Genomic DNA, 72089 nt, shown 5'->3' on the forward strand with positions numbered 1-72089 from the left:
GATGATTGAGGATTGAGGGTTGAGGATTGAGGACGAGGACTGACGGTTGAGGATTGAGGTTTGAGTATTGAGGATTGAGGATTGAGGACTGAGGATTGGGGATTGAGGACTGAGGATTGGGGATTGAGGACTGAGGACTAAGGATTGACTATTGAGCTTTGGGGATTGAAGATTGTGGACTGGGGATAGAGGATTGAATATTGAGGATTAAGGATAGAGTATTGGGGATTGAGGATCTAGGATACGAGATTGATAATTGAGGATTGAAGATTGAGGATTGAGGTTTGAGGATTGAGAATTGAGAATTGAGGATGAGGACTGAGGATTGAGGATGGAGGTTTGAGGAATTAGGATTGAGGAATGAGGATTGAGGATTGAAGATTGAAGATTGAGTATTGATCATTGAAGGTTGATGATTGAAGATTGAGTATTGATGATGGAGAATGAGGGCTGAGGGTTGAGGATTGGGGTTTGAGTATTGAATCCTGAGAATTCAGGATATTCTATTGAGTATTGAGAATTGAGGATTGATGGTTGAGTATTGAGGATTGAGAATTGAGGATTGAGGATTGAGTTTTGAAGATTGAGGATTGATGATTGAGGATTGAGTATTGAGGATTGGGGATTGAAGATTGAGGACAGAGTGTTGAGGGTTGAGTGATGATAATTGATGTTTGTGGATGGAGACATGAAGATTGAAGATTGAGGATTGAGTATTGAAAACTGCGAATTCAGTATATTCTTTTGAGTATTGAGTATTGAGTATTGAGGATTGAGGATTGAGGATTGAGTATTGAAGATTGAAGATTGATGATTGATGACTGAGGATTGAGGATTGAGGATTGAGGATTGAGTTTTGAAGATTGAGGATGGATGATTGAGGATTGAGGATTGAGGATTGAGGATTGAGGATTGAGGATTGAAGATTGATGATTGAGGATTGAGGATTGAGTGTTGAGGGTTGAGTGATGAGAATTGATGTTTGTGGATGGAGACTTGAAGATTGAAGATTGAGGATTGAGTATTGAAAACTGAGAATTCAGGATATTCTATTGAGAATTGAGAATTGAGGATTGATGATTGAGGATTGAGGATTGAGGTTTGAGGATTGAGGACGAGGACTGACGGTTGAGGATAGAGGTTTGAGTATTAAGGATTGAGGATTGAGGACTGAGGATTGGGGATTGAGGACTGAGGGTTGAGGATTGATTATTGAGCTTTGGGGATTGAAGATTGTGGACTGGGGATAGAGGATTGAATATTGAGGATTAAGGATAGAGTATTGGGGATTGAGGATCTAGGATACGAGATTGATTATTGAGGATTGAAGATTGAGGATTGAGGATTGAGGATTGAGAATTGAGAATTGAGGATGAGGACTGAGGGTTGAGGATGGAGGTTTGAGGAATGAGGATTGAGGATTGAGGATTGTGGATTGTGTGTTGGAGATTGAGGATTGATGATTGAGGATTGAGGATTGAAGATTGAGGACTGAGAGTTGAGGGTTGAGTGATGAGAATTGATGTTTGTGGATGGAGACTTGAAGATTGAAGATTGACGATTGAGTATTGAAAACAGAGAGTTCAGGATATTCTATTGAGAATTGAGAATTGAGGATTGATGATTGAGTATTGAGGGTTGATGTTTGAGGGTTGTGTATTGAATATTGAGGATTGAGGATTGAGGATTGAGGATTGAGGATTGAGGGTTGAGGATTGAGGATCGAAGATTGAGTATTGAGGATTGAAGGTTGAGGTTTGAGGATTGAGGATTGAGGGTGGAGGATGAGGGCTGAGGGTTGAGGATTGAGGATTGAGGATTGACGCTTGAGGATAGAGGATCGATGATGGTGGATTGAAGGCTGAGTATTGAGGATTGAAGATTGAGGATTGAGGATTCAAGATTGAGGATTGAGGATGAGGGCTGAGGGTTGAGGATTGAGGATTGAGGGTTGAGGATTGAAGATTGAGTATTGAGGATTGAAGGTTGAGGATTGAGGATTCAGGATTGAGGATTGAGGATGAGGGCTGAGGGTTGAGGGTTGAGGTTTGAGGCCTGAGGACAGAGGATTGAGGATTGAGAATTGAGGATGGAGGATTGAGGGTTGACGTTTGAGGATTGAGTATTGAAGATTGAGGATTGATGATTGATTATTGAGGATTGAGGATTGAGGATTGAGGATTGGGTTTTGCAGATTGAGGATTGATGATTGAGGATTGAGGATTGTGGATTGAGGATTGAGGATTGAGGATTGAAGATTGAGGATTGAGGATTGAGGATTGAGTGTTGACGGTTGAGTGATGAGAATTGATGTTTGTGGATGGAGACATGAAGATTGAAGATTGAGGATTGAGTATTGAAAACTGAGAATTCAGGATATTCTATTGAGAATTGAGAATTGAGGATTGAGGTTTGAGGATTGAGGACGAGGACTGACGGTTGGGGATTGAGGTTTGAGTATTCAGGATTGAGGATTGAGAACTGAGGATTGGGGATTGAGGACTGGGGGTTGAGGATTGATTATTGAGCTTTGGGGAATGAAGATTGTGGACTGGGGATAGAGGATTGAATATTGAGGATTAAGGATAGAGTATTGGGGATTGAGGGTCTAGGATACGAGATTGATTATTGAGGATTGAAGATTGAGGATTGAGGATTGAGGATTGAGAATTGAGAATTGTGGATGACGACTGAGGGTTGAGGATGGAGGTTTGAGGAATGAGGATTGAGGATTGAGGATTGTGGATTGAGTGTTGGAGATTGAGGATTGATGATTGAGGATTGAGGATTGAGGATCGAGGATTGAGGATTGAGGATTGAAGATTGAGGATTGAGTATTGAAGATTGAGGATTGATGACTGAGGATTGAGGATTTAGGATTGAGGATTGAGGATGGAGGATGACGGCTGAGGGTTGAGGATTGAGGTTTGAGTATTGAATCCTGAGTATTCAGGATATTCTATTGAGTATTGAGATTTGAGGATTGATGGTTGAGTATTGAGGATTGAGGATTGAGGGCTGAGGGTTGAGGATTGATTATTGAGCTTTGGGGATTGAAGATTGTGGGCTGGGGATAGAGGATTGAATATTGAGGATTAAGGATAGAGTATTGGGGATTGAGGATCTAGGATACGAGATTGATTATTGAGGATTGAAGATTGAGGATTGAGGATTGAGGATTGAGAACTGAGAATTGAGGATGAGGACTGAGGGTTGAGGATGGAGGTTTGAGGAATGAGGATTGAGGATTGAGGATTGTGGATTGAGTGTTGGAGATTGAGGATTGATAATTGAGGATTGAAGATTGAGGATTGATGACTGAGGATTGAGGATTTAGGATTGAGGATTGAGGATGGAGGATGACGGCTGAGGGTTGAGGATTGAGGTTTGAGTATTGAATCCTGAGTATTCAGGATATTCTATTGAGTATTGTGATTTGAGGATTGATGGTTGAGTATTGAGGATTGAGGATTGAGGACTGAGTATTGAAGATTGAGGATTGATGATTGAAGATTGGGGATTGATGACTGAGGATTGAGGATTTAGGATTGAGGATTGAGGATGGAGGATGACGGCTGAGGGTTGAGGATTGAGGTTTGAGTATTGAGTCCTGAGTATTCAGGATATTCTATCGAGTATTGAGATTTGAGGATTGATGGTTGAGCATTGAGGATTGACGATTGAGTATTGAAGATTGAGGATTGATGACTGAGGATTGAGGATTGAGGATTGAGGATTGAGGATTGAGGATTGACGATTGAGGATTGAGGATTGAGGATTGAGGATTGAAGATTGAGGACTGAGTGTTGAGGGCTGAGTGATGAGAATTGATGTTTGTGGATGGAGACTTGAAGATTGAAGATTGACGATTGAGTATTGAAAACAGAGAATTCAGGATATTCTATTGAGTATTGAGAATTGAGGATTGATGGTTGAGTATTGAGGATTGATGTTTGAGGGTTGTGTATTGAATATTGAGGATTGAGGATTGAGGATTGAGGATTGAGGATTGAGGATTGAGGGTTGAGGATTGAGGATCGAAGATTGAGTATTGAGGATTGAAGGTTGAGGTTTGAGGATTGAGGATTGAGGGTGGAGGATGAGGGCTGAGGGTTGAGGATTGAGGATTGAGGATTGACGCTTGAGGATAGAGGATCGAGGATGGAGGATTGAAGGCTGAGTATTGAGGATTGAAGATTGAGGATTGAGGATTCAGGATTGAGGATTGAGGATGAGGGCTGAGGGTTGAGGATTGAGGATTGAGGATTGAGGATTGAAGATTGAGTATTGAGGATTGAAGGTTGAGGATTGAGGATTCAGGATTGAGGATTGAGGATGAGGGCTGAGGGTTGAGGGTTGAGGTTTGAGGCCTGAGGACAGAGGATTGAGGATTGAGAATTGAGGATGGAGGATTGAGGGTTGACGTTTGAGGATAGAGTATTGAAGATTGAGGATTGATGATTGAGGATTGAGGATTGAGGATTGAGGATTGAGGATTGAGTATTGAAGATTGTGGATTGATGATTGGCGATTGAGGACTGAGGATTGAGGATTGATTATTGAGCTTTGGGGATTGAAGAATGTGGCCTGGGGATAGAGGACTGAATATTGAGGATTAAGGATAGAGTATTGGGGATTGAGGGTCTAGGACAGGAGGTTGATTATTGAGGATTGAAGAGTGAGGATTGAGGATTGAGGATTGATGATTGAGGATTGAGGATTGAAGATTGAGTATGGAGGATTGAAGATTGAGGATTGAGGATTAAGGATTGAGGATTGAAGATTGAGGACTGAGTGTTGAGGGTTGAGTGATGAGAATTGATGTTTGTGGACTGTGATTTGAAGATTGGAGGTTGGGGATTTAGCATTGAACCATGAGAATTCAGAATATTCTATTGAGTATTGAGAATTGGGGATTGATGGTTGAATATTGGTGATTGATGGTTGAGGGTTGTGTGTTGAATATTGAGTATTGATGATTGAGAATTGAGAATTGAGGAGGAGGACTGATGGTTGAGGAATGAGGTTTGAGGAATGAGGATTGAGGATTGAGGATTGAGGATTGAGGACTGAGGATTGAGGATTGAGTATTGAAGATTGAGTATTCATGACTGAGGATTGAGGATTGAGGATTGAGGGTTGAGGATTGACGATCGAAGATTGAGTATTGAGGATTGAAGGTTGATGTTTGAGGATTGAGTATTGCGGGTGGAGAATGAGGGCTGAGGGTTGAGGATTGAGGTTTGAGTATTGAATACTGATAATTCAGGATATTCTATTGAGTATTGAGAATTGATGATTGATGGTTGAGTATTGAGGATTGAGGATTGAGGATTGAGGATTGAGTATTGAAGATTGAGGATCGAGGATTGAGGATTGAGGATTGAGGATTGAGGATTGAGTATTGAGGCTTGAGGATTGAGGATTGAGGATTGAAGATTGAGGATTGGGGATTGAGGATTGACGATTGACGGTTAAGGATTGAGGATTGGGGATTGAGGATCTAGGATTGAGTATTGAGGACTGCGGATTGACGATTCAGTATTGAAGATTGAGGATTGATGACTGAGGATTGAGGTTTGAGGATTGAGGTTTGAGGATCGAGGATTGGAGATTGAAGATTGAGTATTGAGGATGGAGAATGAGGGCTGCGGGTTGAGGATTGGGGTTTGAGTATTGAATCCTGAGAATTCACGATATTCTATTTAGTATTGAGAATTGAGGATTGATGGTTGAGTATTGAGGATTGAGAATTGAGGATTGAGGATTGAGTTTTGAAGATTGAGGATTGATGATTGAGGATTGAGTATTGAGGATTGGGGATTGAAGATTGAGGACTGAGTGTTGAGGGTTGAGTGATGATAATTGATGTTTGTGTATGGAGACATGAAGATTGAAGATTGAGGATTGAGTATTGAAAACTGAGAATTCAGGATATTCTATTGAGTATCGAGTATTGAGTATTGAGGATTGAGGATTGAGGATTGAGTATTGAAGATTGAGGATTGATGATTCAGGACTGAGGATTGAGGATTGTGGATTGAGGATTGAGTTTTGCAGATTGAGGATTGATGATTGAGGATTGAGGATTGAGGATTGAGGATTGAGGATTGAGGATTGAGGATTGAAGATTGAGGATTGAGGATTGAGGATTGAGTGTTGAGGGTTGAGTGATGAGAATTGATGTTTGTGGATGGAGACTTGAAGATTGAAGATTGAGGATTGAGTATTGAAAACTGAGAATTCAGGATATTCTATTGAGAATTGAGAATTGAGGATTGATGATTGAGGATTGAGGATTAAGGTTTGAGGATTGAGGACGAGGACTGACGGTTGAGGATTGAGGTTTGAGTATTAAGGATTGAGGATTGAGGACTGAGGATTGGGGATTGAGGACTGAGGGTTGAGGATTGAGGTTTGAGTATTGAATCCTGAGTATTCAGGATATTCTATTGAGTATTGAGATTTGAGGATTGATGGTTGAGTATTGAGGATTGAGGATTGAGGACTGAGTATTGAAGATTGAGGATTGATGATTGAGGATTGAGGATTGAGGAATGAGGGTTGAGGATTGATTATTGAGCTTTGGGGATTGAAGATTGTGGACTGGGGATAGAGGATTGAATATTGAGGATTAAGGATAGAGTATTGGGGATTGAGGATCTAGGATACGAGATTGATTATTGAGGATTGAAGATTGAGGATTGAGGATTGAGGATTGAGAATTGAGAATTGAGGATGAGGACTGAGGGTTGAGGATGGAGGTTTGAGGAATGAGGATTGAGGATTGAGGATTGTGGATTGTGTGTTGGAGATTGAGGATTGTTGATTGAGGATTGAGGATTGAAGATTGAGGACTGAGAGTTGAGGGTTGAGTGATGAGAATTGATGTTTGTGGATGGAGACTTGAAGATTGAAGATTGACGATTGAGTATTGAAAACACAGAGTTCAGGATATTCTATTGAGAATTGAGAATTGAGGATTGATGATTGAGTATTGAGGGTTGATGTTTGAGGGTTGTGTATTGAATATTGAGGATTGAGGATTGAGGATTGAGGATTGAGGATTGAGGGTTGAGGATTGAGGATCGAAGATTGAGTATTGAGGATTGAAGGTTGAGGTTTGAGGATTGAGGATTGAGGGTGGAGGATGAGGGCTGAGGGTTGAGGATTGAGGATTGAGGATTGACGCTTGAGGATAGAGGATCGATGATGGTGGATTGAAGGCTGAGTATTGAGGATTGAAGATTGAGGATTGAGGATTCAAGATTGAGGATTGAGGATGAGGGCTGAGGGTTGAGGATTGAGGATTGAGGGTTGAGGATTGAAGATTGAGTATTGAGGATTGAAGGTTGAGGATTGAGGATTCAGGATTGAGGATTGAGGATGAGGGCTGAGGGTTGAGGGTTGAGGTTTGAGGCCTGAGGACAGAGGATTGAGGATTGAGAATTGAGGATGGAGGATTGAGGGTTGACGTTTGAGGATTGAGTATTGAAGATTGAGGATTGATGATTGATTATTGAGGATTGAGGATTGAGGATTGAGGATTGGGTTTTGCAGATTGAGGATTGATGATTGAGGATTGAGGATTGTGGATTGAGGATTGAGGATTGAGGATTGAAGATTGAGGATTGAGGATTGAGGATTGAGTGTTGACGGTTGAGTGATGAGAATTGATGTTTGTGGATGGAGACATGAAGATTGAAGATTGAGGATTGAGTATTGAAAACTGAGAATTCAGGATATTCTATTGAGAATTGAGAATTGAGGATTGAGGTTTGAGGATTGAGGACGAGGACTGACGGTTGGGGATTGAGGTTTGAGTATTCAGGATTGAGGATTGAGGACTGAGGATTGGGGATTGAGGACTGGGGGTTGAGGATTGATTATTGAGCTTTGGGGAATGAAGATTGTGGACTGGGGATAGAGGATTGAATATTGAGGATTAAGGATAGAGTATTGGGGATTGAGGGTCTAGGATACGAGATTGATTATTGAGGATTGAAGATTGAGGATTGAGGATTGAGGATTGAGAATTGAGAATTGAGGATGACGACTGAGGGTTGAGGATGGAGGTTTGAGGAATGAGGATTGAGGATTGAGGATTGTGGATTGAGTGTTGGAGATTGAGGATTGATGATTGAGGATTGAGGATTGAGGATCGAGGATTGAGGATTGAGGATTGAAGATTGAGGATTGAGTATTGAAGATTGAGGATTGATGACTGAGGATTGAGGATTTAGGATTGAGGATTGAGGATGGAGGATGACGGCTGAGGGTTGAGGATTGAGGTTTGAGTATTGAATCCTGAGTATTCAGGATATTCTATTGAGTATTGAGATTTGAGGATTGATGGTTGAGTATTGAGGATTGAGGATTGAGGGCTGAGGGTTGAGGATTGATTATTGAGCTTTGGGGATTGAAGATTGTGGGCTGGGGATAGAGGATTGAATATTGAGGATTAAGGATAGAGTATTGGGGATTGAGGATCTAGGATACGAGATTGATTATTGAGGATTGAAGATTGAGGATTGAGGATTGAGGATTGAGAACTGAGAATTGAGGATGAGGACTGAGGGTTGAGGATGGAGGTTTGAGGAATGAGGATTGAGGATTGAGGATTGTGGATTGAGTGTTGGAGATTGAGGATTGATAATTGAGGATTGAAGATTGAGGATTGATGACTGAGGATTGAGGATTTAGGATTGAGGATTGAGGATGGAGGATGACGGCTGAGGGTTGAGGATTGAGGTTTGAGTATTGAATCCTGAGTATTCAGGATATTCTATTGAGTATTGTGATTTGAGGATTGATGGTTGAGTATTGAGGATTGAGGATTGAGGACTGAGTATTGAAGATTGAGGATTGATGATTGAAGATTGGGGATTGATGACTGAGGATTGAGGATTTAGGATTGAGGATTGAGGATGGAGGATGACGGCTGAGGGTTGAGGATTGAGGTTTGAGTATTGAGTCCTGAGTATTCAGGATATTCTATCGAGTATTGAGATTTGAGGATTGATGGTTGAGCATTGAGGATTGACGATTGAGTATTGAAGATTGAGGATTGATGACTGAGGATTGAGGATTGAGGATTGAGGATTGAGGATTGAGGATTGACGATTGAGGATTGAGGATTGAGGATTGATGATTGAAGATTGAGGACTGAGTGTTGAGGGCTGAGTGATGAGAATTGATGTTTGTGGATGGAGACTTGAAGATTGAAGATTGACGGTTGAGTATTGAAAACAGAGAATTCAGGATATTCTATTGAGTATTGAGAATTGAGGATTGATGGTTGAGTATTGAGGATTGATGTTTGAGGGTTGTGTATTGAATATTGAGGATTGAGGATTGAGGATTGAGGATTGAGGATTGAGGATTGAGGGTTGAGGATTGAGGATCGAAGATTGAGTATTGAGGATTGAAGGTTGAGGTTTGAGGATTGAGGATTGAGGGTGGAGGATGAGGGCTGAGGGTTGAGGATTGAGGATTGAGGATTGACGCTTGAGGATAGAGGATCGAGGATGGAGGATTGAAGGCTGAGTATTGAGGATTGAAGATTGAGGATTGAGGATTCAGGATTGAGGATTGAGGATGAGGGCTGAGGGTTGAGGATTGAGGATTGAGGATTGAGGATTGAAGATTGAGTATTGAGGATTGAAGGTTGAGGATTGAGGATTCAGGATTGAGGATTGAGGATGAGGGCTGAGGGTTGAGGGTTGAGGTTTGAGGCCTGAGGACAGAGGATTGAGGATTGAGAATTGAGGATGGAGGATTGAGGGTTGACGTTTGAGGATAGAGTATTGAAGATTGAGGATTGATGATTGAGGATTGAGGATTGAGGATTGAGGATTGAGGATTGAGTATTGAAGATTGTGGATTGATGATTGGCGATTGAGGACTGAGGATTGAGGATTGATTATTGAGCTTTGGGGATTGAAGAATGTGGCCTGGGGATAGAGGACTGAATATTGAGGATTAAGGATAGAGTATTGGGGATTGAGGGTCTAGGACAGGAGGTTGATTATTGAGGATTGAAGAGTGAGGATTGAGGATTGAGGATTGATGATTGAGGATTGAGGATTGAAGATTGAGTATGGAGGATTGAAGATTGAGGATTGAGGATTAAGGATTGAGGATTGAAGATTGAGGACTGAGTGTTGAGGGTTGAGTGATGAGAATTGATGTTTGTGGACTGTGATTTGAAGATTGGAGGTTGGGGATTTAGCATTGAACCATGAGAATTCAGAATATTCTATTGAGTATTGAGAATTGGGGATTGATGGTTGAATATTGGTGATTGATGGTTGAGGGTTGTGTGTTGAATATTGAGTATTGATGATTGAGAATTGAGAATTGAGGAGGAGGACTGATGGTTGAGGAATGAGGTTTGAGGAATGAGGATTGAGGATTGAGGATTGAGGATTGAGGACTGAGGATTGAGGATTGAGTATTGAAGATTGAGTATTCATGACTGAGGATTGAGGATTGAGGATTGAGGGTTGACGATTGACGATCGAAGATTGAGTATTGAGGATTGAAGGTTGATGTTTGAGGATTGAGTATTGCGGGTGGAGAATGAGGGCTGAGGGTTGAGGATTGAGGTTTGAGTATTGAATACTGATAATTCAGGATATTCTATTGAGTATTGAGAATTGATGATTGATGGTTGAGTATTGAGGATTGAGGATTGAGGATTGAGGATTGAGTATTGAAGATTGAGGATCGAGGATTGAGGATTGAGGATTGAGGATTGAGGATTGAGTATTGAGGCTTGAGGATTGAGGATTGAGGATTGAAGATTGAGGATTGGGGATTGAGGATTGACGATTGACGGTTAAGGATTGAGGATTGGGGATTGAGGATCTAGGATTGAGTATTGAGGACTGCGGATTGACGATTCAGTATTGAAGATTGAGGATTGATGACTGAGGATTGAGGTTTGAGGATTGAGGTTTGAGGATTGAGGATTGAAGATTGAAGATTGAGTATTGAGGATTGAAGGTTGAGGATTGAGGATTGAGTATTGAGGATGGAGAATGAGGGCTGCGGGTTGAGGATTGGGGTTTGAGTATTGAATCCTGAGAATTCACGATATTCTATTGAGTATTGAGAATTGAGGATTGATGGTTGAGTATTGAGGATTGAGAATTGAGGATTGAGGATTGAGTTTTGAAGATTGAGGATTGATGATTGAGGATTGAGTATTGAGGATTGGGGATTGAAGATTGAGGACTGAGTGTTGAGGGTTGAGTGATGATAATTGATGTTTGTGTATGGAGACATGAAGATTGAAGATTGAGGATTGATTATTGAAAACTGAGAATTCAGGATATTCTATTGAGTATCGAGTATTGAGTATTGAGGATTGAGGATTGAGGATTGAGTATTGAAGATTGAGGATTGATGATTCAGGACTGAGGATTGAGGATTGTGGATTGAGGATTGAGTTTTGCAGATTGAGGATTGATGATTGAGGATTGAGGATTGAGGATTGAGGATTGAGGATTGAGGATTGAGGATTGAAGATTGAGGATTGAGGATTGAGGATTGAGTGTTGAGGGTTGAGTGATGAGAATTGATGTTTGTGGATGGAGACTTGAAGATTGAAGATTGAGGATTGAGTATTGAAAACTGAGAATTCAGGATATTCTATTGAGAATTGAGAATTGAGGATTGATGATTGAGGATTGAGGATTGAGGTTTGAGGATTGAGGACGAGGACTGACGGTTGAGGATTGAGGTTTGAGTATTAAGGATTGAGGATTGAGGACTGAGGATTGGGGATTGAGGACTGAGGGTTGAGGATTGATTATTGAGCTTTGGGGATTGAAGATTGTGGACTGGGGATAGAGGACTGAATATTGAGGATTAAGGATAGAGTATTGGGGATTGAGGATCTAGGATACGAGATTGATTATTGAGGATTGAAGATTGAGGATTGAGGATTGAGGATTGAGAATTGAGAATTGAGGATGAGGACTGAGGGTTGAGTATGGAGGTTTGAGGAATGTGGATTGAGGATTGAGGATTGTGGATTGAGTGTTGGAGATTGAGGATTGATGATTGAGGATTGAGGATTGAGGATCGAGGATTGAGGATTGAGGATTGAAGATTGACGATTGAGTATTGAAGATTGAGGATTGATGACTGAGGATTGAGGATTTAGGATTGAGGATTGAGGATGGAGGATGACGGCTGAGGGTTGGGGATTGAGGTTTGAGTATTGAATCCTGAGTATTCAGGATATTCTATTGACTATTGAGATTTGAGGATTGATGGTTGAGTATTGAGGATTGAGGATTGAGGACTGAGTATTGAAGATTGAGGATTGATGATTGAGGATTGAGGATTGAGGAATGAGGATTGCGGATTGAGTATTGAGGCTTGAGGATTGAGGATTGAGGATTGAGGATTGAGGATTGAGGACTGAGTATTGAAGATTGAGGATTGATGATTGAGGATTGAGGATTGAGGAATGAGGATTGAGGATTGAGGATTGAGGATTGAGGATTGAGGGTTGAGGATTGAGGATCGAAGATTGAGTATTGAGGATTGAAGGTTGAGGTTTGAGGATTGAGGATTGAGGGTGGAGGATGAGGGCTGAGGGTTGAGGATTGAGGATTGAGGATTGACGCTTGAGGATAGAGGATCGAGGATGGTGGATTGAAGGATGAGTATTGAGGATTGAAGATTGAGGATTGAGGATTCAGGATTGAGGATTGAGGATGAGGGCTGAGGGTTGAGGATTGAGGATTGAGGGTTGAGGATTGAAGATTGAGTATTGAGGATTGAAGGTTGAGGATTGAGGATTCAGGATTGAGGATTGAGGATGAGGGCTGAGGGTTGAGGGTTGAGGTTTGAGGCCTGAGGACAGAGGATTGAGGATTGAGAATTGAGGATGGAGGATTGAGGGTTGACGTTTGAGGATTGAGTATTGAAGATTGAGGATTGATGATTGAGGATTGAGGATTGAGGATTGAGGATTGAGGATTGAGGATTGAAGATTGAGGATTGAGGATTGAGGATTGAGTGTTGACGGTTGAGTGATGAGAATTAATGTTTGTGGATGGAGACATGAAGATTGAAGATTGAGGATTGAGTATTGAAAACTGAGAATTCAGGATATTCTATTGAGAATTGAGAATTGAGGATTGAGGTTTGAGGATTGAGGACGAGGACTGACGGTTGGGGATTGAGGTTTGAGTATTCAGGATTGAGGATTGAGGACTGAGGATTGGGGATTGAGGACTGGGGGTTGAGGATTGATTATTGAGCTTTGGGGAATGAAGATTGTGGACTGGGGATAGAGGATTGAATATTGAGGATTAAGGATAGAGTATTGGGGATTGAGGGTCTAGGATACGAGATTGATTATTGAGGATTGAAGATTGAGGATTGAGGATTGAGGATTGAGAATTGAGAATTGAGGATGAGGACTGATGGTTGAGGATGGAGGTTTGAGGAATGAGGATTGAGGTTTGAGGATTGTGGATTGAGTGTTGGAGATTGAGGATTGATGATTGAGGATTGAGGATTGAGGATCGAGGATTGAGGATTGAGGATTGAAGATTGAGGATTGAGTATTGAAAATTGAGGATTGATGACTGAGGATTGAGGATTTAGGATTGAGGATTGAGGATGGAGGATGACGGCTGAGGGTTGAGGATTGAGGTTTGAGTATTGAATCCTGAGTATTCAGGATATTCTATTGAGTATTGAGATTTGAGGATTGATGGTTGAGTATTGAGGATTGAGGATTGAGGACTGAGGGTTGAGGATTGATTATTGAGCTTTGGGGATTGAAGATTGTGGGCTGGGGATAGAGGATTGAATATTGAGGATTAAGGATAGAGTATTGGGGATTGAGGATCTAGGATACGAGATTGATTATTGAGGATTGAAGATTGAGTATTTAGGATTGAGGATTGAGAACTGAGAATTGAGGATGAGGACTGAGGGTTGAGGATGGAGGTTTGAGGAATGAGGATTGAGGATTGAGGATTGTGGATTGAGTGTTGGAGATTGAGGATTGATAATTGAGGATTGAAGATTGAGGATTGAGGATTGAGTATTGAGAATTGAGAATTGAGGATGAGGTCTGAGGATTGAGGATGGAAGTTTGAGGAATGAGGATTGAGGATTGAGGATTGTGGATTGAGTGTTGGAGATTGAGGATTGATGATTCAGGACTGAGGGTTGAGGATTGTGGATTGAGGATTGAGTTTTGCAGATTGAGGATTGATGATTGAGGATTGAGGATTGAGGATTGAGGATTGAGGATTGAGGATTGAGGATTGAAGATTGAGGATTGAGGATTGAGGATTGAGTGTTGAGGGTTGAGTGATGAGAATTGATGTTTGTGGATGGAGACTTGAAGATTGAAGATTGAGGATTGAGTATTGAAAACTGAGAATTCAGGATATTCTATTGAGAATTTAGAATTGAGGATTGATGATTGAGGATTGAGGATTGAGGTTTGAGGATTGAGGACGAGGACTGACGGTTGAGGATTGAGGTTTGAGTATTAAGGATTGAGGATTGAGGACTGAGGATTGGGGATTGAGGACTGAGGGTTGAGGATTGATTATTGAGCTTTGGGGATTGAAGATTGTGGACTGGGGATAGAGGACTGAATATTGAGGATTAAGGATAGAGTATTGGGGATTGAGGATCTAGGATACGAGATTGATTATTGAGGATTAAAGATTGAGGATTGAGGATTGAGGATTGAGAATTGAGAATTGAGGATGAGGACTGAGGGTTGAGGATGGAGGTTTGAGGAATGTGGATTGAGGATTGAGGATTGTGGATTGAGTGTTGGAGATTGAGGATTGATGATTGAGGATTGAGGATTGAGGATCGAGGATTGAGGATTGAGGATTGAAGATTGACGATTGAGTATTGAAGATTGAGGATTGATGACTGAGGATTGAGGATTTAGGATTGAGGATTGAGGATGGAGGATGACGGCTGAGGGTTGGGGATTGAGGTTTGAGTATTGAATCCTGAGTATTCAGGATATTCTATTGACTATTGAGATTTGAGGATTGATGGTTGAGTATTGAGGATTGAGGATTGAGGACTGAGTATTGAAGATTGAGGATTGATGATTGAGGATTGAGGATTGAGGAATGAGGATTGCGGATTGAGTATTGAGGCTTGAGGATTGAGGATTGAGGATTGAGGATTGAGGATTGAGGACTGAGTATTGAAGATTGAGGATTGATGATTGAGGATTGAGGATTGAGGAATGAGGATTGAGGATTGAGGATTGAGGATTGAGGATTGAGGGTTGAGGATTGAGGATCGAAGATTGAGTATTGAGGATTGAAGGTTGAGGTTTGAGGATTGAGGATTGCGGGTGGAGGATGAGGGCTGAGGGTTGAGGATTGAGGATTGAGGATTGACGCTTGAGGATAGAGGATCGAGGATGGTGGATTGAAGGATGAGTATTGAGGATTGAAGATTGAGGATTGAGGATTCAGGATTGAGGATTGAGGATGAGGGCTGAGGGTTGAGGATTGAGGATTGAGGGTTGAGGATTGAAGATTGAGTATTGAGGATTGAAGGTTGAGGATTGAGGATTCAGGATTGAGGATTGAGGATGAGGGCTGAGGGTTGAGGGTTGAGGTTTGAGGCCTGAGGACAGAGGATTGAGGATTGAGAATTGAGGATGGAGGATTGAGGGTTGACGTTTGAGGATTGAGTATTGAAGATTGAGGATTGATGATTGAGGATTGAGGATTGAGGATTGAGGATTGAGGATTGAGTTTTGCAGATTGAGGATTGATGATTGAGGATTGAGGATTGAGGATTGAGGATTGAGGATTGAGGATTGAAGATTGAGGATTGAGGATTGAGGATTGAGTGTTGACGGTTGAGTGATGAGAATTAATGTTTGTGGATGGAGACATGAAGATTGAAGATTGAGGATTGAGTATTGAAAACTGAGAATTCAGGATATTCTATTGAGAATTGAGAATTGAGGATTGAGGTTTGAGGATTGAGGACGAGGACTGACGGTTGGGGATTGAGGTTTGAGTATTCAGGATTGAGGATTGAGGACTGAGGATTGGGGATTGAGGACTGGGGGTTGAGGATTGATTATTGAGCTTTGGGGAATGAAGATTGTGGACTGGGGATAGAGGATTGAATATTGAGGATTAAGGATAGAGTATTGGGGATTGAGGGTCTAGGATACGAGATTGATTATTGAGGATTGAAGATTGAGGATTGAGGATTGAGGATTGAGAATTGAGAATTGAGGATGAGGACTGATGGTTGAGGATGGAGGTTTGAGGAATGAGGATTGAGGTTTGAGGATTGTGGATTGAGTGTTGGAGATTGAGGATTGATGATTGAGGATTGAGGATTGAGGATCGAGGATTGAGGATTGAGGATTGAAGATTGAGGATTGAGTATTGAAAATTGAGGATTGATGACTGAGGATTGAGGATTTAGGATTGAGGATTGAGGATGGAGGATGACGGCTGAGGGTTGAGGATTGAGGTTTGAGTATTGAATCCTGAGTATTCAGGATATTCTATTGAGTATTGAGATTTGAGGATTGATGGTTGAGTATTGAGGATTGAGGATTGAGGACTGAGGGTTGAGGATTGATTATTGAGCTTTGGGGATTGAAGATTGTGGGCTGGGGATAGAGGATTGAATATTGAGGATTAAGGATAGAGTATTGGGGATTGAGGATCTAGGATACGAGATTGATTATTGAGGATTGAAGATTGAGTATTTAGGATTGAGGATTGAGAACTGAGAATTGAGGATGAGGACTGAGGGTTGAGGATGGAGGTTTGAGGAATGAGGATTGAGGATTGAGGATTGTGGATTGAGTGTTGGAGATTGAGGATTGATAATTGAGGATTGAAGATTGAGGATTGAGGATTGAGTATTGAGAATTGAGAATTGAGGATGAGGTCTGAGGGTTGAGGATGGAAGTTTGAGGAATGAGGATTGAGGATTGAGGATTGTGGATTGAGTGTTGGAGATTGAGGATTGATGATTGAGGATTGAGGATTGAGGATCGAGGATTGAGGATTGAGGATTGAAGATTGACGATTGAGTATTGAAGATTGGGGATTGATGACTGAGGATTGAGGATTTAGGATTGAGGATTGAGGATGGAGGATGACGGCTGAGGGTTGAGGATTGAGGTTTGAGTATTGAGTCCTGAGTATTCAGGATATTCTATCGAGTATTGAGAGTTGAGGATTGATGGTTGAGCATTGAGGATTGACGATTGAGTACTGAAGATTGAGGATTGATGACTGAGGATTGAGGATTGAGGATTGAGGATTGAGGATTGAGGATTGACGATTGAGGATTGAGGATTGAGGATTGAGGATTGAAGATTGAGGACTGAGTGTTGAGGGCTGAGTGATGAGAATTGAAGTTTGTGGATGGAGACTTGAAGGTTGAAGATTGACGATTGAGTATTGAAAACAGAGAATTCGGGATATTCTATTGAGTATTGAGGATTGAGGATTGAGGATTGAGAATTGAGTATTGAAGATTGAGGATTGAGGATTGAGGATTGAGGATTGAGGATTGAGGATTGAGTATTGAGGCTTGAGGATTGAGGATTGAGGATTGAAGATTGAGGATTGGGGATTGAGGATTGACGATTGACGATTGAGGATTGAGGATTGGGGATTGAGGATCTAGGATTGAGTATTGAGGACTGCGGATTGACGATTGAGTATTGAAGATTGAGGATTGATGACTGAGGATTGAGGATTGAGGATTGAGGTTTGAGGATTGAGGATTGAAGATTGAAGATTGAGTATTGAGGATTGAAGGTTGAGGATTGAGGATTGAGTATTGAGGATGGGGAATGAGGATTGAGGATTGAGGATTGTGGATTGAGTGTTGGAGATTGAGGATTGATAATTGAGGATTGAAGATTGAGTATTGAGGTTTGAGGATTGAGAATTGAGAATTGAGGATGTGGACTGTGGGTTGAGGATGGAGGTTTGAGGAATGAGGATTGAGGAATGAGGATTGAGGATTGAAGATAGAAGATTGAGTATTGAGGATTGAAGGTTGAGGATTGAGGATTGAGTATTGAGGATGGGGAATGAGGGCTGAGGGTTGAGGATTGGGGTTTGAGTATTGAATCCTGAGAATTCACGATATTCTATTGAGTATTGAGAATTGAGGATTAATGGTTGAGTATTGAGGATTGAGAATTGAGGATTGAGTATTGAGTTTTGAAGATTGAGGATTGATGATAGAGGATTGAGTATTGAGGATTGTGGATTGAAGATTGAGGACTGAGTGTTGAGGGTTGAGTGATGATAATTGATGTTTGTGGATGGAGACATGAAGATTGAAGATTGAGGATTGAGTATTGAAAACTGAGAATTCAGGATATTCTATTGAGTATTGAGTATTGAGTATTGAGGATTGAGGATTGAGGATTGAGTATTGAAGATTGAGGAATGATGATTGAGGACTGAGGATTGAGGATTGAGGATTGAGGATTGAGTTTTGCAGATTGAGGATTGATGATTGAGGATTGAGGATTGAGGATTGAGGATTGAGGATTGAGGATTGAAGATTGAGGATTGAGGATTGAGGATTGAGTGTTTAGGGTTGAGTGACGAGAATTGATGTTTGTGGATGGAGACTTGAAAATTGAAGATTGAGGATTGAGTATTGAAAACTGAGAATTCAGGATATTCTATTGAGAATTGAGAATTGAGGATTGATGATTGAGGATTGAGGATTGAGGTTTGAGGATTGAGGACGAGGACTGACGGTTGAGGATTGAGGTTTGAGTATTGAGGATTGAGGATTGAGGACTGAGGATTGGGGATTGAAGACTGAGGATTGAGGATTGGTTATTGAGCTTTGGGGATTGAAGATTGTGGGCTGGGGATAGAGGATTGAATATTGAGGATTAAGGATAGAGTATTGGGGATTGAGGATCTAGGATACGAGATTGATTATTGAGGATTGAAGATTGAGGATTGAGGATTGAGGATTGAGAATTGAGAATTGAGGATGAGGACTGAGGGTTGAGGATGGAGGCTTGAGGAATGAGGATTGAGGGTTGAGGATTGTGGATTGAGTGTTGGAGATTGAGGATTGATGATTGAGGATTGACGATTGAGGATCGAGGATTGAGGATTGAGGATTGAAGATTGACGATTGAGTATTGAAGGTTGAGGATTGATGACTGAGGATTGAGGATTTGGGATTGAGGATTGAGGATGGAGGATGACGGCTGAGGGATGAGGATTGAGGTTTGAGTATTGAATCCTGAGTATTCAGGATATTCTATTGAGTATTGAGATTTGAGGATTGATGGTTGAGTATTGAGGATTGAGGATTGAGGACTGAGTATTGAAGATTGAGGATTGATGATTGAGGATTGAGGATTGAGGATAGAGGATCGAGGATGGAGGATTGAAGGCTGAGTATTGAGGATTGAAGATTGAGGATTCAGGATTCAGGATTGAGGATTGAGGATGAGGGCTGAGGGTTGAGGATTGAGGATTGAGGATTGAGGATTGAAGATTGAGTATTGAGGATTGAAGGTTGAGGATTGAGGATTCAGGATTGAGGATTGAGGATGAGGGCTGAGGGTTGAGGGTTGAGGATTGAGGCCTGAGGACAGAGGATTGAGGATTGAGAATTGAGGATGGAGGATTGAGGGTTGACGTTTGAGGATTGAGTATTGAAGATTGAGGATTGAGGATTGAGGATTGAGGATTGAGTGTCGAGGGTTGAGTGATGAGAATTGATGTTTGTGGATGGAGACTTGAAGATTGAAGATTGAGGATTGAGTACTGAAAACTGAGAATTCAGGATATTCTATTGAGAATTGAGAATTGAGGATTGATGATTGAGGATTGAGGATTGAGGTTTGAGGATTGAGGATTGATAATTGAGAATTGAGTATGAGGGCTGAGGGTTGAGGATTGAGGTATGAGGAACGAGGATTGAGGATTGCGAATTGGGGAATGAGGATTGACGATTGAGTATTGAAGATTGAGGATTGATGACTGAGGATTGAGGATTGAGGATTGAGGATTGAGGACTGAGGATTGAAGATTGAGTATTGAGGATTGAGGATGAGGGCTGAGGGATGAGGGTTGAGGTTTGAGGACCGAGGACAGAGGATTGAGGATTGAGAATTGAGGATGGAGGATAGAGGATTGAGGATTGAGGATTGAGGATTGAGGATTGAGGATTGAAGATTGAGTATTGAGGATTCAGGATGAGGGCTGAGGGTTGAGGGTTGAGGTTTGAGGACTGAGGATTGAGGGTTGAGGATTGAGGATTGAGGATTAACGCTTGAGGATAGAGGATTGAGGATGGAGGATTGAAGAGAGAGGACCGTGTGTTGAGGATTGAGTGTTGAGAATTGATGTTTGAGGGTTGAGGTTTGATTATTGAATATTGTGGATTGAGTATTGAATCATGAGAATTCGGGATATTCTTTTGAGTATTGAGAATTGAGGATTGATGGTTGAGTATTGAGAATTGATGGTTGATGGTTATGTGTTGAATATTGAGGATTGAGGGTTGAGGATTTAGGATTGAGGATTGAGGATTGAATGTTGAGTATTGAGGATCGAAGGTTGAGGATTGAGGATTGAGGATTGAGGATGGAGGATGAGGACTGAGGATTGGGGATTTAGGATTGAGGATTGAGGATGGAGGATGAGGGCTGAGGGTTGAGGATTGAGGTTTGAGTATTGAATCCTGAGTATTCAGGATATTCTATTGAGTATTGAGACTTGAGGATTGATGGTTGAGTATTGAGGATTGAGGATTGAGGACTGAGTATTGAAGATTGAGGATTGATGATTGAGAATAGAGGATTGAGGATTGAGGATTGAGGATTGAGGATTGAGGATTGAGGATTGAGGGTTGTGGACTGAGGACGAGGACTGACGGTTGAGGATTGAGGATTGATGGTTGAGGATTGAGGATTGAGGACTGAGGATTGAGGATTGAGGATTGAGCATTGAGGATTAAAGATTGAGGACTGGGGATTGAGTGTTGGAGATTGAGGATTGATGATTGAGGATTGAGGATTGAGGATCGAGGATTGAGGATTGAGGATTGAAGATTGACGATTGAGTATTGAAGAATGGGGATTGATGACTGAGGATTGAGGATTTAGGATTGAGGATTGAGGATGGAGGATGACGGCTGAGGGTTGAGGATTGAGGTTTGAGTATTGAGTCCTGAGTATTCAGGATATTTTATCGAGTATTGAGATTTGAGGATTGATGGTTGAGCATTGAGGATTGACGATTGAGTACTGAAGATTGAGGATTGATGACTGAGGATTGAGGATTGAGGATTGAGGATTGAGGATTGAGGATTGACGATTGAGGATTGAGGATTGAGGATTGAGGATTGAAGATTGAGGACTGAGTGTTGAGGGCTGAGTGATGAGAATTGAAGTTTGTGGATGGAGACTTGAAGGTTGAAGATTGACGATTGAGTATTGAAAACAGAGAATTCGGGATATTCTATTGAGTATTGAGGATTGAGGATTGAGGATTGAGGATTGAGTATTGAAGATTGAGGATTGAGGATTGAGGATTGAGGATTGAGGATTGAGGATTGAGTATTGAGGCTTGAGGATTGAGGATTGAGGATTGAAGATTGAGGATTGGGGATTGAGGATTGACGATTGACGATTAAGGATTGAGGATTGGGGATTGAGGATCTAGGATTGAGTATTGAGGACTGCGGATTGAGGATTGAGGATTGGAGATTGAGGATAGAGGTTTGAGGATTGAGTGTTTAGGGTTGAGTGATGAGAATGGATGTTTGTGGATCGAGACTTGAGGATTGAAGATTGAGGATTGAGTATTGAAAACTGAGAATTCAGGATATTCTATTGAGAATTGAGAATTGAGGATTGATGACTGAGGATTGAGGATTTAGGATTGAGGATTGAGGATGGAGGATGACGGCTGAGGGATGAGGATTGAGGTTTGAGTATTGAATCCTGAGTATTCAGGATATTCTATTGAGTATTGAGATTTGAGGATTGAGGGTTGACGTTTGAGGATTGAGTATTAAAGATTGAGGATTGATGATTGAGGATTGAGGATTGAGGATTGAGGATTGAAGGTTGAGGATTGAGGATGACGGCTGAGGGTTGAGGATTGAGGACTGAGGATTGAGGATTGAAGATTGAGTATTGAGGATTGAAGGTTGAGGATTGAGGATTCAGGATTGAGGATTGAGGATGAGGAATGAGGGTTGAGGGTTGAGGTTTGAGGCCTGAGGACAGAGGATTGAGGATTGAGTATTGAGGATTGAAGGTTGAGGATTGAGGATTCAGGATTGAGGATTGAGGACGAGGGCTGAGGGTTGAGGGTTGAGGTTTGAGGCCTGAGGACAGAGGATTGAGGATTGAGAATTGAGGATGGAGGATTGAGGGTTGACGTTTGAGGATTGAGTATTGAAGATTGAGGATTGAGGATTGAGGATTGAGGATTGAGTGTCGAGGGTTGAGTGATGAGAATTGATGTTTGTGGATGGAGACTTGAAGATTGAAGATTGAGGATTGAGTACTGAAAACTGAGAATTCAGGATATTCTATTGAGAATTGAGAATTGAGGATTGATGATTGAGGATTGAGGATTGAGGTTTGAGGATTGAGGATTGATAATTGAGAATTGAGTATGAGGGCTGAGGGTTGAGGATTGAGGTATGAGGAACGAGGATTGAGGATTGCGAATTGGGGAATGAGGATTGACGATTGAGTATTGAAGATTGAGGATTGATGACTGAGGATTGAGGATTGAGGATTGAGGATTGAGGACTGAGGATTGAAGATTGAGTATTGAGGATTGAGGATGAGGGCTGAGGGATGAGGGTTGAGGTTTGAGGACCGAGGACAGAGGATTGAGGATTGAGAATTGAGGATGGAGGATAGAGGATTGAGGATTGAGGATTGAGGATTGAGGATTGAGGATTGAAGATTGAGTATTGAGGATTCAGGATGAGGGCTGAGGGTTGAGGGTTGAGGTTTGAGGACTGAGGATTGAGGGTTGAGGATTGAGGATTGAGGATTAACGCTTGAGGATAGAGGATTGAGGATGGAGGATTGAAGAGAGAGGACCGTGTGTTGAGGATTGAGTGTTGAGAATTGATGTTTGAGGGTTGAGGTTTGATTATTGAATATTGTGGATTGAGTATTGAATCATGAGAATTCGGGATATTCTTTTGAGTATTGAGAATTGAGGATTGATGGTTGAGTATTGAGAATTGATGGTTGATGGTTATGTGTTGAATATTGAGGATTGAGGGTTGAGGATTTAGGATTGAGGATTGAGGATTGAATGTTGAGTATTGAGGATCGAAGGTTGAGGATTGAGGATTGAGGATTGAGGATGGAGGATGAGGACTGAGGATTGGGGATTTAGGATTGAGGATTGAGGATGGAGGATGAGGGCTGAGGGTTGAGGATTGAGGTTTGAGTATTGAATCCTGAGTATTCAGGATATTCTATTGAGTATTGAGACTTGAGGATTGATGGTTGAGTATTGAGGATTGAGGATTGAGGACTGAGTATTGAAGATTGAGGATTGATGATTGAGAATAGAGGATTGAGGATTGAGGATTGAGGATTGAGGATTGAGGATTGAGGATTGAGGGTTGTGGACTGAGGACGAGGACTGACGGTTGAGGATTGAGGATTGATGGTTGAGGATTGAGGATTGAGGACTGAGGATTGAGGATTGAGGATTGAGCATTGAGGATTAAAGATTGAGGACTGGGGATTGAGTGTTGGAGATTGAGGATTGATGATTGAGGATTGAGGATTGAGGATCGAGGATTGAGGATTGAGGATTGAAGATTGACGATTGAGTATTGAAGAATGGGGATTGATGACTGAGGATTGAGGATTTAGGATTGAGGATTGAGGATGGAGGATGACGGCTGAGGGTTGAGGATTGAGGTTTGAGTATTGAGTCCTGAGTATTCAGGATATTTTATCGAGTATTGAGATTTGAGGATTGATGGTTGAGCATTGAGGATTGACGATTGAGTACTGAAGATTGAGGATTGATGACTGAGGATTGAGGATTGAGGATTGAGGATTGAGGATTGAGGATTGACGATTGAGGATTGAGGATTGAGGATTGAGGATTGAAGATTGAGGACTGAGTGTTGAGGGCTGAGTGATGAGAATTGAAGTTTGTGGATGGAGACTTGAAGGTTGAAGATTGACGATTGAGTATTGAAAACAGAGAATTCGGGATATTCTATTGAGTATTGAGGATTGAGGATTGAGGATTGAGGATTGAGTATTGAAGATTGAGGATTGAGGATTGAGGATTGAGGATTGAGGATTGAGGATTGAGTATTGAGGCTTGAGGATTGAGGATTGAGGATTGAAGATTGAGGATTGGGGATTGAGGATTGACGATTGACGATTAAGGATTGAGGATTGGGGATGAGGATCTAGGATTGAGTATTGAGGACTGCGGATTGAGGATTGAGGATTGGAGATTGAGGATAGAGGTTTGAGGATTGAGTGTTTAGGGTTGAGTGATGAGAATTGATGTTTGTGGATCGAGACTTGAGATTGAAGATTGAGGATTGAGTATTGAAAACTGAGAATTCAGGATATTCTATTGAGAATTGAGAATTGAGGATTGATGACTGAGGATTGAGGATTTAGGATTGAGGATTGAGGATGGAGGATGACGGCTGAGGGATGAGGATTGAGGTTTGAGTATTGAATCCTGAGTATTCAGGATATTCTATTGAGTATTGAGATTTGAGGATTGAGGGTTGACGTTTGAGGATTGAGTATTAAAGATTGAGGATTGATGATTGAGGATTGAGGATTGAGGATTGAGGATTGAAGGTTGAGGATTGAGGATGACGGGCTGAGGGTTGAGGATTGAGGACTGAGGATTGAGGATTGAAGATTGAGTATTGAGGATTGGAAGGGTGAGGATTGAGGATTCAGGATTGAGGATTGAGGATGAGGAATGAGGGTTGAGGGTTGAGGTTTGAGGCCTGAGGACAGAGGATTGAGGATTGAGTATTGAGGATTGAAGGTTGAGGATTGAGGATTCAGGATTGAGGATTGAGGACGAGGGCTGAGGGTTGAGGGTTGAGGTTTGAGGCCTGAGGACAGAGGATTGAGGATTGAGAATTGAGGATGGAGGATTGAGGGTTGATGTTTGAGGATTGAGTATTGAAGATTGAGGATTGATGATTGAGGATTGAGGATTGAGGATTGAGGATTGAGGATTGAGTATTGAAGATTGTGGATTGATGATTGACGATTGAGGACTGAGGATTGAGGATTGATTATTGAGCTTTGGGGATTGAAGAATGTGGCCTGGGAATAGAGGATTGAATATTGAGGATTAAGGATAGAGTATTCGGGATTGAGTATCTAGGACAGGAGATTGATTATTGAGGATTGAAGAGTGAGGATTGAGGATTGAGGATTGATGATTGAGGATTGAGGATTGAAGATTGAGTATGGAGGATTGAAGATTGAGGATTGAGGATTAAGGATTGAGGATTGAAGATTGAGGACTGAGTGTTGAGGGTTGAGTGATGAGAATTGATGTTTGTGGATTGAGATTTGAAGATTGAAGATTGGGTATTTAGCATTGAACCATGAGAATTCAGGATATTCTATTGTGTATTGAGAATTGAGGATTGATGGTTGAATATTGGTGATTGACGGTTCAGGGTTGTGTGTTGAATCTTGAGGATTGAGGATTGTGGATTGAGGATTGAAGATTGAGTATTGATGATTGAGAATTGAGAATTGAGGATGAGGACTGAGGGTTGAGGAATGAGGTTTGAGGAATGAGGATTGATGATTGAGGATTGAGGATTGAGGATTGATGTCTGAGGATTCGGGATTGAGGTTTGAGGACTGAGGATTGAGGGTTGAGGATTGAGGATTGAGGATTGACGCTTGAGGATAGAGGATTGAGGATGGAGGATTGAAGAGAGAGGACCGAGTGTTGAGGATTGAGTGTTGAGAATTGATGTTTGAGGATTGAGATTTGATTATTGAATATTGTGGATTGAGTACTGAATCATGAGAATTCGGGATATTCTATTGAGTATTGAGAATTGAGGATTGATGGTTGAGTATTGAGAATTGATGGTTGATGGTTGTGTGTTGAATATTGAGGATTGAGGGTTGAGGATTTAGGATTGAAAATTGAGGATTGAAGATTGAGTATTAATGATTGAAGATTGAGGATTGAGGATTGAGGGTTGTGGATTAAGGACGAGTACTGAAGGTTGAGGACTGAAGATTGACGATTGAGAATTGAGGATTGAGGATTGAGGATTGAGGATTGAGGATTGAGGGCTGAAGATTGAGGATTGGGTATTGAGTATTGAAGAAATAGGATTGAGGATTGAGGACTGAGGATTGCAGATTGAGTATTGAGGATTGAAGACTGACGATTGACGATTGAGGATTGAGGATTGGGGATTGAGGATTGAGGATTGAAGATTGAGTATTGAGGATTGAAGATTGAGTATTGATGATTGAATATTGAGGATTGAGGATTCATTGTTGAGGATTGAGGACGAGGACTGACGGTTGAGGATTGAGGTTTGAGGATTGAGGATTGAGGGCTGAGGATTGAGGACGAGGACTGACGGTTGAGGATTGAGAATTGATGATTGAGGATTGAGGATTGAGGACTGAGGATTGAGGATTGAAGATCGAGCATTGAGGATTGAAGATTGAGGTCTGGTTATTGAGGATTGAAGATTGAGGATTACGGATTGAGGATTGCGGATTGGGGATCTAGGATTGAGGATTGAGGACTGCGGATTGAAGATTGAGGACTGAGTGTTGAGGGTTGAGTGATGAGAATTGATGTCTGTGGATTGAGATTTGAAGTTTGAAGATTGGGGATTGAGTACTGAAAACTGTCAATTGAGGATATTCTATTGAGGATTGAGGATTGACAATTGATTGTTGCGGACTGAGGGATGAAGATTGAGCATTCAGGACTGAGGATTCGGAATTGAGGTTTGAGGACTGAGGATTGAGGGTTGAGAACTGAGGATTGAGGATTGACGCTTGAGGATAGAGGATTGAGGATGGAGGATTGAAGAGAGAGGACCGAGTGTTGAGGATTGAGTGTTGAGAATTGATGTTTGTGGATGGAGACATGAAGATTGAAGATTGAGGATTGAGTATTGAAAACTGAGAATTCAGTATATTCTTTTGAGTATTGAGTATTGAGTATTGACGATTGAGGATTGAGGATTGAGTATTGAAGATTGAAGACTGATGATTGAGGACTGAGGATTGAGGATTGAGGATTGAGGATTGAGTTTTGAAGATTGAGGATTGATGATTGAGGATTGAGGATTGAGGATTGAGGATTGAGGATTGAGGATTGAAGATTGAGGATTGAGGATTGAGGATTGAGTGTTGAGGGTTGAGTGATGAGAATTGATGCTTGTGGATGGAGACTTGAAGATTGAAGATTGAGGATTGAGTATTGAAAACTGAGAATTCAGGATATTCTATTGAGAATTGAGAATTGAGGATTGATGATTGAGGATTGAGGATTGAGGTTTGAGGATTGAGGACGAGGACTGACGGTTGGGGATTGAGGTTTGAGTATTGAGGATTGAGGATTGAGGACTGAGGATTGGGGATTGAGGACTGGGGGTTGAGGATTGATTATTGAGCTTTGGGGAATGAAGATTGTGGACTGGGGATAGAGGATTGAATATTGAGGATTAAGGATATAGTATTGGGGATTGAGGATCTAGGATACGAGATTGATTATTGAGGATTCAAGATTGAGGACTGAGGATTGAGGATTGAGAATTGAGAATTGAGGATGAGGACTGAGGGTTGAGGATGGAGGTTTGAGGAATGAGGATTGAGGATTGAGGATTGAGGATTGAGGGCTGAGGATTGAGGACGAGGACTGACGGTTGAGGATTGAGAATTGATGATTGAGGATTGAGGATTGAGGACTGAGGATTGAGGATTGAAGATCGAGCATTGAGGATTGAAGATTGAGGACTGGTTATTGAGGATTGATGATTGAGGATTGAGGATTGAGGATTGAGGATTGAGAATTGAAGATTGAGGATTGAGGATTGAGGATTGAGTGTTTAGGTTTGAGTGATGAGAATTGATGTTTGTGGATGGAGACTTGAAGGTTGAAGATTGAGGATTGAGTATTGAAAACTGAGAATTCAGGATATTCTATTGAGAATTGAGAATTGAGGATTGATGATTGAGGATTGAGGATTGAGGTTAGAGGATTGAGGACGAGGACTGACGGTTGAGGATTGAGGTTTGAGTATTGAGGATTGAGGATTGAGGACTGAGGATTGGGGATTGAAGACTGAGGGTTGAGGATTGATTATTGAGCTTTGGGGATAGAAGGTTGTGGGCTGGGGATAGAGGAACTAATATTGAGGATTAAGGATAGAGTATAGGGGATTGAGGATCTAGGATACGAGATTGATTATTGAGGATTGAAGATTGAGGATTGAGGATTGAGGATTGAGAATTGAGAATTGAGAATTGAGGATGAGGACAGAGGATTGAGGATTGAGAATTGAGGATGGAGGATTGAGGGTTGACGTTTGAGGATTGAGTATTGAAGATTGAGGATTGATGATTGAGGATTGAGGATTGAGGATTGAGGATTGAGGATTGAGTATTGAAGATTGTGGATTGATGATTGACGATTGAGGACTGAGGATTGAGGATTGATTATTGAGCTTTGGGGATTGAAGAATGTGGCCTGGCGATAGAGGATTGAATATTGAGGATTAAGGATAGAGTATTGGGGATTGAGGATCTAGGACAGGAGATTGATTATTGAGGATTGAAGAGTGAGGATTGAGGATTGAGGATTGATGATTGAGGATTGAGGATTGAAGATTGAGTATGGAGGATTGAAGATTGAGGATTGAGGATTAAGGATTGAGGATTGAAGATTGAGGACAGAGTGTTGAGGGTTGAGTGATGAGAATTGATGTTTGTGGATTGAGATTTGAAGATTGAGATTGGGGATTTAGCATTGAACCATGAGAATTCAGGATATTCTATTGAGTATTGAGAATTGAGGATTGATGGTTGAATATTGGTGATTGATGGTTGAGAGCTGTGTGTTGAATATTGAGGATTGAGGATTGTGGATTGAGGATTGAAGATTGAGTATTGATGATTGAGAATTGAGAATTGAGGATCAGGACTGAGGGTTGAGGAATGAGGACTGAGGGCTGAGGATGGAGGTTTGAGGAATGAGGATTGAGGATTGAGGATTGAGGACTGAGGATTGAGGATTGAGTATTGAAGATTGAGGATTGATGACTGAGGATTGAGGATTGAGGATTGATGATTGAGGATTGAGGATTGAAGATTGAGTATGGAGGATTGAAGATTGAGGATTGAGGATTAAGGATTGAGGATTGAAGATTGAGGACTGAGTGTTGAGGGTTGAGTGATGAGAATTGATGTTTGTGGATTGAGATTTGAAGATTGAAGATTGGGGATTTAGCAGTGAACCATGAGAATTCAGGATATTCTATTGAGTATTGAGAATTGAGGATTGATGGTTGAACATTGGTGATTGATGGTTGAGGGTTGTGTGTTGATTATTGAGGATTGAGGATTGTGGATTGAGGATTGGAGATTGAGTATTGATGATTGAGGATTGAGGGTTGAGGTTTGAGGATTGAGGACGAGGGCTGACGGTTGAGGATTGAGGTTTGAGGATTGAGGATTGAGGGCTGAGGATTGAGGACGAGGACTGACGGTTGAGGATTGAGAATTGATGATTGAGGATTGAGGATTGAGGACTGAGGATTGAGGATTGAAGATCGAGCTTTGAGGATTGAAGATTGAGGTCTGGTTATTGAGGATTGAAGATTGAGGATTAAGGATTGAGGATTGCGGATTGGGGATCTAAGATTGAGGATTGAGGACTGCGGATTGAAGATTGAGGACTGAGTGTTGAGGGTTGAGTGATGAGAATTGATGTCTGTGGATTGAGATTTGAAGTTTGAAGATTGGGGATTGAGTACTGAAAACTGTCAATTGAGGATATTCTATTGAGGATTGAGGATTGACAATTGATTGTTGCGGACTGAGGGATGAAGATTGAGCATTCAGGACTGAGGATTCGGAATTGAGGTTTGAGGACTGAGGATTGAGGGTTGAGAACTGAGGATTGAGGATTGACGCTTGAGGATAGAGGATTGAGGATGGAGGATTGAAGAGAGAGGACCGAGTGTTGAGGATTGAGTGTTGAGAATTGATGTTTGTGGATGGAGACATGAAGATTGAAGATTGAGGATTGAGTATTGAAAACTGAGAATTCAGTATATTCTTTTGAGTATTGAGTATTGAGTATTGACGATTGAGGATTGAGGATTGAGTATTGAAGATTGAAGATTGATGATTGAGGACTGAGGATTGAGGATTGAGGATTGAGGATTGAGTTTTGAAGATTGAGGATTGATGATTGAGGATTGAGGATTGAGGATTGAGGATTGAGGATTGAAGATTGAGGATTGAGGATTGAGGATTGAGTGTTGAGGGTTGAGTGATGAGAATTGATGCTTGTGGATGGAGACTTGAAGATTGAAGATTGAGGATTGAGTATTGAAAACTGAGAATTCAGGATATTCTATTGAGAATTGAGAATTGAGGATTGATGATTGAGGATTGAGGATTGAGGTTTGAGGATTGAGGACGAGGACTGACGGTTGGGGATTGAGGTTTGAGTATTGAGGATTGAGGATTGAGGACTGAGGATTGGGGATTGAGGACTGGGGGTTGAGGATTGATTATTGAGCTTTGGGGAATGAAGATTGTGGACTGGGGATAGAGGATTGAATATTGAGGATTAAGGATATAGTATTGGGGATTGAGGATCTAGGATACGAGATTGATTATTGAGGATTCAAGATTGAGGACTGAGGATTGAGGATTGAGAATTGAGAATTGAGGATGAGGACTGAGGGTTGAGGATGGAGGTTTGAGGAATGAGGATTGAGGATTGAGGATTGAGGATTGAGGGCTGAGGATTGAGGACGAGGACTGACGGTTGAGGATTGAGAATTGATGATTGAGGATTGAGGATTGAGGACTGAGGATTGAGGATTGAAGGTCGAGCATTGAGGATTGAAGATTGAGGACTGGTTATTGAGGATTGATGATTGAGGATTGAGGATTGAGGATTGAGGATTGAGGATTGAAGATTGAGGATTGAGGATTGAGGATTGAGTGTTTAGGTTTGAGTGATGAGAATTGATGTTTGTGGATGGAGACTTGAAGGTTGAAGATTGAGGATTGAGTATTGAAAACTGAGAATTCAGGATATTCTATTGAGAATTGAGAATTGAGGATTGATGATTGAGGATTGAGGATTGAGGTTAGAGGATTGAGGACGAGGACTGACGGTTGAGGATTGAGGTTTGAGTATTGAGGATTGAGGATTGAGGACTGAGGATTGGGGATTGAAGACTGAGGGTTGAGGATTGATTATTGAGCTTTGGGGATAGAAGGTTGTGGGCTGGGGATAGAGGAACGAATATTGAGGATTAAGGATAGAGTATAGGGGATTGAGGATCTAGGATACGAGATTGATTATTGAGGATTGAAGATTGAGGATTGAGGATTGAGGATTGAGAATTGAGAATTGAGGATGAGGACAGAGGATTGAGGATTGAGAATTGAGGATGGAGGATTGAGGGTTGACGTTTGAGGATTGAGTATTGAAGATTGAGGATTGATGATTGAGGATTGAGGATTGAGGATTGAGGATTGAGGATTGAGTATTGAAGATTGTGGATTGATGATTGACGATTGAGGACTGAGGATTGAGGATTGATTATTGAGCTTTGGGGATTGAAGAATGTGGCCTGGGGATAGAGGATTGAATATTGAGGATTAAGGATAGAGTATTGGGGATTGAGGATCTAGGACAGGAGATTGATTATTGAGGATTGAAGAGTGAGGATTGAGGATTGAGGATTGATGATTGAGGATTGAGGATTGAAGATTGAGTATGGAGGATTGAAGATTGAGGATTGAGGATTAAGGATTGATGATTGAAGATTGAGGACAGAGTGTTGAGTGTTGAGTGATGAGAATTGATGTTTGTGGATTGAGATTTGAAGATTGAGATTGGGGATTTAGCATTGAACCATGAGAATTCAGGATATTCTATTGAGTATTGAGAATTGAGGATTGATGGTTGAATATTGGTGATTGATGGTTGAGAGCTGTGTGTTGAATATTGAGGATTGAGGATTGTGGATTGAGGATTGAAGATTGAGTATTGATGATTGAGAATTGAGAATTGAGGATCAGGACTGAGGGTTGAGGAATGAGGACTGAGGGCTGAGGATGGAGGTTTGAGGAATGAGGATTGAGGATTGAGGATTGAGGACTGAGGATTGAGGATTGAGTATTGAAGATTGAGGATTGATGACTGAGGATTGAGGATTGAGGATTGATGATTGAGGATTGAGGATTGAAGATTGAGTATGGAGGATTGAAGATTGAGGATTGAGGATTAAGGATTGAGGATTGAAGATTGAGGACTGAGTGTTGAGGGTTGAGTGATGAGAATTGATGTTTGTGGATTGAGATTTGAAGATTGAAGATTGGGGATTTAGCAGTGAACCATGAGAATTCAGGATAATCTATTGAGTATTGACAATTGAGGATTGATGGTTGAACATTGGTGATTGATGGTTGAGGGTTGTGTGTTGATTATTGAGGATTGAGGATTGTGGATTGAGGATTGGAGATTGAGTATTGATGATTGAGGATTGAGGGTTGAGGTTTGAGGATTGAGGACGAGGGCTGACGGTTGAGGATTGAGGTTTGAGGATTGAGGATTGAGGGCTGAGGATTGAGGACGAGGACTGACGGTTGAGGATTGAGAATTGATGATTGAGGATTGAGGATTGAGGACTGAGGATTGAGGATTGAAGATCGAGCATTGAGGATTGAAGATTGAGGTCTGGTTATTGAGGATTGAAGATTGAGGATTAAGGATTGAGGATTGCGGATTGGGGATCTGGGATTGAGGATTGAGGACTGCGGATTCAAGATTGAGGACTGAGTGTTGAGGGTTGAGTGATGAGAATTGATGTCTGTGGATTGAGATTTGAAGTTTGAAGATTGGGGATTGAGTACTGAAAACTGTCAATTGAGGATATTCTATTGAGGATTGAGGATTGACAATTGATTGTTGCGGACTGAGGGATGAAGATTGAGCATTCAGGACTGACGATTCGGAATTGAGCTTTGAGGACAGAGGATTGAGGGTTGAGGATTGAGGATTGAGGATTGACGCTTGAGGATAGAGGATTGAGGATGGAGGATTGAAGAGAGAGGACCGAGTGTTGATGATTGAGTGTTGAGAATTGATGTTTGCGGGTTGAGATTTGATTATTGAATATTGTGGATTGAGTATTGAATCATGAGAATTCGGGATATTCTATTGAGTATTGAGAATTGAGGATTGATTATTGAGCTTTGGGGATTGAAGATTGTGGACTGGGGATAGAGGATTGAATATTGAGGATTAAGGATAGAGTATTGGGGATTGAGGATCTAGGATACGAGATTGATTATTGAGGATTGAAGATTGAGGATTGAGGATTGAGGATTGAGAATTGAGAATTGAGGATGAGGACTGAGGGTTGAGGATGGAGGTTTGAGGAATGAGGATTGAGGATTGAGGATTGTGGATTGAGTGTTGGAGATTGAGGATTGATGATTGAGGATTGAGGATTGAAGATTGAGGACTGAGAGTTGAGGGTTGAGTGATGAGAATTGATGTTTGTGGATGGAGACTTGAAGATTGAAGATTGACGATTGAGTATTGAAAACAGAGAATTCAGGATATTCTATTGAGAATTGAGAATTGAGGATTGATGATTGAGTATCGAGGGTTGATGTTTGAGGGTTGTGTATTGAATATTGAGGATTGAGGATTGAGGATTGAGGATTGAGGATTGAGGGTTGAGGATTGAGGATCGAAGATTGAGTATTGAGGATTGAAGGTTGAGGTTTGAGGATTGAGGATTGAGGGTGGAGGATGAGGGCTGAGGGTTGAGGATTGAGGATTGAGGATTGACGCTTGAGGATAGAGGATCGATGATGGTGGATTGAAGGCTGAGTATTGAGGATTGAAGATTGAGGATTGAGGATTCAGGATTGAGGATTGAGGATGAGGGCTGAGGGTTGAGGATTGAGGATTGAGGGTTGAGGATTGAAGATTGAGTATTGAGGATTGAAGGTTGAGGATTGAGGATTCAGGATTGAGGATTGAGGATGAGGGCTGAGGGTTGAGGGTTGAGGTTTGAGGCCTGAGGACAGAGGATTGAGGATTGAGAATTGAGGATGGAGGATTGAGGGTTGACGTTTGAGGATTGAGTATTGAAGATTGAGGATTGATGATTGATTATTGAGGATTGAGGATTGAGGTTTGATGATTGAGGATTGAGGGTTGAGGATTGAGGACGAGGACTGACGGTTGAGGATTGAGGTTTGAGTATTGAGGATTGAGGATTGAGGACTGAGGATTGGGGATTGAGGACTGAGGATTGAGGATTGAGTTTTGAAGATTGAGGATGGATGATTGAGGATTGAGGATTGAGGATTGAGGATTGAGGATTGAGGATTGAAGATTGATGATTGAGGATTGAGGATTGAGTGTTGAGGGTTGAGTGATGAGAATTGATGTTTGTGAATGGAGACTTGAAGATTGAAGATTGAGGATTGAGTATTGAAAACTGAGAATTCAGGATATTCTATTGAGAATTGAGAATTGAGGATTGATGATTGAGGATTGAGGATTGAGGTTTGAGGATTGAGGACGAGGACTGACGGTTGAGGATTGAGGTTTGAGTATTAAGGATTGAGGATTGAGGACTGAGGATTGGGGATTGAGGACTGAGGGTTGAGGATTGATTATTGAGCTTTGGGGATTGAAGATTGTGGACTGGGGATAGAGGATTGAATATTGAGGATTAAGGATAGAGTATTGGGGATTGAGGATCTAGGATACGAGATTGATTATTGAGGATTGAAGATTGAGGATTGAGGATTGAGGATTGAGAATTGAGAATTGAGGATGAGGACTGAGGGTTGAGGATGGAGGTTTGAGGAATGAGGATTGAGGATTGAGGATTGTGGATTGAGTGTTGGAGATTGAGGATTGATGATTGAGGATTGAGGATTGAAGATTGAGGACTGAGAGTTGAGGGTTGAGTGATGAGAATTGATGTTTGTGGATGGAGACTTGAAGATTGAAGATTGACGATTGAGTATTGAAAACAGAGAATTCAGGATATTCTATTGAGAATTGAGAATTGAGGATTGATGATTGAGTATCGAGGGTTGATGTTTGAGGGTTGTGTATTGAATATTGAGGATTGAGGATTGAGGATTGAGGATTGAGGATTGAGGGTTGAGGATTGAGGATCGAAGATTGAGTATTGAGGATTGAAGGTTGAGGTTTGAGGATTGAGGATTGAGGGTGGAGGATGAGGGCTGAGGGTTGAGGATTGAGGATTGAGGATTGACGCTTGAGGATAGAGGATCGATGATGGTGGATTGAAGGCTGAGTATTGAGGATTGAAGATTGAGGATTGAGGATTCAGGATTGAGGATTGAGGATGAGGGCTGAGGGTTGAGGATTGAGGATTGAGGGTTGAGGATTGAAGATTGAGTATTGAGGATTGAAGGTTGAGGATTGAGGATTCAGGATTGAGGATTGAGGATGAGGGCTGAGGGTTGAGGGTTGAGGTTTGAGGCCTGAGGACAGAGGATTGAGGATTGAGAATTGAGGATGGAGGATTGAGGGTTGACGTTTGAGGATTGAGTATTGAAGATTGAGGATTGATGATTGATTATTGAGGATTGAGGATTGAGGATTGAGGATTGGGTTTTGCAGATTGAGGATTGATGATTGAGGATTGAGGATTGTGGATTGAGGATTGAGGATTGAGGATTGAAGATTGAGGATTGAGGATTGAGGATTGAGTGTTGACGGTTGAGTGATGAGAATTGATGTTTGTGGATGGAGACATGAAGATTGAAGATTGAGGATTGAGTATTGAAAACTGAGAATTCAGGATATTCTATTGAGAATTGAGAATTGAGGATTGAGGTTTGAGGACTGAGGACGAGGACTGACGGTTGGGGATTGAGGTTTGAGTATTCAGGATTGAGGATTGAGGACTGAGGATTGGGGATTGAGGACTGGGGGTTGAGGATTGATTATTGAGCTTTGGGGAATGAAGATTGTGGACTGGGGATAGAGGATTGAATATTGAGGATTAAGGATAGAGTATTGGGGATTGAGGGTCTAGGATACGAGATTGATTATTGAGGATTGAAGATTGAGGATTGAGGATTGAGGATTGAGCATTGAGAATTGAGGATGAGGACTGAGGGTTGAGGATGGAGGTTTGAGGAATGAGGATTGAGGATTGAGGATTGTGGATTGAGTGTTGGAGATTGAGGATTGATGATTGAGGATTGAGGATTGAGGATCGAGGATTGAGGATTGAGGATTGAAGATTGAGGATTGAGTATTGAAGATTGAGGATTGATGACTGAGGATTGAGGATTTAGGATTGAGGATTGAGGATGGAGGATGACGGCTGAGGGTTGAGGATTGAGGTTTGAGTATTGAATCCTGAGTATTCAGGATATTCTATTGAGTATTGAGATTTGAGGATTGATGCTTGAGTATTGAGGATTGAGGATTGAGGGCTGAGGGTTGAGGATTGATTATTGAGCTTTGGGGATTGAAGATTGTGGGCTGGGGATAGAGGATTGAATATTGAGGATTAAGGATAGAGTATTGGGGATTGAGGATCTAGGATACGAGATTGATTATTGAGGATTGAAGATTGAGGATTGAGGATTGAGTATTGAGAACTGAGAATTGAGGATGAGGACTGAGGGTTGAGGATGGAGGTTTGAGGAATGAGGATTGAGGATTGAGGATTGTGGATTGAGTGTTGGAGATTGAGGATTGATAATTGAGGATTGAAGATTGAGGATTGATGACTGAGGATTGAGGATTTAGGATTGAGGATTGAGGATGGAGGATGACGGCTGAGGGTTGAGGATTGAGGTTTGAGTATTGAATCCTGAGTATTCAGGATATTCTATTGAGTATTGTGATTTGAGGATTGATGGTTGAGTATTGAGGATTGAGGATTGAGGACTGAGTATTGAAGATTGAGGATTGATGATTGAAGATTGGGGATTGATGACTGAGGATTGAGGATTTAGGATTGAGGATTGAGGATGGAGGATGACGGCTGAGGGTTGAGGATTGAGGTTTGAGTATTGAGTCCTGAGTATTCAGGATATTCTATCGAGTATTGAGATTTGAGGATTGATGGTTGAGCATTGAGGATTGACGATTGAGTATTGAAGATTGAGGATTGATGACTGAGGATTGAGGATTGAGGATTGAGGATTGAGGATTGAGGATTGACGATTGAGGATTGAGGATTGAGGATTGAGGATTGAAGATTGAGGACTGAGTGTTGAGGGCTGAGTGATGAGAATTGATGTTTGTGGATGGAGACTTGAAGATTGAAGATTGACGATTGAGTATTGAAAACAGAGAATTCAGGATATTCTATTGAGTATTGAGAATTGAGGATTGATGGTTGAGTATTGAGGATTGATGTTTGAGGGTTTTGTATTGAATATTGAGGATTGAGGATTGAGGATTGAGGATTGAGGATTGAGGATTGAGGGTTGAGGATTGAGGATCGAAGATTGAGTATTGAGGATTGAAGGTTGAGGTTTGAGGATTGAGGATTGAGGGTGGAGGATGAGGGCTGAGGGTTGAGGATTGAGGATTGAGGATTGACGCTTGAGGATAGAGGATCGAGGATGGAGGATTGAAGGCTGAGTATTGAGGATTGAAGATTGAGGATTGAGGATTCAGGATTGAGGATTGAGGATGAGGGCTGAGGGTTGAGGATTGAGGATGGAGGATTGAGGGTTGACGTTTGAGGATAGAGTATTGAAGATTGAGGATTGATGATTGAGGATTGAGGATTGAGGATTGAGGATTGAGGATTGAGTATTGAAGATTGTGGATTGATGATTGGCGATTGAGGACTGAGGATTGAGGATTGATTATTGAGCTTTGGGGATTGAAGAATGTGGCCTGGGGATAGAGGATTGAATATTGAGGATTAAGGATAGAGTATTGGGGATTGAGGGTCTAGGACAGGAGGTTGATTATTGAGGATTGAAGAGTGAGGATTGAGGATTGAGGATTGATGATTGAGGATTGAGGATTGAAGATTGAGTATGGAGGATTGAAGATTGAGGATTGAGGATTAAGGATTGAGGATTGAAGATTGAGGACTGAGTGTTGAGGGTTGAGTGATGAGAATTGATGTTTGTGGACTGTGATTTGAAGATTGGAGGTTGGGGATTTAGCATTGAACCATGAGAATTCAGAATATTCTATTGAGTATTGAGAATTGGGGATTGATGGTTGAATATTGGTGATTGATGGTTGAGGGTTGTGTGTTGAATATTGAGTATTGATGATTGAGAATTGAGAATTGAGGAGGAGGACTGATGGTTGAGGAATGAGGTTTGAGGAATGAGGATTGAGGATTGAGGATTGAGGATTGAGGACTGAGGATTGAGGATTGAGTATTGAAGATTGAGTATTCATGACTGAGGATTGAGGATTGAGGATTGAGGGTTGAGGATTGAGGATCGAAGATTGAGTATTGAGGATTGAAGGTTGATGTTTGAGGATTGAGTATTGCGGGTGGAGAATGAGGGCTGAGGGTTGAGGATTGAGGTTTGAGTATTGAATACTGATAATTCAGGATATTCTATTGAGTATTGAGAATTGATGATTGATGGTTGAGTATTGAGGATTGAGGATTGAGGATTGAGGATTGAGTATTGAAGATTGAGGATCGAGGATTGAGGATTGAGGATTGAGGATTGAGGATTGAGTATTGAGGCTTGAGGATTGAGGATTGAGGATTGAAGATTGAGGATTGGGGATTGAGGATTGACGATTGACGGTTAAGGATTGAGGATTGGGGATTGAGGATCTAGGATTGAGTATTGAGGACTGCGGATTGACGATTCAGTATTGAAGATTGAGGATTGATGACTGAGGATTGAGGATTGAGGATTGAGGTTTGAGGATTGAGGATTGAAGATTGAAGATTGAGTATTGAGGATTGAAGGTTGAGGATTGAGGATTGAGTATTGAGGATGGAGAATGAGGGCTGCGGGTTGAGGATTGGGGTTTGAGTATTGAATCCTGAGAATTCACGATATTCTATTGAGTATTGAGAATTGAGGATTGATGGTTGAGTATTGAGGATTGAGAATTGAGGATTGAGGATTGAGTTTTGAAGATTGAGGATTAATGATTGAGGATTGAGTATTGAGGATTGGGGATTGAAGATTGAGGACTGAGTGTTGAGGGTTGAGTGATGATAATTGATGTTTGTGTATGGAGACATGAAGATTGAAGATTGAGGATTGAGTATTGAAAACTGAGAATTCAGGATATTCTATTGAGTATCGAGTATTGAGTATTGAGGATTGAGGATTGAGGATTGAGTATTGAAGATTGAGGATTGATGATTCAGGACTGAGGATTGAGGATTGTGGATTGAGGATTGAGTTTTGCAGATTGAGGATTGATGATTGAGGATTGAGGATTGAGGATTGAGGATTGAGGATTGAGGATTGAGGATTGAAGATTGAGGATTGAGGATTGAGGATTGAGTGTTGAGGGTTGAGTGATGAGAATTGATGTTTGTGGATGGAGACTTGAAGATTGAAGATTGAGGATTGAGTATTGAAAACTGAGAATTCAGGATATTCTATTGAGAATTGAGAATTGAGGATTGATGATTGAGGATTGAGGATTAAGGTTTGAGGATTGAGGACGAGGACTGACGGTTGAGGATTGAGGTTTGAGTATTAAGGATTGAGGATTGAGGACTGAGGATTGGGGATTGAGGACTGAGGGTTGAGGATTGATTATTGAGCTTTGGGGATTGAAGATTGTGGACTGGGGATAGAGGACTGAATATTGAGGATTAAGGATAGAGTATTGGGGATTGAGGATCTAGGATACGAGATTGATTATTGAGGATTGAAGATTGAGGATTGAGGATTGAGGATTGAGAATTGAGAATTGAGGATGAGGACTGAGGGTTGAGGATGGAGGTTTGAGGAATGAGGATTGAGGATTGAGGATTGTGGATTGAGTGTTGGAGATTGAGGATTGATGATTGAGGATTGAGGATTGAGGATCGAGGATTGAGGATTGAGGATTGAAAATTGACGATTGAGTATTGAAGATTGAGGATTGATGACTGAGGATTGTGGATTTAGGATTGAGGATTGAGGATGGAGGATGACGGCTGAGGGTTGGGGATTGAGGTTTGAGTATTGAATCCTGAGTATTCAGGATATTCTATTGAGTATTGAGATTTGAGGATTGATGGTTGAGTATTGAGGATTGAGGATTGAGGACTGAGTATTGAAGATTGAGGATTGATGATTGAGGATTGAGGATTGAGGAATGAGGATTGCGGATTGAGTATTGAGGCTTGAGGATTGAGGATTGAGGATTGAGGATTGAGGATTGAGGACTGAGTATTGAAGATTGAGGATTGATGATTGAGGATTGAGGATTGAGGAATGAGGATTGAGGATTGAGGATTGAGGATTGAGGATTGAGGGTTGAGGATTGAGGATCGAAGATTGAGTATTGAGGATTGAAGGTTGAGGTTTGAGGATTGAGGATTGAGGGTGGAGGATGAGGGCTGAGGGTTGAGGATTGAGGATTGAGGATTGACGCTTGAGGATAGAGGATCGAGGATGGTGGATTGAAGGATGAGTATTGAGGATTGAAGATTGAGGATTGAGGATTCAGGATTGAGGATTGAGGATGAGGGCTGAGGGTTGAGGATTGAGGATTGAGGGTTGAGGATTGAAGATTGAGTATTGAGGATTGAAGGTTGAGGATTGAGGATTCAGGATTGAGGATTGAGGATGAGGGCTGAGGGTTGAGGGTTGAGGTTTGAGGCCTGAGGACAGAGGATTGAGGATTGAGAATTGAGGATGGAGGATTGAGGGTTGACGTTTGAGGATTGAGTATTGAAGATTGAGGATTGATGATTGAGGATTGAGGATTGAGGATTGAGTTTTGAAGATTGAGGATTGATGATTGAGGATTGAGTATTGAGGATTGGGGATTGAAGATTGAGGACAGAGTGTTGAGGGTTGAGTGATGATAATTGATGTTTGTGGATGGAGACATGAAGATTGAAGATTGAGGATTGAGTATTGAAAACTGCGAATTCAGTATATTCTTTTGAGTATTGAGTATTGAGTATTGAGGATTGAGGATTGAGGATTGAGTATTGAAGATTGAAGATTGATGATTGATGACTGAGGATTGAGGATTGAGGATTGAGGATTGAGTTTTGAAGATTGAGGATGGATGATTGAGGATTGAGGATTGAGGATTGAGGATTGAGGATTGAGGATTGAAGATTGATGATTGAGGATTGAGGATTGAGTGTTGAGGGTTGAGTGATGAGAATTGATGTTTGTGGATGGAGACTTGAAGATTGAAGATTGACGATTGAGTATTGAAAACTGAGAATTCAGGATATTCTATTGAGAATTGAGAATTGAGGATTGATGATTGAGGATTGAGGATTGAGGTTTGAGGATTGAGGACGAGGACTGACGGTTGAGGATAGAGGTTTGAGTATTAAGGATTGAGGATTGAGGACTGAGGATTGGGGATTGAGGACTGAGGGTTGAGGATTGATTATTGAGCTTTGGGGATTGAAGATTGTGGACTGGGGATAGAGGATTGAATATTGAGGATTAAGGATAGAGTATTGGGGATTGAGGATCTAGGATACGAGATTGATTATTGAGGATTGAAGATTGAGGATTGAGGATTGAGGATTGAGAATTGAGAATTGAGGATGAGGACTGAGGGTTGAGGATGGAGGTTTGAGGAATGAGGATTGAGGATTGAGGATTGTGGATTGTGTGTTGGAGATTGAGGATTGATGATTGAGGATTGAGGATTGAAGATTGAGGACTGAGAGTTGAGGGTTGAGTGATGAGAATTGATGTTTGTGGATGGAGACTTGAAGATTGAAGATTGACGATTGAGTATTGAAAACACAGAGTTCAGGATATTCTATTGAGAATTGAGAATTGAGGATTGATGATTGAGTATTGAGGGTTGATGTTTGAGGGTTGTGTATTGAATATTGAGGATTGAGGATTGAGGATTGAGGATTGAGGATTGAGGGTTGAGGATTGAGGATCGAAGATTGAGTATTGAGGATTGAAGGTTGAGGTTTGAGGATTGAGGATTGAGGGTGGAGGATGAGGGCTGAGGGTTGAGGATTGAGGATTGAGGATTGACGCTTGAGGATAGAGGATCGATGATGGTGGATTGAAGGCTGAGTATTGAGGATTGAAGATTGAGGATTGAGGATTCAAGATTGAGGATTGAGGATGAGGGCTGAGGGTTGAGGATTGAGGATTGAGGGTTGAGGATTGAAGATTGAGTATTGAGGATTGAAGGTTGAGGATTGAGGATTCAGGATTGAGGATTGAGGATGAGGGCTGAGGGTTGAGGGTTGAGGTTTGAGGCCTGAGGACAGAGGATTGAGGATTGAGAATTGAGGATGGAGGATTGAGGGTTGACGTTTGAGGATTGAGTATTGAAGATTGAGGATTGATGATTGATTATTGAGGATTGAGGATTGAGGATTGAGGATTGGGTTTTGCAGATTGAGGATTGATGATTGAGGATTGAGGATTGTGGATTGAGGATTGAGGATTGAGGATTGAAGATTGAGGATTGAGGATTGAGGATTGAGTGTTGACGGTTGAGTGATGAGAATTGATGTTTGTGGATGGAGACATGAAGATTGAAGATTGAGGATTGAGTATTGAAAACTGAGAATTCAGGATATTCTATTGAGAATTGAGAATTGAGGATTGAGGTTTGAGGATTGAGGACGAGGACTGACGGTTGGGGATTGAGGTTTGAGTATTCAGGATTGAGGATTGAGGACTGAGGATTGGGGATTGAGGACTGGGGGTTGAGGATTGATTATTGAGCTTTGGGGAATGAAGATTGTGGACTGGGGATAGAGGATTGAATATTGAGGATTAAGGATAGAGTATTGGGGATTGAGGGTCTAGGATACGAGATTGATTATTGAGGATTGAAGATTGAGGATTGAGGATTGAGGATTGAGAATTGAGAATTGAGGATGACGACTGAGGGTTGAGGATGGAGGTTTGAGGAATGAGGATTGAGGATTGAGGATTGTGGATTGAGTGTTGGAGATTGAGGATTGATGATTGAGGATTGAGGATTGAGGATCGAGGATTGAGGATTGAGGATTGAAGATTGAGGATTGAGTATTGAAGATTGAGGATTGATGACTGAGGATTGAGGATTTAGGATTGAGGATTGAGGATGGAGGATGACGGCTGAGGGTTGAGGATTGAGGTTTGAGTATTGAATCCTGAGTATTCAGGATATTCTATTGAGTATTGAGATTTGAGGATTGATGGTTGAGTATTGAGGATTGAGGATTGAGGGCTGAGGGTTGAGGATTGATTATTGAGCTTTGGGGATTGAAGATTGTGGGCTGGGGATAGAGGATTGAATATTGAGGATTAAGGATAGAGTATTGGGGATTGAGGATCTAGGATACGAGATTGATTATTGAGGATTGAAGATTGAGGATTGAGGATTGAGGATTGAGAACTGAGAATTGAGGATGAGGACTGAGGGTTGAGGATGGAGGTTTGAGGAATGAGGATTGAGGATTGAGGATTGTGGATTGAGTGTTGGAGATTGAGGATTGATAATTGAGGATTGAAGATTGAGGATTGATGACTGAGGATTGAGGATTTAGGATTGAGGATTGAGGATGGAGGATGACGGCTGAGGGTTGAGGATTGAGGTTTGAGTATTGAATCCTGAGTATTCAGGTTATTCTATTGAGTATTGTGATTTGAGGATTGATGGTTGAGTATTGAGGATTGAGGATTGAGGACTGAGTATTGAAGATTGAGGATTGATGATTGAAGATTGGGGATTGATGACTGAGGATTGAGGATTTAGGATTGAGGATTGAGGATGGAGGATGACGGCTGAGGGTTGAGGATTGAGGTTTGAGTATTGAGTCCTGAGTATTCAGGATATTCTATCGAGTATTGAGATTTGAGGATTGATGGTTGAGCATTGAGGATTGACGATTGAGTATTGAAGATTGAGGATTGATGACTGAGGATTGAGGACTGAGGATTGAGGATTGAGGATTGAGGATTGACGATTGAGGATTGAGGATTGAGGATTGAGGATTGAAGATTGAGGACTGAGTGTTGAGGGCTGAGTGATGAGAATTGATGTTTGTGGATGGAGACTTGAAGATTGAAGATTGACGGTTGAGTATTGAAAACAGAGAATTCAGGATATTCTATTGAGTATTGAGAATTGAGGATTGATGGTTGAGTATTGAGGATTGATGTTTGAGGGTTGTGTATTGAATATTGAGGATTGAGGATTGAGGATTGAGGATTGAGGATTGAGGATTGAGGGTTGAGGATTGAGGATCGAAGATTGAGTATTGAGGATTGAAGGTTGAGGTTTGAGGATTGAGGATTGAGGGTGGAGGATGAGGGCTGAGGGTTGAGGATTGAGGATTGAGGATTGACGCTTGAGGATAGAGGATCGAGGATGGAGGATTGAAGGCTGAGTATTGAGGATTGAAGATTGAGGATTGAGGATTCAGGATTGAGGATTGAGGATGAGGGCTGAGGGTTGAGGATTGAGGATTGAGGATTGAGGATTGAAGATTGAGTATTGAGGATTGAAGGTTGAGGATTGAGGATTCAGGATTGAGGATTGAGGATGAGGGCTGAGGGTTGAGGGTTGAGGTTTGAGGCCTGAGGACAGAGGATTGAGGATTGAGAATTGAGGATGGAGGATTGAGGGTTGACGTTTGAGGATAGAGTATTGAAGATTGAGGATTGATGATTGAGGATTGAGGATTGAGGATTGAGGATTGAGGATTGAGTATTGAAGATTGTGGATTGATGATTGGCGATTGAGGACTGAGGATTGAGGATTGATTATTGAGCTTTGGGGATTGAAGAATGTGGCCTGGGGATAGAGGACTGAATATTGAGGATTAAGGATAGAGTATTGGGGATTGAGGGTCTAGGACAGGAGGTTGATTATTGAGGATTGAAGAGTGAGGATTGAGGATTGAGGATTGATGATTGAGGATTGAGGATTGAAGATTGAGTATGGAGGATTGAAGATTGAGGATTGAGGATTAAGGATTGAGGATTGAAGATTGAGGACTGAGTGTTGAGGGTTGAGTGATGAGAATTGATGTTTCTGGACTGTGATTTGAAGATTGGAGGTTGGGGATTTAGCATTGAACCATGAGAATTCAGAATATTCTATTGAGTATTGAGAATTGGGGATTGATGGTTGAATATTGGTGATTGATGGTTGAGGGTTGTGTGTTGAATATTGAGTATTGATGATTGAGAATTGAGAATTGAGGAGGAGGACTGATGGTTGAGGAATGAGGTTTGAGGAATGAGGATTGAGGATTGAGGATTGAGGATTGAGGACTGAGGATTGAGGATTGAGTATTGAAGATTGAGTATTCATGACTGAGCATTGAGGATTGAGGATTGAGGGTTGAGGATTGACGATCGAAGATTGAGTATTGAGGATTGAAGGTTGATGTTTGAGGATTGAGTATTGCGGGTGGAGAATGAGGGCTGAGGGTTGAGGATTGAGGTTTGAGTATTGAATACTGATAATTCAGGATATTCTATTGAGTATTGAGAATTGATGATTGATGGTTGAGTATTGAGGATTGAGGATTGAGGATTGAGGATTGAGTATTGAAGATTGAGGATCGAGGATTGAGGATTGAGGATTGAGGATTGAGGATTGAGTATTGAGGCTTGAGGATTGAGGATTGAGGATTGAAGATTGAGGATTGGGGATTGAGGATTGACGATTGACGGTTAAGGATTGAGGATTGGGGATTGAGGATCTAGGATTGAGTATTGAGGACTGCGGATTGACGATTCAGTATTGAAGATTGAGGATTGATGACTGAGGATTGAGGTTTGAGGATTGAGGTTTGAGGATTGAGGATTGAAGATTGAAGATTGAGTATTGAGGATTGAAGGTTGAGGATTGAGGATTGAGTATTGAGGATGGAGAATGAGGGCTGCGGGTTGAGGATTGGGGTTTGAGTATTGAATCCTGAGAATTCACGATATTCTATTGAGTATTGAGAATTGAGGATTGATGGTTGAGTATTGAGGATTGAGAATTGAGGATTGAGGATTGAGTTTTGAAGATTGAGGATTGATGATTGAGGATTGAGTATTGAGGATTGGGGATTGAAGATTGAGGACTGAGTGTTGAGGGTTGAGTGATGATAATTGATGTTTGTGTATGGAGACATGAAGATTGAAGATTGAGGATTGAGTATTGAAAACTGAGAATTCAGGATATTCTATTGAGTATCGAGTATTGAGTATTGAGGATTGAGGATTGAGGATTGAGTATTGAAGATTGAGGATTGATGATTCAGGACTGAGGATTGAGGATTGTGGATTGAGGATTGAGTTTTGCAGATTGAGGATTGATGATTGAGGATTGAGGATTGAGGATTGAGGATTGAGGATTGAGGATTGAGGATTGAAGATTGAGGATTGAGGATTGAGGATTCAGTGTTGAGGGTTGAGTGATGAGAATTGATGTTTGTGGATGGAGACTTGAAGATTGAAGATTGAGGATTGAGTATTGAAAACTGAGAATTCAGGATATTCTATTGAGAATTGAGAATTGAGGATTGATGATTGAGGATTGAGGATTGAGGTTTGAGGATTGAGGACGAGGACTGACGGTTGAGGATTGAGGTTTGAGTATTAAGGATTGAGGATTGAGGACTGAGGATTGGGGATTGAGGACTGAGGGTTGAGGATTGATTATTGAGCTTTGGGGATTGAAGATTGTGGACTGGGGATAGAGGACTGAATATTGAGGATTAAGGATAGAGTATTGGGGATTGAGGATCTAGGATACGAGATTGATTATTGAGGATTGAAGATTGAGGATTGAGGATTGAGGATTGAGAATTGAGAATTGAGGATGAGGACTGAGGGTTGAAGATGGAGGTTTGAGGAATGAGGATTGAGGATTGAGGATTGTGGATTGAGTGTTGGAGATTGAGGATTGATGATTGAGGATTGAGGATTGAGGATCGAGGATTGAGGATTGAGGATTGAAGATTGACGATTGAGTATTGAAGATTGAGGATTGATGACTGAGGATTGAGGATTTAGGATTGAGGATTGAGGATGGAGGATGACGGCTGAGGGTTGGGGATTGAGGTTTGAGTATTGAATCCTGAGTATTCAGGATATTCTATTGAGTATTGAGATTTGAGGATTGATGGTTGAGTATTGAGGATTGAGGATTGAGGACTGAGTATTGAAGATTGAGGATTGATGATTGAGGATTGAGGATTGAGGAATGAGGATTGCGGATTGAGTATTGAGGCTTGAGGATTGAGGATTGAGGATTGAGGATTGAGGATTGAGGACTGAGTATTGAAGATTGAGGATTGATGATTGAGGATTGAGGATTGAGGAATGAGGATTGAGGATTGAGGATTGAGGATTGAGGATTGAGGATTGAGGGTTGAGGATTGAGGATCGAAGATTGAGTATTGAGGATTGAAGGTTGAGGTTTGAGGATTGAGGATTGAGGGTGGAGGATGAGGGCTGAGGGTTGAGGATTGAGGATTGAGGATTGACGCTTGAGGATAGAGGATCGAGGATGGTGGATTGAAGGATGAGTATTGAGGATTGAAGATTGAGGATTGAGGATTCAGTATTGAGGATTGAGGATGAGGGCTGAGGGTTGAGGATTGAGGATTGAGGGTTGAGGATTGAAGATTGAGTATTGAGGATTGAAGGTTGAGGATTGAGGATTCAGGATTGAGGATTGAGGATGAGGGCTGAGGGTTGAGGGTTGAGGTTTGAGGCCTGAGGACAGAGGATTGAGGATTGAGAATTGAGGATGGAGGATTGAGGGTTGACGTTTGAGGATTGAGTATTGAAGATTGAGGATTGATGATTGAGGATTGAGGATTGAGGATTGAGGATTGAGGATTGAGTTTTGCAGATTGAGGATTGATGATTGAGGATTGAGGATTGAGGATTGAGGATTGAGGATTGAGGATTGAAGATTGAGGATTGAGGATTGAGGATTGAGTGTTGACGGTTGAGTGATGAGAATTAATGTTTGTGGATGGAGACATGAAGATTGAAGATTGAGGATTGAGTATTGAAAACTGAGAATTCAGGATATTCTATTGAGAATTGAGAATTGAGGATTGAGGTTTGAGGATTGAGGACGAGGACTGACGGTTGGGGATTGAGGTTTGAGTATTCAGGATTGAGGATTGAGGACTGAGGATTGGGGATTGAGGACTGGGGGTTGAGGATTGATTATTGAGCTTTGGGGAATGAAGATTGTGGACTGGGGATAGAGGATTGAATATTGAGGATTAAGGATAGAGTATTGGGGATTGAGGGTCTAGGATACGAGATTGATTATTGAGGATTGAAGATTGAGGATTGAGGATTGAGGATTGAGAATTGAGAATTGAGGATGAGGACTGATGGTTGAGGATGGAGGTTTGAGGAATGAGGATTGAGGATTGAGGATTGTGGATTGAGTGTTGGAGATTGAGGATTGATGATTGAGGATTGAGGATTGAGGATCGAGGATTGAGGATTGAGGATTGAAGATTGAGGATTGAGTATTGAAAATTGAGGATTGATGACTGAGGATTGAGGATTTAGGATTGAGGATTGAGGATGGAGGATGACGGCTGAGGGTTGAGGATTGAGGTTTGAGTATTGAATCCTGAGTATTCAGGATATTCTATTGAGTATTGAGATTTGAGGATTGATGGTTGAGTATTGAGGATTGAGGATTGAGGACTGAGGGTTGAGGATTGATTATTGAGCTTTGGGGATTGAAGATTGTGGGCTGGGGATAGAGGATTGAATATTGAGGATTAAGGATAGAGTATTGGGGATTGAGGATCTAGGATACGAGATTGATTATTGAGGATTGAAGATTGAGTATTTAGGATTGAGGATTGAGAACTGAGAATTGAGGATGAGGACTGAGGGTTGAGGATGGAGGTTTGAGGAATGAGGATTGAGGATTGAGGATTGTGGATTGAGTGTTGGAGATTGAGGATTGATAATTGAGGATTGAAGATTGAGGATTGAGGATTGAGTATTGAGAATTGAGAATTGAGGATGAGGTCTGAGGGTTGAGGATGGAAGTTTGAGGAATGAGGATTGAGGATTGAGGATTGTGGATTGAGTGTTGGAGATTGAGGATTGATGATTGAGGATTGAGGATTGAGGATCGAGGATTGAGGATTGAGGATTGAAGATTGACGATTGAGTATTGAAGATTGGGGATTGATGACTGAGGATTGAGGATTTAGGATTGAGGATTGAGGATGGAGGATGACGGCTGAAGGTTGAGGATTGAGGTTTGAGTATTGAGTCCTGAGTATTCAGGATATTCTATCGAGTATTGAGATTTGAGGATTGATGGTTGAGCATTGAGGATTGACGATTGAGTACTGAAGATTGAGGATTGATGACTGAGGATTGAGGATTGAGGATTGAGGATTGAGGATTGAGGATTGACGATTGAGGATTGAGGATTGAGGATTGAGGATTGAAGATTGAGGACTGAGTGTTGAGGGCTGAGTGATGAGAATTGAAGTTTGTGGATGGAGACTTGAAGGTTGAAGATTGACGATTGAGTATTGAAAACAGAGAATTCGGGATATTCTATTGAGTATTGAGGATTGAGGATTGAGGATTGAGGATTGAGTATTGAAGATTGAGGATTGAGGATTGAGGATTGAGGATTGAGGATTGAGGATTGAGTATTGAGGCTTGAGGATTGAGGATTGAGGATTGAAGATTGAGGATTGGGGATTGAGGATTGACGATTGACGATTGAGGACTGAGGATTGGGGATTGAGGATCTAGGATTGAGTATTGAGGACTGCGGATTGACGATTGAGTATTGAAGATTGAGGATTGATGACTGAGGATTGAGGATTGAGGATTGAGGTTTGAGGATTGAGGATTGAAGATTGAAGATTGAGTATTGAGGATTGAAGGTTGAGGATTGAGGATTGAGTATTGAGGATGGGGAATGAGGATTGAGGATTGAGGATTGTGGATTGAGTGTTGGAGATTGAGGATTGATAATTGAGGATTGAAGATTGAGTATTGAGGTTTGAGGATTGAGAATTGAGAATTGAGGATGTGGACTGAGGGTTGAGGATGGAGGTTTGAGGAATGAGGATTGAGGAATGAGGATTGAGGATTGAAGATAGAAGATTGAGTATTGAGGATTGAAGGTTGAGGATTGAGGATTGAGTATTGAGGATGGGGAATGAGGGCTGAGGGTTGAGGATTGGGGTTTGAGTATTGAATCCTGAGAATTCACGATATTCTATTGAGTATTGAGAATTGAGGATTAATGGTTGAGTATTGAGGATTGAGAATTGAGGATTGAGTATTGAGTTTTGAAGATTGAGGATTGATGATAGAGGATTGAGTATTGAGGATTGAGGATTGAAGATTGAGGACTGAGTGTTGAGGGTTGAGTGATGATAATTGATGTTTGTGGATGGAGACATGAAGATTGAAGATTGAGGATTGAGTATTGAAAACTGAGAATTCAGGATATTCTATTGAGTATTGAGTATTGAGTATTGAGGATTGAGGATTGAGGATTGAGTATTGAAGATTGAGGAATGATGATTGAGGACTGAGGATTGAGGATTGAGGATTGAGGATTGAGTTTTTCAGATTGAGGATTGATGATTGAGGATTGAGGATTGAGGATTGAGGATTGAGGATTGAGGATTGAAGATTGAGGATTGAGGATTGAGGATTGAGTGTTTAGGGTTGAGTGACGAGAATTGATGTTTGTGGATGGAGACTTGAAAATTGAAGATTGAGGATTGAGTATTGAAAACTGAGAATTCAGGATATTCTATTGAGAATTGAGAATTGAGGATTGATGATTGAGGATTGAGGATTGAGGTTTGAGGATTGAGGACGAGGACTGACGGTTGAGGATTGAGGTTTGAGTATTGAGGATTGAGGATTGAGGACTGAGGATTGGGGATTGAAGACTGAGGATTGAGGATTGGTTATTGAGCTTTGGGGATTGAAGATTGTGGGCTGGGGATAGAGGATTGAATATTGAGGATTAAGGATAGAGTATTGGGGATTGAGGATCTAGGATACGAGATTGATTATTGAGGATTGAAGATTGAGGATTGAGGATTGAGGATTGAGAATTGAGAATTGAGGATGAGGACTGAGGGTTGAGGATGGAGGCTTGAGGAATGAGGATTGAGGGTTGAGGATTGTGGATTGAGTGTTGGAGATTGAGGATTGATGATTGAGGATTGACGATTGAGGATCGAGGATTGAGGATTGAGGATTGAAGATTGACGATTGAGTATTGAAGGTTGAGGATTGATGACTGAGGATTGAGGATTTGGGATTGAGGATTGAGGATGGAGGATGACGGCTGAGGGATGAGGATTGAGGTTTGAGTATTGAATCCTGAGTATTCAGGATATTCTATTGAGTATTGAGATTTGAGGATTGATGGTTGAGTATTGAGGATTGAGGATTGAGGACTGAGTATTGAAGATTGAGGATTGATGATTGAGGATTGAGGATTGAGGATAGAGGATCGAGGATGGAGGATTGAAGGCTGAGTATTGAGGATTGAAGATTGAGGATTCAGGATTCAGGATTGAGGATTGAGGATGAGGGCTGAGGGTTGAGGATTGAGGATTGAGGATTGAGGATTGAAGATTGAGTATTGAGGATTGAAGGTTGAGGATTGAGGATTCAGGATTGAGGATTGAGGATGAGGGCTGAGGGTTGAGGGTTGAGGTTTGAGGCCTGAGGACAGAGGATTGAGGATTGAGAATTGAGGATGGAGGATTGAGGGTTGACGTTTGAGGATTGAGTATTGAAGATTGAGGATTGATGATTGATTATTGAGGATTGAGGATTGAGGATTGAGGATTGGGTTTTGCAGATTGAGGATTGATGATTGAGGATTGAGGATTGTGGATTGAGGATTGAGGATTGAGGATTGAAGATTGAGGATTGAGGATTGAGGATTGAGTGTTGACGGTTGAGTGATGAGAATTGATGTTTGTGGATGGAGACATGAAGATTGAAGATTGAGGATTGAGTATTGAAAACTGAGAATTCAGGATATTCTATTGAGAATTGAGAATTGAGGATTGAGGTTTGAGGATTGAGGACGAGGACTGACGGTTGGGGATTGAGGTTTGAGTATTCAGGATTGAGGATTGAGGACTGAGGATTGGGGATTGAGGACTGGGGGTTGAGGATTGATTATTGAGCTTTGGGGAATGAAGATTGTGGACTGGGGATAGAGGATTGAATATTGAGGATTAAGGATAGAGTATTGGGGATTGAGGGTCTAGGATACGAGATTGATTATTGAGGATTGAAGATTGAGGATTGAGGATTGAGGATTGAGAATTGAGAATTGAGGATGACGACTGAGGGTTGAGGATGGAGGTTTGAGGAATGAGGATTGAGGATTGAGGATTGTGGATTGAGTGTTGGAGATTGAGGATTGATGATTGAGGATTGAGGATTGAGGATCGAGGATTGAGGATTGAGGATTGAAGATTGAGGATTGAGTATTGAAGATTGAGGATTGATGACTGAGGATTGAGGATTTAGGATTGAGGATTGAGGATGGAGGATGACGGCTGAGGGTTGAGGATTGAGGTTTGAGTATTGAATCCTGAGTATTCAGGATATTCTATTGAGTATTGAGATTTGAGGATTGATGGTTGAGTATTGAGGATTGAGGATTGAGGGCTGAGGGTTGAGGATTGATTATTGAGCTTTGGGGATTGAAGATTGTGGGCTGGGGATAGAGGATTGAATATTGAGGATTAAGGATAGAGTATTGGGGATTGAGGATCTAGGATACGAGATTGATTATTGAGGATTGAAGATTGAGGATTGAGGATTGAGGATTGAGAACTGAGAATTGAGGATGAGGACTGAGGGTTGAGGATGGAGGTTTGAGGAATGAGGATTGAGGATTGAGGATTGTGGATTGAGTGTTGGAGATTGAGGATTGATAATTGAGGATTGAAGATTGAGGATTGATGACTGAGGATTGAGGATTTAGGATTGAGGATTGAGGATGGAGGATGACGGCTGAGGGTTGAGGATTGAGGTTTGAGTATTGAATCCTGAGTATTCAGGTTATTCTATTGAGTATTGTGATTTGAGGATTGATGGTTGAGTATTGAGGATTGAGGATTGAGGACTGAGTATTGAAGATTGAGGATTGATGATTGAAGATTGGGGATTGATGACTGAGGATTGAGGATTTAGGATTGAGGATTGAGGATGGAGGATGACGGCTGAGGGTTGAGGATTGAGGTTTGAGTATTGAGTCCTGAGTATTCAGGATATTCTATCGAGTATTGAGATTTGAGGATTGATGGTTGAGCATTGAGGATTGACGATTGAGTATTGAAGATTGAGGATTGATGACTGAGGATTGAGGATTGAGGATTGAGGATTGAGGATTGAGGATTGACGATTGAGGATTGAGGATTGAGGATTGAGGATTGAAGATTGAGGACTGAGTGTTGAGGGCTGAGTGATGAGAATTGATGTTTGTGGATGGAGACTTGAAGATTGAAGATTGACGGTTGAGTATTGAAAACAGAGAATTCAGGATATTCTATTGAGTATTGAGAATTGAGGATTGATGGTTGAGTATTGAGGATTGATGTTTGAGGGTTGTGTATTGAATATTGAGGATTGAGGATTGAGGATTGAGGATTGAGGATTGAGGATTGAGGGTTGAGGATTGAGGATCGAAGATTGAGTATTGAGGATTGAAGGTTGAGGTTTGAGGATTGAGGATTGAGGGTGGAGGATGAGGGCTGAGGGTTGAGGATTGAGGATTGAGGATTGACGCTTGAGGATAGAGGATCGAGGATGGTGGATTGAAGGATGAGTATTGAGGATTGAAGATTGAGGATTGAGGATTCAGTATTGAGGATTGAGGATGAGGGCTGAGGGTTGAGGATTGAGGATTGAGGGTTGAGGATTGAAGATTGAGTATTGAGGATTGAAGGTTGAGGATTGAGGATTCAGGATTGAGGATTGAGGATGAGGGCTGAGGGTTGAGGGTTGAGGTTTGAGGCCTGAGGACAGAGGATTGAGGATTGAGAATTGAGGATGGAGGATTGAGGGTTGACGTTTGAGGATTGAGTATTGAAGATTGAGGATTGATGATTGAGGATTGAGGATTGAGGATTGAGGATTGAGGATTGAGTTTTGCAGATTGAGGATTGATGATTGAGGATTGAGGATTGAGGATTGAGGATTGAGGATTGAGGATTGAAGATTGAGGATTGAGGATTGAGGATTGAGTGTTGACGGTTGAGTGATGAGAATTAATGTTTGTGGATGGAGACATGAAGATTGAAGATTGAGGATTGAGTATTGAAAACTGAGAATTCAGGATATTCTATTGAGAATTGAGAATTGAGGATTGAGGTTTGAGGATTGAGGACGAGGACTGACGGTTGGGGATTGAGGTTTGAGTATTCAGGATTGAGGATTGAGGACTGAGGATTGGGGATTGAGGACTGGGGGTTGAGGATTGATTATTGAGCTTTGGGGAATGAAGATTGTGGACTGGGGATAGAGGATTGAATATTGAGGATTAAGGATAGAGTATTGGGGATTGAGGGTCTAGGATACGAGATTGATTATTGAGGATTGAAGATTGAGGATTGAGGATTGAGGATTGAGAATTGAGAATTGAGGATGAGGACTGATGGTTGAGGATGGAGGTTTGAGGAATGAGGATTGAGGATTGAGGATTGTGGATTGAGTGTTGGAGATTGAGGATTGATGATTGAGGATTGAGGATTGAGGATCGAGGATTGAGGATTGAGGATTGAAGATTGAGGATTGAGTATTGAAAATTGAGGATTGATGACTGAGGATTGAGGATTTAGGATTGAGGATTGAGGATGGAGGATGACGGCTGAGGGTTGAGGATTGAGGTTTGAGAATTGAATCCTGAGTATTCAGGATATTCTATTGAGTATTGAGATTTGAGGATTGATGGTTGAGTATTGAGGATTGAGGATTGAGGACTGAGGGTTGAGGATTGATTATTGAGCTTTGGGGATTGAAGATTGTGGGCTGGGGATAGAGGATTGAATATTGAGGATTAAGGATAGAGTATTGGGGATTGAGGATCTAGGATACGAGATTGATTATTGAGGATTGAAGATTGAGTATTTAGGATTGAGGATTGAGAACTGAGAATTGAGGATGAGGACTGAGGGTTGAGGATGGAGGTTTGAGGAATGAGGATTGAGGATTGAGGATTGTGGATTGAGTGTTGGAGATTGAGGATTGATAATTGAGGATTGAAGATTGAGGATTGAGGATTGAGTATTGAGAATTGAGAATTGAGGATGAGGTCTGAGGGTTGAGGATGGAAGTTTGAGGAATGAGGATTGAGGATTGAGGATTGTGGATTGAGTGTTGGAGATTGAGGATTGATGATTGAGGATTGAGGATTGAGGATCGAGGATTGAGGATTGAGGATTGAAGATTGACGATTGAGTATTGAAGATTGGGGATTGATGACTGAGGATTGAGGATTTAGGATTGAGGATTGAGGATGGAGGATGACGGCTGAAGGTTGAGGATTGAGGTTTGAGTATTGAGTCCTGAGTATTCAGGATATTCTATCGAGTATTGAGATTTGAGGATTGATGGTTGAGCATTGAGGATTGACGATTGAGTACTGAAGATTGAGGATTGATGACTGAGGATTGAGGATTGAGGATTGAGGATTGAGGATTGAGGATTGACGATTGAGGATTGAGGATTGAGGATTGAGGATTGAAGATTGAGGACTGAGTGTTGAGGGCTGAGTGATGAGAATTGAAGTTTGTGGATGGAGACTTGAAGGTTGAAGATTGACGATTGAGTATTGAAAACAGAGAATTCGGGATATTCTATTGAGTATTGAGGATTGAGGATTGAGGATTGAGGATTGAGTATTGAAGATTGAGGATTGAGGATTGAGGATTGAGGATTGAGGATTGAGGATTGAGTATTGAGGCTTGAGGATTGAGGATTGAGGATTGAAGATTGAGGATTGGGGATTGAGGATTGACGATTGACGATTGAGGACTGAGGATTGGGGATTGAGGATCTAGGATTGAGTATTGAGGACTGCGGATTGACGATTGAGTATTGAAGATTGAGGATTGATGACTGAGGATTGAGGATTGAGGATTGAGGTTTGAGGATTGAGGATTGAAGATTGAAGATTGAGTATTGAGGATTGAAGGTTGAGGATTGAGGATTGAGTATTGAGGATGGGGAATGAGGATTGAGGATTGAGGATTGTGGATTGAGTGTTGGAGATTGAGGATTGATAATTGAGGATTGAAGATTGAGTATTGAGGTTTGAGGATTGAGAATTGAGAATTGAGGATGTGGACTGAGGGTTGAGGATGGAGGTTTGAGGAATGAGGATTGAGGAATGAGGATTGAGGATTGAAGATAGAAGATTGAGTATTGAGGATTGAAGGTTGAGGATTGAGGATTGAGTATTGAGGATGGGGAATGAGGGCTGAGGGTTGAGGATTGGGGTTTGAGTATTGAATCCTGAGAATTCACGATATTCTATTGAGTATTGAGAATTGAGGATTAATGGTTGAGTATTGAGGATTGAGAATTGAGGATTGAGTATTGAGTTTTGAAGATTGAGGATTGATGATAGAGGATTGAGTATTGAGGATTGAGGATTGAAGATTGAGGACTGAGTGTTGAGGGTTGAGTGATGATAATTGATGTTTGTGGATGGAGACATGAAGATTGAAGATTGAGGATTGAGTATTGAAAACTGAGAATTCAGGATATTCTATTGAGTATTGAGTATTGAGTATTGAGGATTGAGGATTGAGGATTGAGTATTGAAGATTGAGGAATGATGATTGAGGACTGAGGATTGAGGATTGAGGATTGAGGATTGAGTTTTTCAGATTGAGGATTGATGATTGAGGATTGAGGATTGAGGATTGAGGATTGAGGATTGAGGATTGAAGATTGAGGATTGAGGATTGAGGATTGAGTGTTTAGGGTTGAGTGACGAGAATTGATGTTTGTGGATGGAGACTTGAAAATTGAAGATTGAGGATTGAGTATTGAAAACTGAGAATTCAGGATATTCTATTGAGAATTGAGAATTGAGGATTGATGATTGAGGATTGAGGATTGAGGTTTGAGGATTGAGGACGAGGACTGACGGTTGAGGATTGAGGTTTGAGTATTGAGGATTGAGGATTGAGGACTGAGGATTGGGGATTGAAGACTGAGGATTGAGGATTGGTTATTGAGCTTTGGGGATTGAAGATTGTGGGCTGGGGATAGAGGATTGAATATTGAGGATTAAGGATAGAGTATTGGGGATTGAGGATCTAGGATACGAGATTGATTATTGAGGATTGAAGATTGAGGATTGAGGATTGAGGATTGAGAATTGAGAATTGAGGATGAGGACTGAGGGTTGAGGATGGAGGCTTGAGGAATGAGGATTGAGGGTTGAGGATTGTGGATTGAGTGTTGGAGATTGAGGATTGATGATTGAGGATTGACGATTGAGGATCGAGGATTGAGGATTGAGGATTGAAGATTGACGATTGAGTATTGAAGGTTGAGGATTGATGACTGAGGATTGAGGATTTGGGATTGAGGATTGAGGATGGAGGATGACGGCTGAGGGATGAGGATTGAGGTTTGAGTATTGAATCCTGAGTATTCAGGATATTCTATTGAGTATTGAGATTTGAGGATTGATGGTTGAGTATTGAGGATTGAGGATTGAGGACTGAGTATTGAAGATTGAGGATTGATGATTGAGGATTGAGGATTGAGGATAGAGGATCGAGGATGGAGGATTGAAGGCTGAGTATTGAGGATTGAAGATTGAGGATTCAGGATTCAGGATTGAGGATTGAGGATGAGGGCTGAGGGTTGAGGATTGAGGATTGAGGATTGAGGATTGAAGATTGAGTATTGAGGATTGAAGGTTGAGGATTGAGGATTCAGGATTGAGGATTGAGGATGAGGGCTGAGGGTTGAGGGTTGAGGTTTGAGGCCTGAGGACAGAGGATTGAGGATTGAGAATTGAGGATGGAGGATTGAGGGTTGACGTTTGAGGATAGAGTATTGAAGATTGAGGATTGATGATTGAGGATTGAGGATTGAGGATTGAGGATTGAGGATTGAGTATTGAAGATTGTGGATTGATGATTGGCGATTGAGGACTGAGGATTGAGGATTGATTATTGAGCTTTGGGGATTGAAGAATGTGGCCTGGGGATAGAGGACTGAATATTGAGGATTAAGGATAGAGTATTGGGGATTGAGGGTCTAGGACAGGAGGTTGATTATTGAGGATTGAAGAGTGAGGATTGAGGATTGAGGATTGATGATTGAGGATTGAGGATTGAAGATTGAGTATGGAGGATTGAAGATTGAGGATTGAGGATTAAGGATTGAGGATTGAAGATTGAGGACTGAGTGTTGAGGGTTGAGTGATGAGAATTGATGTTTGTGGACTGTGATTTGAAGATTGGAGGTTGGGGATTTAGCATTGAACCATGAGAATTCAGAATATTCTATTGAGTATTGAGAATTGGGGATTGATGGTTGAATATTGGTGATTGATGGTTGAGGGTTGTGTGTTGAATATTGAGTATTGATGATTGAGAATTGAGAATTGAGGAGGAGGACTGATGGTTGAGGAATGAGGTTTGAGGAATGAGGATTGAGGATTGAGGATTGAGGATTGAGGACTGAGGATTGAGGATTGAGTATTGAAGATTGAGTATTCATGACTGAGGATTGAGGATTGAGGATTGAGGGTTGAGGATTGACGATCGAAGATTGAGTATTGAGGATTGAAGGTTGATGTTTGAGGATTGAGTATTGCGGGTGGAGAATGAGGGCTGAGGGTTGAGGATTGAGGTTTGAGTATTGAATACTGATAATTCAGGATATTCTGTTGAGTATTGAGAATTGATGATTGATGGTTGAGTATTGAGGATTGAGGATTGAGGATTGAGGATTGAGTATTGAAGATTGAGGATCGAGGATTGAGGATTGAGGATTGAGGATTGAGGATTGAGTATTGAGGCTTGAGGATTGAGGATTGAGGATTGAAGATTGAGGATTGGGGATTGAGGATTGACGATTGACGGTTAAGGATTGAGGATTGGGGATTGAGGATCTAGGATTGAGTACTGAGGACTGCGGATTGACGATTCAGTATTGAAGATTGAGGATTGATGACTGAGGATTGAGGTTTGAGGATTGAGGTTTGAGGATTGAGGATTGAAGATTGAAGATTGAGTATTGAGGATTGAAGGTTGAGGATTGAGGATTGAGTATTGAGGATGGAGAATGAGGGCTGCGGGTTGAGGATTGGGGTTTGAGTATTGAATCCTGAGAATTCACGATATTCTATTGAGTATTGATAATTGAGGATTGATGGTTGAGTATTGAGGATTGAGAATTGAGGATTGAGGATTGAGTTTTGAAGATTGAGGATTGATGATTGAGGATTGAGTATTGAGGATTGGGGATTGAAGATTGAGGACTGAGTGTTGAGGGTTGAGTGATGATAATTGATGTTTGTGTATGGAGACATGAAGATTGAAGATTGAGGATTGAGTATTGAAAACTGAGAATTCAGGATATTCTATTGAGTATCGAGTATTGAGTATTGAGGATTGAGGATTGAGGATTGAGTATTGAAGATTGAGGATTGATGATTCAGGACTGAGGATTGAGGATTGTGGATTGAGGATTGAGTTTTGCAGATTGAGGATTGATGATTGAGGATTCAGGATTGAGGATTGAGGATTGAGGATTGAGGATTGAGGATTGAAGATTGAGGATTGAGGATTGAGGATTGAGTGTTGAGGGTTGAGTGATGAGAATTGATGTTTGTGGATGGAGACTTGAAGATTGAAGATTGAGGATTGAGTATTGAAAACTGAGAATTCAGGATATTCTATTGAGAATTGAGAATTGAGGATTGATGATTGAGGATTGAGGATTAAGGTTTGAGGATTGAGGACGAGGACTGACGGTTGAGGATTGAGGTTTGAGTATTAAGGATTGAGGATTGAGGACTGAGGATTGGGGATTGAGGACTGAGGGTTGAGGATTGATTATTGAGCTTTGGGGATTGAAGATTGTGGACTGGGGATAGAGGACTGAATATTGAGGATTAAGGATAGAGTATTGGGGATTGAGGATCTAGGATACGAGATTGATTATTGAGGATTGAAGATTGAGGATTGAGGATTGAGGATTGAGAATTGAGAATTGAGGATGAGGACTGAGGGTTGAGGATGGAGGTTTGAGGAATGAGGATTGAGGATTGAGGATTGTGGATTGAGTGTTGGAGATTGAGGATTGATGATTGAGGATTGAGGATTGAGGATCGAGGATTGAGGATTGAGGATTGAAGATTGACGATTGAGTATTGAAGATTGAGGATTGATGACTGAGGATTGAGGATTTAGGATTGAGGATTGAGGATGGAGGATGACGGCTGAGGGTTGGGGATTGAGGTTTGAGTATTGAATCCTGAGTATTCAGGATATTCTATTGAGTATTGAGATTTGAGGATTGATGGTTGAGTATTGAGGATTGAGGATTGAGGACTGAGTATTGAAGATTGAGGATTGATGATTGAGGATTGAGGATTGAGGAATGAGGATTGCGGATTGAGTATTGAGGCTTGAGGATTGAGGATTGAGGATTGAGGATTGAGGATTGAGGACTGAGTATTGAAGATTGAGGATTGATGATTGAGGATTGAGGATTGAGGAATGAGGATTGAGGATTGAGGATTGAGGATTGAGGATTGAGGGTTGAGGATTGAGGATCGAAGATTGAGTATTGAGGATTGAAGGTTGAGGTTTGAGGATTGAGGATTGAGGGTGGAGGATGAGGGCTGAGGGTTGAGGATTGAGGATTGAGGATTGACGCTTGAGGATAGAGGATCGAGGATGGTGGATTGAAGGATGAGTATTGAGGATTGAAGATTGAGGATTGAGGATTCAGGATTGAGGATTGAGGATGAGGGCTGAGGGTTGAGGATTGAGGATTGAGGATTGAGGATTGAAGATTGAGTATTGAGGATTGAAGGTTGAGGATTGAGGATTCAGGATTGAGGATTGAGGATGAGGGCTGAGGGTTGAGGGTTGAGGTTTGAGGCCTGAGGACAGAGGATTGAGGATTGAGAATTGAGGATGGAGGATTGAGGGTTGACGTTTGAGGATAGAGTATTGAAGATTGAGGATTGATGATTGAGGATTGAGGATTGAGGATTGAGGATTGAGGATTGAGTATTGAAGATTGTGGATTGATGATTGGCGATTGAGGACTGAGGATTGAGGATTGATTATTGAGCTTTGGGGATTGAAGAATGTGGCCTGGGGATAGAGGACTGAATATTGAGGATTAAGGATAGAGTATTGGGGATTGAGGGTCTAGGACAGGAGGTTGATTATTGAGGATTGAAGAGTGAGGATTGAGGATTGAGGATTGATGATTGAGGATTGAGGATTGAAGATTGAGTATGGAGGATTGAAGATTGAGGATTGAGGATTAAGGATTGAGGATTGAAGATTGAGGACTGAGTGTTGAGGGTTGAGTGATGAGAATTGATGTTTCTGGACTGTGATTTGAAGATTGGAGGTTGGGGATTTAGCATTGAACCATGAGAATTCAGAATATTCTATTGAGTATTGAGAATTGGGGATTGATGGTTGAATATTGGTGATTGATGGTTGAGGGTTGTGTGTTGAATATTGAGTATTGATGATTGAGAATTGAGAATTGAGGAGGAGGACTGATGGTTGAGGAATGAGGTTTGAGGAATGAGGATTGAGGATTGAGGATTGAGGATTGAGGACTGAGGATTGAGGATTGAGTATTGAAGATTGAGTATTCATGACTGAGGATTGAGGATTGAGGATTGAGGGTTGAGGATTGACGATCGAAGATTGAGTATTGAGGATTGAAGGTTGATGTTTGAGGATTGAGTATTGCGGGTGGAGAATGAGGGCTGAGGGTTGAGGATTGAGGTTTGAGTATTGAATACTGATAATTCAGGATATTCTATTGAGTATTGAGAATTGATGATTGATGGTTGAGTATTGAGGATTGAGGATTGAGGATTGAGGATTGAGTATTGAAGATTGAGGATCGAGGATTGAGGATTGAGGATTGAGGATTGAGGATTGAGTATTGAGGCTTGAGGATTGAGGATTGAGGATTGAAGATTGAGGATTGGGGATTGAGGATTGACGATTGACGGTTAAGGATTGAGGATTGGGGATTGAGGATCTAGGATTGAGTATTGAGGACTGCGGATTGACGATTCAGTATTGAAGATTGAGGATTGATGACTGAGGATTGAGGTTTGAGGATTGAGGTTTGAGGATTGAGGATTGAAGATTGAAGATTGAGTATTGAGGATTGAAGGTTGAGGATTGAGGATTGAGTATTGAGGATGGAGAATGAGGGCTGCGGGTTGAGGATTGGGGTTTGAGTATTGAATCCTGAGAATTCACGATATTCTATTGAGTATTGAGAATTGAGGATTGATGGTTGAGTATTGAGGATTGAGAATTGAGGATTGAGGATTGAGTTTTGAAGATTGAGGATTGATGATTGAGGATTGAGTATTGAGGATTGGGGATTGAAGATTGAGGACTGAGTGTTGAGGGTTGAGTGATGATAATTGATGTTTGTGTATGGAGACATGAAGATTGAAGATTGAGGATTGAGTATTGAAAACTGAGAATTCAGGATATTCTATTGAGTATCGAGTATTGAGTATTGAGGATTGAGGATTGAGGATTGAGTATTGAAGATTGAGGATTGATGATTCAGGACTGAGGATTGAGGATTGTGGATTGAGGATTGAGTTTTGCAGATTGAGGATTGATGATTGAGGATTGAGGATTGAGGATTGAGGATTGAGGATTGAGGATTGAGGATTGAAGATTGAGGATTGAGGATTGAGGATTCAGTGTTGAGGGTTGAGTGATGAGAATTGATGTTTGTGGATGGAGACTTGAAGATTGAAGATTGAGGATTGAGTATTGAAAACTGAGAATTCAGGATATTCTATTGAGAATTGAGAATTGAGGATTGATGATTGAGGATTGAGGATTGAGGTTTGAGGATTGAGGACGAGGACTGACGGTTGAGGATTGAGGTTTGAGTATTAAGGATTGAGGATTGAGGACTGAGGATTGGGGATTGAGGACTGAGGGTTGAGGATTGATTATTGAGCTTTGGGGATTGAAGATTGTGGACTGGGGATAGAGGACTGAATATTGAGGATTAAGGATAGAGTATTGGGGATTGAGGATCTAGGATACGAGATTGATTATTGAGGATTGAAGATTGAGGATTGAGGATTGAGGATTGAGAATTGAGAATTGAGGATGAGGACTGAGGGTTGAAGATGGAGGTTTGAGGAATGAGGATTGAGGATTGAGGATTGTGGATTGAGTGTTGGAGATTGAGGATTGATGATTGAGGATTGAGGATTGAGGATCGAGGATTGAGGATTGAGGATTGAAGATTGACGATTGAGTATTGAAGATTGAGGATTGATGACTGAGGATTGAGGATTTAGGATTGAGGATTGAGGATGGAGGATGACGGCTGAGGGTTGGGGATTGAGGTTTGAGTATTGAATCCTGAGTATTCAGGATATTCTATTGAGTATTGAGATTTGAGGATTGATGGTTGAGTATTGAGGATTGAGGATTGAGGACTGAGTATTGAAGATTGAGGATTGATGATTGAGGATTGAGGATTGAGGAATGAGGATTGCGGATTGAGTATTGAGGCTTGAGGATTGAGGATTGAGGATTGAGGATTGAGGATTGAGGACTGAGTATTGAAGATTGAGGATTGATGATTGAGGATTGAGGATTGAGGAATGAGGATTGAGGATTGAGGATTGAGGATTGAGGATTGAGGGTTGAGGATTGAGGATCGAAGATTGAGTATTGAGGATTGAAGGTTGAGGTTTGAGGATTGAGGATTGAGGGTGGAGGATGAGGGCTGAGGGTTGAGGATTGAGGATTGAGGATTGACGCTTGAGGATAGAGGATCGAGGATGGTGGATTGAAGGATGAGTATTGAGGATTGAAGATTGAGGATTGAGGATTCAGTATTGAGGATTGAGGATGAGGGCTGAGGGTTGAGGATTGAGGATTGAGGGTTGAGGATTGAAGATTGAGTATTGAGGATTGAAGGTTGAGGATTGAGGATTCAGGATTGAGGATTGAGGATGAGGGCTGAGGGTTGAGGGTTGAGGTTTGAGGCCTGAGGACAGAGGATTGAGGATTGAGAATTGAGGATGGAGGATTGAGGGTTGACGTTTGAGGATTGAGTATTGAAGATTGAGGATTGATGATTGAGGATTGAGGATTGAGGATTGAGGATTGAGGATTGAGTTTTGCAGATTGAGGATTGATGATTGAGGATTGAGGATTGAGGATTGAGGATTGAGGATTGAGGATTGAAGATTGAGGATTGAGGATTGAGGATTGAGTGTTGACGGTTGAGTGATGAGAATTAATGTTTGTGGATGGAGACATGAAGATTGAAGATTGAGGATTGAGTATTGAAAACTGAGAATTCAGGATATTCTATTGAGAATTGAGAATTGAGGATTGAGGTTTGAGGATTGAGGACGAGGACTGACGGTTGGGGATTGAGGTTTGAGTATTCAGGATTGAGGATTGAGGACTGAGGATTGGGGATTGAGGACTGGGGGTTGAGGATTGATTATTGAGCTTTGGGGAATGAAGATTGTGGACTGGGGATAGAGGATTGAATATTGAGGATTAAGGATAGAGTATTGGGGATTGAGGGTCTAGGATACGAGATTGATTATTGAGGATTGAAGATTGAGGATTGAGGATTGAGGATTGAGAATTGAGAATTGAGGATGAGGACTGATGGTTGAGGATGGAGGTTTGAGGAATGAGGATTGAGGATTGAGGATTGTGGATTGAGTGTTGGAGATTGAGGATTGATGATTGAGGATTGAGGATTGAGGATCGAGGATTGAGGATTGAGGATTGAAGATTGAGGATGAGGTCTGAGGGTTGAGGATGGAAGTTTGAGGAATGAGGATTGAGGATTGAGGATTGTGGATTGAGTGTTGGAGATTGAGGATTGATGATTGAGGATTGAGGATTGAGGATCGAGGATTGAGGATTGAGGATTGAAGATTGACGATTGAGTATTGAAGATTGGGGATTGATGACTGAGGATTGAGGATTTAGGATTGAGGATTGAGGATGGAGGATGACGGCTGAGGGTTGAGGATTGAGGTTTGAGTATTGAGTCCTGAGTATTCAGGATATTCTATCGAGTATTGAGATTTGAGGATTGATGGTTGAGCATTGAGGATTGACGATTGAGTACTGAAGATTGAGGATTGATGACTGAGGATTGAGGATTGAGGATTGAGGATTGAGGATTGAGGATTGACGATTGAGGATTGAGGATTGAGGATTGAGGATTGAAGATTGAGGACTGAGTGTTGAGGGCTGAGTGATGAGAATTGAAGTTTGTGGATGGAGACTTGAAGGTTGAAGATTGACGATTGAGTATTGAAAACAGAGAATTCGGGATATTCTATTGAGTATTGAGGATTGAGGATTGAGGATTGAGGATTGAGTATTGAAGATTGAGGATTGAGGATTGAGGATTGAGGATTGAGGATTGAGGATTGAGTATTGAGGCTTGAGGATTGAGGATTGAGGATTGAAGATTGAGGATTGGGGATTGAGGATTGACGATTGACGATTGAGGATTGAGGATTGGGGATTGAGGATCTAGGATTGAGTATTGAGGACTGCGGATTGACGATTGAGTATTGAAGATTGAGGATTGATGACTGAGGATTGAGGATTGAGGATTGAGGTTTGAGGATTGAGGATTGAAGATTGAAGATTGAGTATTGAGGATTGAAGGTTGAGGATTGAGGATTGAGTATTGAGGATGGGGAATGAGGATTGAGGATTGAGGATTGTGGATTGAGTGTTGGAGATTGAGGATTGATAATTGAGGATTGAAGATTGAGTATTGAGGTTTGAGGATTGAGAATTGAGAATTGAGGATGTGGACTGAGGGTTGAGGATGGAGGTTTGAGGAATGAGGATTGAGGAATGAGGATTGAGGATTGAAGATAGAAGATTGAGTATTGAGGATTGAAGGTTGAGGATTGAGGATTGAGTATTGAGGATGGGGAATGAGGGCTGAGGGTTGAGGATTGGGGTTTGAGTATTGAATCCTGAGAATTCACGATATTCTATTGAGTATTGAGAATTGAGGATTAATGGTTGAGTATTGAGGATTGAGAATTGAGGACTGAGTATTGAGTTTTGAAGATTGAGGATTGATGATAGAGGATTGAGTATTGAGGATTGAGGATTGAAGATTGAGGACTGAGTGTTGAGGGTTGAGTGATGATAATTGATGTTTGTGGATGGAGACATGAAGATTGAAGATTGAGGATTGAGTATTGAAAACTGAGAATTCAGGATATTCTATTGAGTATTGAGTATTGAGTATTGAGGATTGAGGATTGAGGATTGAGTATTGAAGATTGAGGAATGATGATTGAGGACTGAGGATTGAGGATTGAGGATTGAGGATTGAGTTTTTCAGATTGAGGATTGATGATTGAGGATTGAGGATTGAGGATTGAGGATTGAGGATTGAGGATTGAAGATTGAGGATTGAGGATTGAGGATTGAGTGTTTAGGGTTGAGTGACGAGAATTGATGTTTGTGGATGGAGACTTGAAAATTGAAGATTGAGGATTGAGTATTGAAAACTGAGAATTCAGGATATTCTATTGAGAATTGAGAATTGAGGATTGATGATTGAGGATTGAGGATTGAGGTTTGAGGATTGAGGACGAGGACTGACGGTTGAGGATTGAGGTTTGAGTATTGAGGATTGAGGATTGAGGACTGAGGATTGGGGATTGAAGACTGAGGATTGAGGATTGGTTATTGAGCTTTGGGGATTGAAGATTGTGGGCTGGGGATAGAGGATTGAATATTGAGGATTAAGGATAGAGTATTGGGGATTGAGGATCTAGGATACGAGATTGATTATTGAGGATTGAAGATTGAGGATTGAGGATTGAGGATTGAGAATTGAGAATTGAGGATGAGGACTGAGGGTTGAGGGTGGAGGCTTGAGGAATGAGGATTGAGGGTTGAGGATTGTGGATTGAGTGTTGGAGATTGAGGATTGATGATTGAGGATTGACGATTGAGGATCGAGGATTGAGGATTGAGGATTGAAGATTGACGATTGAGTATTGAAGGTTGAGGATTGATGACTGAGGATTGAGGATTTGGGATTGAGGATTGAGGATGGAGGATGACGGCTGAGGGATGAGGATTGAGGTTTGAGTATTGAATCCTGAGTATTCAGGATATTCTATTGAGTATTGAGATTTGAGGATTGATGGTTGAGTATTGAGGATTGAGGATTGAGGACTGAGTATTGAAGATTGAGGATTGATGATTGAGGATTGAGGATTGAGGATAGAGGATCGAGGATGAAGGATTGAAGGCTGAGTATTGAGGATTGAAGATTGAGGATTCAGGATTCAGGATTGAGGATTGAGGATGAGGGCTGAGGGTTGAGGATTGAGGATTGAGGATTGAGGATTGAAGATTGAGTATTGAGGATTGAAGGTTGAGGATTGAGGATTCAGGATTGAGGATTGAGGATGAGGGCTGAGGGTTGAGGGTTGAGGTTTGAGGCCTGAGGACAGAGGATCGAGGATTGAGAATTGAGGATGGAGGATTGAGGGTTGACGTTTGAGGATAGAGTATTGAAGATTGAGGATTGATGATTGAGGATTGAGGATTGAGGATTGAGGATTGAGGATTGAGTATTGAAGATTGTGGATTGATGATTGGCGATTGAGGACTGAGGATTGAGGATTGATTATTGAGCTTTGGGGATTGAAGAATGTGGCCTGGGGATAGAGGACTGAATATTGAGGATTAAGGATAGAGTATTGGGGATTGAGGGTCTAGGACAGGAGGTTGATTATTGAGGATTGAAGAGTGAGGATTGAGGATTGAGGATTGATGATTGAGGATTGAGGATTGAAGATTGAGTATGGAGGATTGAAGATTGAGGATTGAGGATTAAGGATTGAGGATTGAAGATTGAGGACTGAGTGTTGAGGGTTGAGTGATGAGAATTGATGTTTGTGGACTGTGATTTGAAGATTGGAGGTTGGGGATTTAGCATTGAACCATGAGAATTCAGAATATTCTATTGAGTATTGAGAATTGGGGATTGATGGTTGAATATTGGTGATTGATGGTTGAGGGTTGTGTGTTGAATATTGAGTATTGATGATTGAGAATTGAGAATTGAGGAGGAGGACTGATGGTTGAGGAATGAGGTTTGAGGAATGAGGATTGAGGATTGAGGATTGAGGATTGAGGACTGAGGATTGAGGATTGAGTATTGAAGATTGAGTATTCATGACTGAGGATTGAGGATTGAGGATTGAGGGTTGAGGATTGACGATCGAAGATTGAGTATTGAGGATTGAAGGTTGATGTTTGAGGATTGAGTATTGCGGGTGGAGAATGAGGGCTGAGGGTTGAGGATTGAGGTTTGAGTATTGAATACTGATAATTCAGGATATTCTGTTGAGTATTGAGAATTGATGATTGATGGTTGAGTATTGAGGATTGAGGATTGAGGATTGAGGATTGAGTATTGAAGATTGAGGATCGAGGATTGAGGATTGAGGATTGAGGATTGAGGATTGAGTATTGAGGCTTGAGGATTGAGGATTGAGGATTGAAGATTGAGGATTGGGGATTGAGGATTGACGATTGACGGTTAAGGATTGAGGATTGGGGATTGAGGATCTAGGATTGAGTACTGAGGACTGCGGATTGACGATTCAGTATTGAAGATTGAGGATTGATGACTGAGGATTGAGGTTTGAGGATTGAGGTTTGAGGATTGAGGATTGAAGATTGAAGATTGAGTATTGAGGATTGAAGGTTGAGGATTGAGGATTGAGTATTGAGGATGGAGAATGAGGGCTGCGGGTTGAGGATTGGGGTTTGAGTATTGAATCCTGAGAATTCACGATATTCTATTGAGTATTGATAATTGAGGATTGATGGTTGAGTATTGAGGATTGAGAATTGAGGATTGAGGATTGAGTTTTGAAGATTGAGGATTGATGATTGAGGATTGAGTATTGAGGATTGGGGATTGAAGATTGAGGACTGAGTGTTGAGGGTTGAGTGATGATAATTGATGTTTGTGTATGGAGACATGAAGATTGAAGATTGAGGATTGAGTATTGAAAACTGAGAATTCAGGATATTCTATTGAGTATCGAGTATTGAGTATTGAGGATTGAGGATTGAGGATTGAGTATTGAAGATTGAGGATTGATGATTCAGGACTGAGGATTGAGGATTGTGGATTGAGGATTGAGTTTTGCAGATTGAGGATTGATGATTGAGGATTCAGGATTGAGGATTGAGGATTGAGGATTGAGGATTGAGGATTGAAGATTGAGGATTGAGGATTGAGGATTGAGCGTTGAGGGTTGAGTGATGAGAATTGATGTTTGTGGATGGAGACTTGAAGATTGAAGATTGAGGATTGAGTATTGAAAACTGAGAATTCAGGATATTCTATTGAGAATTGAGAATTGAGGATTGATGATTGAGGATTGAGGATTAAGGTTTGAGGATTGAGGACGAGGACTGACGGTTGAGGATTGAGGTTTGAGTATTAAGGATTGAGGATTGAGGACTGAGGATTGGGGATTGAGGACTGAGGGTTGAGGATTGATTATTGAGCTTTGGGGATTGAAGATTGTGGACTGGGGATAGAGGACTGAATATTGAGGATTAAGGATAGAGTATTGGGGATTGATGATCTAGGATACGAGATTGATTATTGAGGATTGAAGATTGAGGATTGAGGATTGAGGATTGAGAATTGAGAATTGAGGATGAGGACTGAGGGTTGAGGATGGAGGTTTGAGGAATGAGGATTGAGGATTGAGGATTGTGGATTGAGTGTTGGAGATTGAGGATTGATGATTGAGGATTGAGGATTGAGGATCGAGGATTGAGGATTGAGGATTGAAGATTGACGATTGAGTATTGAAGATTGAGGATTGATGACTGAGGATTGAGGATTTAGGATTGAGGATTGAGGATGGAGGATGACGGCTGAGGGTTGGGGATTGAGGTTTGAGTATTGAATCCTGAGTATTCAGGATATTCTATTGAGTATTGAGATTTGAGGATTGATGGTTGAGTATTGAGGATTGAGGATTGAGGACTGAGTATTGAAGATTGAGGATTGATGATTGAGGATAGAGGATTGAGGAATGAGGATGGCGGATTGAGTATTGAGGCTTGAGGATTGAGGATTGAGGATTGAGGATTGAGGATTGAGGACTGAGTATTGAAGATTGAGGATTTATGATTGAGGATTGAGGATTGAGGAATGAGGATTGAGGATTGAGGATTGAGGATTGAGGATTGAGGGTTGAGGATTGAGGATCGAAGATTGAGTATTGAGGATTGAAGGTTGAGGTTTGAGGATTGAGGATTGAGGGTGGAGGATGAGGGCTGAGGGTTGAGGATTGAGGATTGAGGATTGACGCTTGAGGATAGAGGATCGAGGATGGTGGATTGAAGGATGAGTATTGAGGATTGAAGATTGAGGATTGAGGATTCAGGATTGAGGATTGAGGATGAGGGCTGAGGGTTGAGGATTGAGGATTGAGGGTTGAGGATTGAAGATTGAGTATTGAGGATTGAAGGTTGAGGATTGAGGATTCAGGATTGAGGATTGAGGATGAGGGCTGAGGGTTGAGGGTTGAGGTTTGAGGCCTGAGGACAGAGGATTGAGGATTGAGAATTGAGGATGGAGGATTGAGGGTTGACGTTTGAGGATTGAGTATTGAAGAATGAGGATTGATGATTGAGGATTGAGGATTGAGGATTGAGTTTTGAAGATTGAGGATTGATGATTGAGGATTGAGTATTGAGGATTGGGGATTGAAGATTGAGGACAGAGTGTTGAGGGTTGAGTGATGATAATTGATGTTTGTGGATGGAGACATGAAGATTGAAGATTGAGGATTGAGTATTGAAAACTGCGAATTCAGTATATTCTTTTGAGTATTGAGTATTGAGTATTGAGGATTGAGGATTGAGGATTGAGTATTGAAGATTGAAGATTGATGATTGATGACTGAGGATTGAGGATTGAGGATTGAGGATTGAGTTTTGAAGATTGAGGATGGATGATTGAGGATTGAGGATTGAGGATTGAGGATTGAGGATTGAGGATTGAAGATTGATGATTGAGGATTGAGGATTGAGTGTTGAGGGTTGAGTGATGAGAATTGATGTTTGTGGATGGAGACTTGAAGATTGAAGATTGACGATTGAGTATTGAAAACTGAGAATTCAGGATATTCTATTGAGAATTGAGAATTGAGGATTGATGATTGAGGATTGAGGATTGAGGTTTGAGGATTGAGGACGAGGACTGACGGTTGAGGATAGAGGTTTGAGTATTAAGGATTGAGGATTGAGGACTGAGGATTGGGGATTGAGGACTGAGG

The sequence above is a fragment of the Calliopsis andreniformis genome, unplaced genomic scaffold (genome assembly GCF_051401765.1).
Source record: "Calliopsis andreniformis isolate RMS-2024a unplaced genomic scaffold, iyCalAndr_principal scaffold0135, whole genome shotgun sequence".
Taxonomy (NCBI): Eukaryota; Metazoa; Arthropoda; class Insecta; order Hymenoptera; family Andrenidae; genus Calliopsis; species Calliopsis andreniformis.